Source organism: Loxodonta africana, chromosome 22 (genome assembly GCF_030014295.1).
Source record: "Loxodonta africana isolate mLoxAfr1 chromosome 22, mLoxAfr1.hap2, whole genome shotgun sequence".
Lineage (NCBI taxonomy): Eukaryota > Metazoa > Chordata > Mammalia > Proboscidea > Elephantidae > Loxodonta > Loxodonta africana.
Window position 1 is genome coordinate 3,283,086 of NC_087363.1, and position 72,089 is coordinate 3,355,174.

Consider the following 72,089-nt stretch of genomic DNA (forward strand, 5'->3'; position numbering starts at 1 on the left):
CCACATCTGTGCATCAACATGGGGCCAAGACCCAGGGTTGAGGGGCCTCCACCCAAATCTGGAGCACATGTCCAATGCCCAGTGTCTGGAGATCAGGGCCATTTTCAGACGTACTTGGAAAACAGAGGGCTATTTTCAAGTCTTGAAAGTAAATGAAATTTGTCCTCCTGGGTTATTGGATTTGCTTGATACCTATGATTTCTTTCTGTCAAATTTTTCCCTTTGGGAGTAAGAATTTCTATCTTGGACCTTTCCCATCACTGTACTTTGGAAGCAAATAACTTATATCCCAGGTTTCACTGGTTCACAGATGGTGAAGAATTTTTTTTTTAATTGTACTTTTGATGAAGGTTTGCAGAGCAAATTAGTTTTTCATTAAACAATTAATACACATATTGTTTTGTGGCATTTTTTGTCAACCCCACAGCATGTCAATACTCCCCTTCTCGACCTTGGGTTCCCCATTGCCAGCTTTCCTGTCCCCTCCCGCCTTCTCGTGCTTGCCCCTGGGCTGGTGTGCGCATTTAGTCTCATCTTGTTTTACGGGCGTGTCTAGTGTTTGGATGAACGGTAAACCTCAGAAGTGACTTTATTACTCATACATAAGGGAGGGTATCTGGGGTTCATACTTTTGGGGTTTTTCCAGTCTCTGTTAGTCTAGTAAGTCTGTTTTTTTGTGTGTGTGTGATTTAGAATGTTGTTCTACATTTTTCTCCAGCTCTGTCTGGTCACCCTCTACTATGATCCCTTGTCAGAGCAGTTGGGTTGTGGTAGCCAGGCAGCATCTAGTTGTGCTGGACTCATTTGGTGGAGGCTGTGGTACTTGTCACCCACTAGTCTTTTGGACTAATCTTTCCCTTGTGTCTTTGGTTTTCTTCATTCTCCCTTGCTTCAGATGGGGTGAGACCAATGGAGTTTCTTAGATGGCTGCTCACAAGCTTTTAAGACGCCAGGCACTACTCAGATGGGGAAGAATTTTGCCCCATGAAGGAACATACCCCACAGTCTCATCCATACTTGATTTAGATGATTCAGAGGACGAGATTTTGAATTGATAGATGATGCTGGAGTGGGTTAGGACTTTTGGGGATGATGTGATAGAGTGTGATTTGTGTGTGTGAAGAACATGAAATTTTTGCACAACAAAGAGTGGAATGCTACAGAATGAAGTGTATCACCCTAAAGCCTGTTTTGAAGTACCCCTGTACCTGTGAATCTGACCCTGTTTGGAAGGAAAGTTTTGCTTGTTATGTTAATTGCATCGAACCTGAGTGTGGGGTGGGTCCTAAACTAATCACTCTGAGTTATAAAAAGAGCAGAACAGGCACACAGACACACATATACAGGGGGCAGATAGACCCCAAGGAAGAACCGACGAATACCAGTGCATACCAAGGATCATTTGCAGACACAAGAAACTAGGAGAGGCTCACAGAAGGAATCCTAATTTGAATCTTCCCTTCAGAACTGTGAGAAAATGAAGGTCTGTTTTTTAAAGCTACTCACTTATGGTATTTCTGTTATGGCTGCATTAGGTAACTAAGACAGTGGGAAGAGGTGAAATGGGTGGTTATAAAAGGGAAAGTTTTTATAAAATAAAAGAGGATTTTGCATGGACCTGTGAGGATTGTATGCTCTGAGTAAAGAACTATATTTAACTAAACTCTGCTCCGTTTAGGTTGTACTGACACTCACTCTCCTACCCTCTGACAAGGAGAATAAAAGACAAAGCAAAGCAAAAAGAAAGGAATATATTATTGATTATGATTATGCATTTCGGCATTTCTTAATTAATTAGTACCCTAACAAAATGATACCTAATAACCCAAAACAGTGTAAGTGGCTTCTAAGTTTCAAATGTATGTAATTAAATATTTAGAAACTATTTCCAAATTGTCAACTTGAAGGCAATAATTCTACATTGCTGAGGAAAATATTGATGCTCTTAAAGCTGTTCTGAAAATCTTAACGCTCTTCTGATACCCTGTTAGCACACTGATTCAAATGGATGTTGTTTTTGTTGTTATTGTTAGGTGCCTTCAAGTTGATTCCAACTCATAGGCACCCTCTGTACAACAGAACAAAATCACCGCCCAGTCCGGTCCCATCCTCATAATCATTGCTTGAGCTCATTGTTAAATCTAACTCATAGAGAGTCCTCTTCTTTTTTCCTGACCCTCTACCTTACCAAGCTTGATGTGCTTCTCAGGAACTGGTCTTTCCTTATAGCATGTTCAAAGTACGTGAGACAAAGTTTCACCATCTTGCTTTCAAGAAGAATTCTGGCTATACTTCTTCCAAGACAGATTTCTTCATTACTCCGGTAGTCCAGGGTATATTCAATATTCTTGGCCAACACCATAATTCAAAGGCATTGGTTCTTCTTTGGTCTTCCTTATTCAAGGTCTTCTATCGCGTGCATACGAGGCAATTGAAAATATCATGGCTTGGGTCAGGCTCACTATATTCCTCAAAGTGACACCTATGTTTTTTAAAACTTTAAACAGGTCTTTTGCTGAAGATTTGACCAGTCCAATAAATTGTTTGATTTCATGACTCTTGCTTCCATGGGCATTGATTGTGCACCCAAATAAAACGAAATCCCTGACAATTTCAATCTTTTGTCCCTTTATCATGATATTGGTTATTGGTCCAGTTATGAGGATTTGGTTTTCTTTATGTTCAGGTGTATTCTATACTAAAGGCTATAGCCTTTGATCTTCATTGTAAGTGTTTCAACTCCTCCTCACTTTCAGCACCAAGGTTGTATCATTTGCATATAGAATACTACTTCAAACCATTTTATTATTTTAAGCCATGCAGTATTTCCTTGTTCTGTTTGAATGACTGTCTCTTGGTCTATGTACAGATTCCTCATGAGCACAATTAAGTGCTCTCGAATTCCTATTCTTCATAATGTTATCCATAACTTGTTATGACCCATAGTCAAATGTCTTTACATAGTCAATAAAACACAGGTAAACATCTTAATGGTATTGTCTGCTTTTAGTCAAGATCCATCTGACATCAGCAATGACATCTTTTCCACGTCCTCTTCTGAATCAGTTTCAATTTCCTGGCAGTTCCCTGTCACTGTACTGTTATAACAGCTTTTGAATTATCTTTAGTGAAATTTTGCTGCCTGTGATATTAATAATAATTTCTGCTTTCTGTTGGATCACCTTTCTTTGGAATGGGCACAAATATGGATGTCTTCCAGTCAGTTGGCCAGGAAGCCAACTCCCAAATACTTGGCATAGATGGGTGAGCACCTCCAGGACTGCATCCGTTTGTTGAAACATCTCAATTGATAATCCATCAATTCCTGGAGCATTGCTTTTTGCCAATGCCTTCAGTGCAGCTTGTAATTTTTCCTTCAATATCATTGCTTCTTGATCGTATGGTACTTTCTGAAATGTTTGAACTTGGACCAATTTTTTTGGTATAGTGACTATGTATTCTTTCCATCTTCTTTTGATGTTTCCTAAGTCGTTCAGTATTTTGCAGCCAGAATCCTTCAAAATTGCAATATGAGGCTTGAAATTTTTTTTTTCCCAGTTCTTTCAGATTGAGAAATGCTGAACGTGTTCATCCTTTTTGTTTTTCTTACTGCAGGTCTTTTCACATTTCATTACACTACTTTACTTGGTCTTCTCCAGCTGCACTTTGAAATATTTTGTTTGTCTCTTTTGATTCATCATTTCTTCCATTCCCTTTATCTACTAAACACTTAAGAGCAAGTTTCAGAGTCTCTTCTGACATCCATTTTGGTTTTTCTTTCTTTCCTGTCTTTTTAATGACCTTTCGCTTTCTTCGTGTATGATGTTCTTGATATCATCCCACAAGTGTGTGGTGTTTAGTGATTAGCATTCAATTTGTCAAATCTATTCTTGAGATGGTCTCCAAATTCATCTGGAGTATGCTCAATGTCATATTTTAGTTTCCCTTGACTTATTTTAAACTTCTTCAGCTTCAACTTGAACTTGCATATGAGAAATTGATGGTCTATTTCATAGTCAGCCCCTGGCCTTGTTCTGACTGATGGTACTGAGCTTTTCCATCACCCTTTTTTTTTTTTTTTCCCACAGCGATAGTCGGTTTGATTCCTGTGTTTTCCATCTAGTGAGGTCCACGTGTATAGCCATTGTTTATGTAGTGGTGCTCCATTCGCCAGTAATTATCAATGCATTTTGAGTGTATGTTTAATAATTTCAGACTGCAGAAGTTGATAAAAATTTTCAGTTTCTTCCTCTTTGGCCTCAGTGGATGTGCATTGATTATTCATGTGATGGTTGTCAATTCTCTAAGTTGTATTCTCAGGAGAGAATTGCTGAATCATACATCATTTCTATTTCTAGCTTTTTAAGCAGGCACATTATTGGTCTCTGTAGTGGTTATAGCATTTTACATTCCCACCAGCTCTCAACCTCTCCAATGTTTGTTATTTATTTTTCTGATTAGTGCCAGTAATGTTGGTGTGACATGGTATCTCATTGTAGTTTTGATTTGCATTTCTCTAATGGCTAATTGCTGAGAGCATTTCCTCATGTGTCTGTTAGCTGCCTGAATGTCTTCTTTGGTGAAGTGTCTACTCATCATTTGCCCTTTTTTAAAATTGAATTATTTGATTTTTGGTGTTGAGGTGTTGAAGTATTTTATAGGCTTTAGAGATTAGACCTTTGTTGCAAATGCCATAGCCAAATACTTTTTCCAAGTTGTGATTCTCTTTTTTCAAGGTGGATTTTAACATTAAAAGTGAAGAAAAATCTGTACACTCTAAATCTATCTCCAGAAGGATTCAAAAGGAATGAATAATTGTGTCAGTCTCTAAAAGAGAACTGGGATGTATGTATCGGATACTCAGTAAAGACAATTGTAATACCTGCTCTTAAATAATCTGATTAACTTCTTCACAATATCACATCAAAGTATAAAAATATGAACCAATGAATGGTATGACTTGAGATATAACACTTCACCTCTAAAGAAACCAAATCTCAACTTTCCAGCAATACAATGTCATCAGTCATTATTCATATATTCAATAAGTATTTGCTGATTTTTTAAAAAATTCTGTGCATTATTTCATTCACATGATATTAAATGTTTTCTTATGCTCTTTCTTATTTTGACTGCCTATGGGTCTATGATTCTTGAATTTACCTTGTGTTTGTATGTTTTAACTTCCCTATTAGACTATAAGCTTGAGTAAGTTGCTGATGAAATTTTTGAAAATATTCCATAAGAATTGAGGGCTTAATACATGTTTATATATATATACCACTTTGCACTGAAACATTTTATAGTTAATACATGTAATCATTATTATTTTATGTTATCACTATATTATATTATTTTATATCAGTATCACTATCATTTATTCATTACATGAAGAGACTTTTGAAACAAAGGAAGTATCATTAAGTAATTCATTCACTGAATTACTAAAATTAAAGTTTATTCTCAACCATACAGTTCAAGGTGCCCAGAATGGCCTTGAAGTCTGTCTCAGAAATGGCCCAACTCTCCCATCTTCAATTATATTAGATTCTTCTGTTCATTTAATAAACATTTACAGTGTGCTATGTTTACCTATACTTTAAACAATATATATGTATGTATGTTGTGTTTATCCATCTATCTATCTATACACACACCTGTTTATCAAATAATCTGTGAATATGAATTTTATATAATATTTTTTTCTAGGCCCTGGTTATATACATTAATGACCAACAGATAGTCTAAGATGAAGAAAAATATTTATAATTTATCTTTTTTTCTTTATTTTTAGTAGGTCAAACAAAGTAAAAGGTATGAGAACAGATATTTATTGAGCACCAAATACAATTTGGCATATTATCTAGTTTACTGCTATACCTTTAAAAATTGTCATTATTTGAAGTTAATATGCCAACAGTGTAAAGCTTAGTGATAAGTGTTTTTCCTTGTTCAAATAACTAGGGTATAACAATGGAAAGATTTGAACTCAGATTTGTGTAAAACCGAATTCCATGATTTTTATACCTCTTGGTTTTACATGTAATGACATATATATAAAATCTTCTTACACAAATAATGAATTCTTAAAGTTTTAGAATTTCTCAAAATATTTTCAAGTGACTTTCTTGTTATTTTCATAAATTTAGCCATTGAATACTATGTGATAAACCTTGTGCTCCTTATGCCAGAATGAAATCCAGTTATTTAACAATCACTGGTCTTTTGTAGACATAGTTAACACCCTTGGCTGGTAGCCAAAAAGATAGAAGTTGAGGTTCACCCACATTTGCCTCAGAAGAAAGACCTGGTGCTCTATTTTTAAAAAATCAGCCATCTAAAAACATATGGAGCACAATTCCACTCTGATACACATAGGCTCACCATGAGTTGGAATTGACTGACGACAACTTTTTTTTTGGTTTGGCCATGTGTAATTTACAGTCCAGTGCTGGATATGTTCCCACTGGATATGATTTCATTTCAAGTGCTGAGTGCAATAAAAACTTACAAACTTAAAATGAAATAACTCTCAGAGAAAATAATATCAGGATTGAATCTTGAAGGATTAGCCACACTTTAGGACATGACAAAAAAAATGGAAAAGACACTTCCTACAAAGAGAACAGTACAAATGCCCAAACTATCTCAGCATCATTAACAGTACTCTCTGTATTCTTAGTTCATTTTCAGTAATTTCATACGGTTTATTAAGGCTCTAAATCTTGAACCCACATTAGCTGTCTTTCTTGCTCTCTTTGGTAGAACTTTCTTTTTAAATCAGTTTTTTAATATTCCTTTTAATTTTATTATCTGGTTTATTTCTACATAGGAGCTTGACTGCTAACCAAGAGGTTGGCAGTTCAAATTCACTGGCAGCTCCTTTGGAAACCCTGTAGGGCAGTTCTACTCTGTAACTATAGGGTCACTATGAGTTGAAATAGACTTGATGAGAACTGTGTTTTGTTTTTTCGTTTTTTCCTCCACCTGAGATCTAGACAATAAGTCACCTTGGTTACACAGGCCATAATGGCCAGAGGCAAGTCCTGCCCTTATCTGGGAACTTGACTCCTTTTCTAATTGTTTCACAAGTGTGGAAACCCGCTTTACATGCTCCTCTAGCAACCTCTGACTCCCAAGCTTCAGTCTCGGAGAAATAGCAGGGTATATCTTGGTTATTCAGTATAAAATATCAGAGTTTTCAAGTCCAAGAATGGTGAGGAATGACAAGAACCATTTTTAATATTTCTCTGTGGAATACTTTTCACTGATATAGTAGGATGTTGAAAAATTTATTTTTCCTGCAACTTATTAGGAAATATGAAAAATTTATAACATATAATAAAATTACAAATGAATGCAATGGTGAACTCAAATGCTTATCAAGGTACAGAAATTTTCATTAACCTAGACATTTTGCTTATGCTGCTTTCTGGATAATCCTGGACCCCTTGAATTTCACAGTCAACTACTGTTCTGATTCTTTTCCCACCATAGATTAGTTTTGCTTGTTCTAGAACTTAATGTAAATGAGAGCATGTAGTATTTACTCTTTTATGTATGGCTTCTTTCATTCAACAAAATATTTTGTGAATATTTTGTGAATCATCGATGCTTTTGTAAGTATCTATAGTTCATTTTTTTTTTATTGCTGAGTATTTTAATTTGTATTAACATACCACAGTTTATCCATTTTTCTATGATAGACACTTAGGTATTATACACAAAGCTGCAGCGAACATTATAGTACAAGTGTTTCTGTGAACATATTATTTTTCTTGGGTAAGTAGTTAGGAATGGAATTGTTGGGACATATGATAAGCATAAGGAGCCCTGGTTAAGGTAGTGGTGCAGTGGTTAAGCTCTTGGCAACTAAGCAAAAGGTTGGTGATTCGAGCCAACCATCCACTCCATGGAATAAAGATGTGGCCGTCTGTTTCTATAAAGTTTATGGTTTTGAAAGCCCTACAGGGTTGTTCAACACTATTCTACAGTGTTCCTGTGAGTGGAAATTGACTTGATGGCAATGGGTATGATAAGGGTAAGGAGCCCTGGTGGTGCAGATGATTAAACAGCTTGGTTGTTAAAAACTTTGGTGGTTCAAACATGAACAGTAGATCCATGGTAGAAAGACCTGATGATCTGCTTCTGTAAAGATTACAGCCAAGAAAACCCTATGTAGCAGTTCTACTCTGTCCTATAAGGTTGTTATGAGTTGAAAACAACTCAACGGTACCCAACATCAACATGATAAGTGTCTTAGTTGTCTAGTGCTTCTATAACAGAAATTCCAAAAGTGAATGGCTCTGACAAAAGAAATTCAGAGTTTAGAAGGCTAGAAGTCTGAATTCAGGGCACCAACTGCAGGGGAATGCTTTCTCTCTCTGCTGGCTCAGGGGAAAGGTCCTGGTCATCAGTCTTCCCCAGTCTAGGAGCTTCTCAGTGCAGGAACTCCAGGTTCAAAGAATACACTCTGGCCCCAGTGCTTCTTTCTTGGTGGCAAAATTTCCCTCTCCTGTCTTCTAGGTTCTCTCTTTTACATCTCAAAAGAGGTTGACTCTCGATATAACCTAATCTTGTAGATGGAATCCTACCTCATTAATATAAATGATTCTAATTCTGCCTCATTAATATCATAGAGGTTAAAATGTTCAACACATGGATCATTACATCAGATAACAAAATGGTAGACCACCACACAATACTGTGAATCATGTCGATACACATTTTGGAGGAACCCAATTCAATCCATAACAATATGCCTATGCTAAGTTTTATAATAAGCAGCCAGACCATGAGATCAAAAAATAGGGTTTTTATTTTATAGAGGAGAGAATGAACAAGGCTAGAAAAAACTAGGGTGCAGAAATGGGATGAAAGGGTGCCATAATCAGACAGTAAGTCAAAGAACTTTACACTAAGGATAGCCTGTTTTTAGGATGGGCTCTTAACAATGCTCTGTATTCTACCTCAGGTTGAGCATAGGTCAAATTTCAGGGACCTGGGGAAAGGATAGATGCTTAATCAATGTTTGGTTAGCAAGCATTTTGCACTAAATGATCAGTGGGACAAGCTGTTCAGCTAATCATTTATGAAGCAAAAAATAGGAATATGGAGGGTCTGTGTCTAGCCTTGTCATAGGTAAACAAGGGGCATCCATGAGTTATATTTAAGTCATGTAGTGAAGGATGTTTGCTTGACAGTTTTCCACAACACCAAAGAATGTTGAGGGAGGGAGTTAACCATGGCTAGGATCACAGGAATCACACAAAATACAGTACTTTCAATGACATTTCCATTGTCTGTTAAATTTATGGCCCTCCTTATACATTAAATGTCAACTTTGGTACACTAGTGTAGACACTAGACTTCTTAATGTCTGGGAAAACAAAACAAAATGAGAACACAGGAAACTGATGATATTTTACTAAGTTTATTTTTAAAATAATCTCTGACAGGAGGACATTGCTGGTATTGGTCAAGTTTTGTGTGACTAAAGGATTAAAAGCAACATTAAAATGAAATGGACTCCAGTAATGGTAGAGATGTGTTACATTTTAGTACACTGAAATGGATAAATATCAAAGTTCATGACATAACTCATGGCGTACATGGCCAAGGTGGTGCTGTTAATCTACTTTGCCCACTGTGGCCACCAAAATTCTGCTGGCAATTCTAACTTGGAAATCTATACAGCCCTTCTATTACAACACCTCAAATAGCAGCTTCCTGCTATAATCATGGATTTTTCTTGCCCTCACTAACTGGAGACAAATTTCCTGGGCATTTTCTGAATTCCAATGGCAATTTTACTGATACAGTCAATCTTTAAATAAAATAATATACCATTCCTTAATGGGCTTTAAATAACTTTCTACTTTTCTGCCTTTCAGTCTCAGAAAATATGTACTATCTCTGGTTTGTTTTCATTTAGTTCTAACAATAGGCATTATTTACTTTCTTAACTTTCAGAGTTTCAGTGTTCTGTAGCTGAGCTTCTGCACACCAGCTGACTATCTCAAGGCCCATTGTAATACTAACTTAAAAATATCCCCTAAAAAATCCTGTGGCCGCCAAGAAAACAATGAGAAAAAAAATAATTTAGAATGTTAGTACGTAAAAAAAAAGGAAGGCTTTGATTAAAAGGATGGAAATTTTCAAAGACAAACTAGTGATGAAATGGAATGGACTTTCTCAACATCTTATTACTGAGTTCCCTTCACTGGGAGGTATTCAATGGAAGCTAGACACCTAACTGGAAATATAGAATGAACAAAAGATCATACAGAAATAGTTGCACTTTATTTATGGATACTCACATGTTTGAATGACTGTGATTGTATAAATATCTATGTATCAAAATAAAAAGTACTGGATGCAGAATTGTGATGTATAGTTCATGGTCAGCAATGTGAGGGTTGAGGTCTCAGGAATGGCTGAGTCAGGCTGATGCCACCTTGGTTCAAAATTATGTGACTTATTCTGACACTGTATCCAGCTACAACACAAAAGATAATGCTAGTCATTCATCTTGTGTGTAAACTACTAAAAAAAAAAAAAAAAGAATATTACAACCATATATATGATTGTGTATTATTTCCACAATAATCACAAACTAAGGAGTCCTTGTTGCCCAGTGGTTAAAGCTATCAGCTGCTAACTGAAAGGTTGGAGGTTAGAAACCACCAGTGGCTCCACAGGAGAAAGATGTGGGTGTCAGCTTCTGTAGAAATTTACAACCTTGGAAACTCTATGGGGTCGCTACTTGTCAGAATGCTCAGCTGCAGTGCGTTTGGCTTTTTTGGGTTTGGATCATACTTGATATCTGCACAAAATCGGTCAAATCATTACTGAAAATATAATCTAAACCCCAATTCATCATTTGCTTTCCGAGGTAGTTTTTATATCCCTTAACATTTTCATGGCATTTTTCACTTCTGTGTTCCTAAGGGTGTAGATGAACGGGTTGAGAAATGGTGTCCCAACGGTAAAAAATACTGTCAGCATCTTGTCCATGGGGAAAGTGGTTGGTGGACGTATATATATGAATATACACAAAACAAAAGATAAGAGAACTGCTATGATATGGGAGGTACATGTAGAAAGGGCTTTTTTTTTTTCCTTCTTCACTGTGATTTCTCAGGGAATACAAGATGACAAGGTATGAAATCATCAGAATGAAGAAACCGATTGAGCAAATGGCTCCGCTATTGAAGACTATCAGTAGGTTGTTGACATAAGTGTTGATGCAAGCAAGTTTTAACAAGGGCTGCAAACCACAGCAATAATGACCAATCAAATTGTTTCCACAGAAGGGCAATTGTAAGGCCAGGATAACCTGAGCTATAGAATGTATAAAAGACCCTATCCAGGCAAGAGTAATCAAGATGATGCAAACCTGTCTTCTCATGATGGTCAGGTAATGCAAGGGCTTACAGATGGCCACATAGCGATCAAGAGCCATGAGGATAAGGACAAAGACCTCCACGCAGCCAAATAAATGCAGTGCAAAGACTTGCATCATACACTCATTGTAGGATATGACTTTCTTTGCAGAGAGAGAATCCACAATTAGTCTTGGGGCTGTGGAAGTTGAAAAGCAGGTATCAGCAAAGGACAGATAAAATAGGAAGAAGTACATGGGACTCCCAAGAGACTGGCTGAACTTGATGGTCAAGATAGTGAGCAAATTCCCCACCACAGTTCCCGTGTAGAAAATGAAGAAGATTATGAATACCATTTTCTGCCTCAGAGGATCTTGTGTCAGTCCTAACAGTATGAACACAGTTACACTCTTATTTGCCTCCATTTTTTCAGTAGGTGTAGAGAAAGTAGAGATTAGAAGTAGTTAATCTGCAAGAAAAAGCAATAATTTTATGAAATGAATACTGCATTTGGAGTTTGAATGCCTAAGCTTGATCAGGAAATCCCCACTTATGAATAGATAATCACTTATTATGTCATTCTCTATATTGATTTTTCCATAAATATAAATAAAATTCACAGCAGTTAATCTATTTCTCTGATTGCACATGATGGTGCAATAGAAAATATTAAAAAAAGGAAATGACTCTTCAGACATAATAAATATTAATGTTGGGGATTTGGTACAAGTGAATAATTTCCTGAGTTGAGCATTTTTCTTCAGTTTTCAGCAGGGGCCTGTTGATATGAGAAATGGTGTGCTACAGAAATACAGAATATTTTTACACAATAGATTTCACAGATCAACCTTAAAATAAAGAAAATACAAATATACAATACCCTCCAAAATTAAAATAAGTTAAAAAATAAAAGAGACCCTGTTCTTAACAACAACAAAAAAAGAACTAAAAAAATGAAAAGAGACTCATTCTGAGTTAAACACATTACCATTAAATTTGCAATTAATTGTCCTTTTCACGTATCAGATAGTAATGTGACCTTTTTGTTAAATGTTTGTTAACGTATAGTGCTTTTGAAGGTGTGGAAAACCATCACTCTCATACATTTTTGGTAGGAGTTAAAGTGGGTGCAATCTCTTATGTGGTGATTTTCAATATCTATGATATTACCACTGTACATCCACATTGGCCAGTAATGCTATTACTTTGCAGGTACACTTACTCCCATGCACAAAGAGTCATTGCATCCCTTTCCATGGTAGCAAAAGATGAGAAACAATTTAAATGTTCATCAGAACTTAATAAATCAGGGTTGGCATTTTTATGCAATCATTATTTTAAAAAAAAACAAAAAAAGTACCAGCTATATACGCGATGCCCTTTAGAATGTATTGGAGAGTGAAAAATCAGAAAAGACAAATGTATGCTTAGAATTTAATATTCCCATTAAAATAAATAGAGTTTATATCACACATACATATGCTTATAGAGATAAATTGTGTTTAGAAGAGTACAAAGGACAGTCACGGTATTTGTAGTCTCTGGGGAGGGGACCTGCATTCTAGGCATCAGAGATGGATGAAGACCTACTTTTAGGAAAGTGACCCTTGGTAATAATGAAAATATGCTGAAGTCATATGCTGCATTAAAAAATAAAGATTTTTTAAAATCTTACTTCAGGAGATGATCTGATTAACTTATTTACATTTTCATGTCACGGAGCCTTCAAACTGCCTTCTGACGTAGGCAGGAGGCATCACGATATTCTAGGGCAACACTGGATTCCAGGAACTGGAGTAAACAATGAGTCAGCTGTAGAGGCAGTTCTGAAACTCAGTGCTCTTTAACCAGATTGTACATCCCCACACTGCCACATAACTCCAGGCTCACTTTCATTCTTCAAAGTTTTCCAGAGGTACTGTTTGTCAAACTCTTAATCACAGAAATGAAAAATTGTTTGCAATTTCTATTGACTAGGTATTATATCTTGATCGGTCTGTCTATCTGTACGCCTGTCTATCTATCTTCAGGCAGGCTTATACACATAAGTCACATAACTGCTATACATTACAATGACATACAATGGAATGGCACATTAGAACTAAGCAACATGAGGGGGATTTTTGTCTTCTCACTGCTGAATTTCAGCATAGAAAAAAGTAGGTGTTTGATAAGTATAGGTACAATGAATAAAAGAATTAAGGAGGGTTTTCTATAGCTAGAATTCAATAATATCCCACACTGGTCTACACTTGGTCACTATTGAAGAGGTATGAAGCCTGCAGGCTACTCTAACCTCAGCATACTAGACACCTCCATGAAGCATGTCTGGAACACTCAAGATATACCATTTTTATTTGCTTATCTCCCTCATTTCCATCTACCAGAAGCATTTACCTTGTAGTGCTCAACTGCCATACATATATTTTATTTCTGCCTTCTCGTTTTAACTGGTAAATCACTTGGAGAAAAGTCCCTAAATTTTCTATCCTTCCACAAGTGACTTCTGTGTATTGGATACTTACTGTGGTCACATTGAACAGATTGATTTCCTCCAAATACTAAAGACAACTGTTATTCTCCAATAAAAATGTTACCAGCTTTTATGCAGAGGTTAGAATTCTCAGCTGCTCTCTTTTCTTCTCAGGGTAATTTGGAAGTCATTTACTTTTTAGAAAAAAAAAGAAGTGCTTCTAAAGCTCTCTTTAATCTCACAAAGATGCTTAGGTTCTCATCTGTCTGTTAGGAGCAATCTAAGTTGCTGACAGTTTCATCCCACCCAAGAACCACTTGGAAAGCCACCCTCACACAAGATTTTGACTGGGAAATGCTTGTTTTTTTGCCTTTCCTGGAGGAGTATTTAACACAAATAATGGAGTCTGGGGAAGATCATTCCCTAAAGTGACCACTTCCTGCCAATTAAGAAACTTGAGTCAGATGTGATAAAGAACTTATCTTCAATTTTTCTTCTTAGATTAAAGGGAAAAATGTGGCCTAATCTTGACATTCAAAGTACAAGTTTTGGTCATAAATGATATTTTTTGACTTGAGTAAAAAAAAAAAGTCATCTAGTACCCAGATTTTGGCTTTACTAACATTCTCTAATAAAAAGAAGTAGAATTTCTTGGAAAATGGCTGCTGATTGTAGGGTTGGGGCAAGGAGTATACAAGAAGAACTGGAACATCTTGTAGTGCCAGAGAGTAAGGAAGTTCTCAAGCATACATGTGCACATGTACACACACACACACAAACACACACAAAAACACACAGGAACAGTGGTGAGGATATGCCATAGAGACACAGCAATCAACTGAAAAAGCTCCCATTAGTAAAACTAGAAAAATATGAGCAACAAAATACCACAGTATTGGACTAAACCTCAAAATAGAAAATAAATATCCATTAGTACATACTGATATAAAACCCAACCACTGCCGTCGAGTCTATTGTGACTCATAGTGACCCTATAGGGCAGAGTAGAACTGCCCCATAGAGTTTCCAAAGAGCGTCTAGTGGATTTGAACTGCCCGCCTCTTGGTTGGCAGAAGGTAACCCATTCTCACGGAAAAACTTTCTACCTTTTAGTGTGAACTGAAAAATGACTTCCTTCCAGTGAGTACAATAGGATAAGGAGAAAAAAGAGTAAGTTTACAGTAGAGAAATCTGACAAACACTGCCTCAGCCAGATGATCAAAGCTAACATCACCACTAATAAGTCATAATGATAGTATGCAACCTTGATGTGATGAAAAAAGACATTTTGCCTCTCTGGTCTTCTTCTGAGGAATTCAAAATCCTAGTCTAATCATGAGAAAAATATTAGACAAACCTTAATTGAGGCATATTATACAAAATGCTGACAAGTCCTCCACAAATATTTCAAGGTCATCAAAACTGGAAATTATGAGCAACTGTCATTTTTTTTTTTTTTGTCACTGTCTAGAGGTGCCTAAGGAAATATGATGATTAAATGTAATATTGTATTCTGGATGTGATTAGGGATAAAAACTAAGGTAATCTGATTAAAGTATGGATTTTCATTAATAATACTAAACTGTCAACATCAGATCATTAATTGCAAGAAATTTACCATACTAGTTGTCCTGGATTGAACTATGTTCTCAAAAAACATGTGTTGTAAATCCTAACCTCTATTTTTATGTTTATGTTTTTGTATTTTTTATTCCTGTAGTTATAATCCCATTGGGAATGGGTTGTCTTTGTTATGTTAATGAGGTAGAATTAGTGTTGGTTGTATCTTGAGTCAATCTCTTATGAGATATCAAAGAGATTAAACAAGCAAGCAGAGCAGAGATAGGGTAAAATAAAAGACACGCAGAGATCTCCAAGGGACCAGGATGCAGAATCTGAAGAGACAAGGACATTCCTCCAGCGTTTAGAGAGAAAGCTTTCCCTAAGAGCTGGCACCCTGAATTCAGACTTCAAGCTGCCTAAACTGTTAGCAAATAAATTTTTGTTCATTAAGGCCATCCATGTGTGGTATTTCAGTTATAGCAGCACTACATAATTAAGACACTAGTATAACATGATAATAATAGGGGAAACTGTACTATTTTTGTAAATTTTCCATAAATCTAAAACCGTTTTAAAATAAATGTTAATTTAAAAATGGTGAAACTGAAAAAAACCAAACCTGTTGTTATCAATTCGATTCCTACTCATACTGATCCTACAGTGAAGGGCCAATGATATGAACAGACACTTCTCCAAAGAAGATATACAGATGGCAAATAAGCACTGAGAGGATGAGGCCACAATGTCTGTGGGCCAAGGCAGGACCAACACCCAGATTTGAGGAATTGCCATCAAAAATCTGAAGCACATGGCCAATGTCCATGGTCTGGAGATTAGGTCCATTGCCAGATATACCTGGAAAACAGAGGGCTATTTTCAAGGCTTGAGAGGTAATGAAATTTGCCCTGTTGGGTTTCTAGACTTACTTGGTACCCATGACTTCTTTCCCTCAAAATTTTTCCCTTTGGGAATGAGAATGTCTGTCTTGGGCCTTTCCCACCATTGTACGTTGGAAGCAGATAACTTACATCCCAGGTTTCACAGGTACACAGAAAAGAATTTTGCCCCAGAAAGAAACACACCCAGAGTCACACCCACACTTGAGTTAGATGATTCAAAGGATATTTTGGATTGAGAGACGATGCCAGAATGGGTTAAGGCTTTTGGGGATAATGTGATAGATAGGGTGAATATGTTTTGCATGTGGGAAGCACATGAAATTTGGAGGCAACAAGGGATGGAGTTTTACAGAATGAATTGTGACCCCCCCAAAATTTGTATTGAAGTCCTGGCCCCTTTACTTTTGAATATGATCCTGTTTGGAAGCAGAGTTTTGCTTGTTATGTTAATTGCATCAAACCTGAATGTAGGGTGGGTCCTAAACCTAATCACTCTGAGTTATAAAAAGAGCAGAATAGACAGAAGGACACAAACATACGGGGGGGAGAAAGACCTCAAGGAACAACCAAAGAACAAGAAGGAATGTCAAGGATCATCTGCAGACACCAGAAACTAGTACAGTATTTAAGAAAGAATTCTTAATTTGAATATTCCCTGCAGAACTATGAGAAAATGAAGTTGTGTTTTTTAAATCTACTCACTTGTGGTATATCTGCTACGGCAGCATTAAGTAAATAAGACAGTGGGAAGAGAAGAAATGGGTAATTAAAAAGAAGGAAAGTGTTTATAAAAGAAAAGAGGGATTTTGCATAGACCTGTGAGGAGTGTATGCTCTGAACAAAGAACTATGTTTAACTCAACTCTATTCCATTTTTAAAAATTTTTTTTTTTATAAATATTCTACTGAAACTCATTCTCCTACCCTCCTGTAGTGAAAATAAAAGACAAAGCAAATTAAAAACAAGGGAAAATAAGAAAAAAAGTGATTAGGCATTGTGGCATTTCTAATTAATCAGTACCCTAATACAAAATGATACCTAATAACCCAAAATAGTGTACCCGAGTTTCAAATGGGTGTAATTAAATATTTATTAACTATTTCCAAATTGCCAACTTAAAGACAATAAATCCATGTTGATGAGGCAATCTTAATGCTCTTGTGATATTCTCTCAGTATATTTTAGTTGTTGTTAGGTGCTATGGAGTAGGTTTCGACTCATAGCCACCCAGTGTACAACAGAACAAAAACACTACCCGGTCCTGCTCCATCCTTACAATCAAACTCATTTTTATAGCTTCTGTGTGAATTCATCTCATTGAAGGTCTTCTTCTTTTTTGATAACCCTCTATCTTACCAAGGATGATGTCCTTCTCCAGGGACTGGTCTTCCTTGGAGAAGACCATCATGCTTGGTAAGATAGAGGGTCAGAAAACATGTCCAAAGTACATGAGACCGTCTTGCCATCTTGCTTCCAAGAAGCAGTCTGGCTGTACTTCTTCCAAGACAGACTTGTTTCATTACTCTGACAGTCTAGGGTATATTCAATATTCTTGGCCAACACCATAATTTAAAGGCATCAATTCTTCTTTAGTCATTTTTATTCAATGTCCTACTTTCACATGAATATGAGGCAATTGAAAATATCATGGCTTGGCTCAGGCACACCTTAGTCCTTGAAGTGACATCTTGGTTTTTAATACTTTAAAGAGACCTTTTGCAGCAGATTTGCCCAGTGCAAAGAATTGTTTGATTTTGTGGTTGTTGCCTCCATGGACTTTAATTGTGGATCCAAGAAAAACGAAATCCTTGGCAATTTCGATGTTTTCTCCCTTTATCATGATATTGCTTATTGGTTCAGTTGTGAGGATTTTTGTTTTCTTTATGTTCATGTGTAATCCATACTGAAGGCTGTAGTCTTTGTTCTTCATCGGTAAGTTATGATCCACACTGTCGAATGCCTTTGCACTGTCAATACAACAACAACACAACAACAAACAGAACACAGTAAACATCTTTCTAGTATTCTCTTCTTTCAACCAAGATCTGTCTGACATCATCAAAGAAATCCCTCATTCCATGTTCTCTCTGAACTCGCTTGAAATACTGACAGTCCCCTGTAATTGTGCTGCTCCAAAAGCTTTTGAATTATCTTCAGCAAAATTTTACTTGCCTGTGATGTAAATGATAATTTCTGCATTCTGTTGAATCACCTTTCTTTGAAATCAGCACAAATATAACTCTCTTTCTATCAGTTGCCCAGGAAGCTGTCTCGCAAATTTCTTGGCAGAGATGAGTGAGGACCTCCAGTGTCGTGTCCATTTCATTAATGCCTTCAGTGCAGCTTGTAATTCTTCCTTCAGCACCATTGCTTCTTGATCGTATGGTACATTCTGAAATGTTTGAACTTTGACCAATTCTTCTTGGTACAGTGACTCTGTGTATTCTTTCCATCTTCTTTTGGTGCTACCTGAGTCATTCAATGTATTGCCCCTAGAATCTTGCAAAATTGCAACATGAGGCTTGAATTTTTTTTCAGCTCTTTCAGATTCAGAAATGCTGAATGGGTTCATGCTTTTTTTTTTTTTTTAACTGCAAGTCTTTACACATTTCATTATGATACTTTACTTTGGCTTCTCGAGCTTCACTTTGAAATATTCTGTTCATCTCTCTACTTCATCATTTATTCTATTCCCTTTAGCTACTCGATGTTTAAGAACAAGTTTCATAGTTCCTCCTGACATCCATTGGCCTTTTTTCATTCCTGTCTTTTTAATGACTTTTTGCTTTCTTCACGTATAATGTCCTTGATGTCATCCCAGAACTCACGTAGTCTTTGGCCATTATTGTTCAATGCCTAAATCTATTCTTGAGATGGTCTCCAAATTCAGTTGGTATATACTTAAGGTTGTATTTTGCCTCTTGTGGACTTGTTTCAAATTTCTTCAGCTTCAACTTGAACTTACAAATTGGTGGTCTGTTTCACAGTCAGCACCTGGCTTTCTTCTGACTGATGAAATCGAACTTTTCCATCATCTCTTTCGCAGATGTAGTCAATTTGATTCCTGTGTTTTCCGTCTGGTGAACTCGTATGTACTGTCACCGTTTCTGTTTTTGCATTCCAAGCACCAGTAATTACCAATGCATCTTGATTGTGTGTTTAATCAATCTCAGACTGCAGGAGTTGGTAAAAATTTTCGATTTCTTCATCTTTGGCCTCAGTGGATGTATGTTGACTATTCATGTGATGGCTGTTATTTCTCTAAGATACATTCTTAGTAGTGAGATTGCTGAATCATATGGTATTTGTATTTCTAGCTTTTTTAGGAGATGCCATATTGGTCTCCATAGTGGTTGTACTGTTTCACATTCCCACCAGCTTTCAGCCTCTCCAATGTTATTTGTTATTGTCTGTTTTTTTTTTTTTTTTTTTTGATTAGTGCCAGTAGTGTCAGGGTGAGATGGTATCTCATTGTAGTTTTTATTTGCTTTTCTCTAATGGCTAATGATTGTGAGCATTTCCTCATGTGTCTATTAGCCACCTGAAAGTTTTCTTTGGTGAAGTGTCTGTTCATAACCTTTGCCCATTTTAAACTGGATTATTTTTTGTTTGTGTTTGAGATGTTGAAATACATTTAATAGTTTTAGAGATTAGACACTTGTCGGTTATGTCATAGCCAAATATATTTTCCAAGTCAGTAGATTTTCTTTTTCAGGGTGTATTTTAAAGTAAAAAGTGCAGAAAAATATGCACACATTGAATCCATCTCTAGAAAGATTCAAAAGAAAAAATAATTGGTTCTGTCTCTAAAAGAGAACTGGGGCATGAGTATCAAATATTCAAAAAAGAATATCTTCTCTTAAATAATCTGGTTAACTTCTTCACATTGTAATGTCAAAGTACAAAAGTATGAACCAATTAATGGTGTGACTTTAGATATAACATTTTACCTCTAAAGAAACCAAGTCTCAATTTTCCATCAATACAATGTCTTTAGTCATTATTTATGTATTCAATAAATATTTGCTGATTTTTAAAATTCTGTGCATCATGCTGTTCACGTGATATTAAATATTCACTTTGGCTTTTTCTTGTTTTGACTGTCCATGGTTCCATGACTCTTAAATTTACCTTGTGTTTGTATGTGTTTTTACTTCCCTATTAGACTAGGAGCTAGAGTAAGTTGAGAACAACTTTTGGAAAATATCCCATAGGAAATTTGAGGGACTTGAGGACTTAACGCATGTTAAAAAATATATACTGCTTTGCACTGAAACATTATATAGTTAATACATGCAATCATTATTATTTTATGTTATCATTTTATTATCATTTTATGCATCACTATCATTTCTTCATTATATGAAGAGGCTTCTGAAACAAAGGAAGTATCATTAAGTAATTCATTTATTGAATTACTAAAATTATAGTTTATTCCCAACCATATGGTTCAAGGTGCTTAAAATGGCCGTGAAGACTCTTCCAGAAATAGTCTAACTCTCTCTTCTGCCATTATAATAGATTCTCTTAGTCACTTGTTAAACATTTACAGTGCGCTGTGTTCACCTATACTTTAAACAATATATATGTGTGCATGTTTGTGTGTATATACGTATATATATTTGCGTAGGTGTATAAATTTGCGTATGTGTATATGTTTGTATATATATATATGCACTTTTTGGCCTGGAATCTAGGCAAAAAGTCCTTTTGGTTGTACAAGTCCATCATAGCCAGGGGCCAGTCCTGTCTTTATCTGGAAACATGACTCCTTTTCAAATTGTTTCACATGCTTGGAGGCCACCTTTGCATACTCCCCTAACCATCCCTGGCTCCCAAGTTTCATTCTCACAGAAAAAGCAAGGTGTATCTTGGTCATCCAGTATAAAATATCAGAATTTTCAGGTCCAAGAGTGGAGAGGTATGACAAAACCATTTTTAATATGGCTTTATTGAATATATTTGATTGAAGAGGATGTTGCCATACAAAGGGACTGATGTTATCAGATGTTCAAAAATTTATTTTTCCTGCATTTTATTATGGAAATGTTTATTATGAAATTTACAAAAAATTTCTAACATAAAATTACAAAGGAATACAACTGTGAAATTCAAATACCTATCAAGATATACAAATTTCCATTAACCTAGACATTTTCCTTATGTTGCTTTCTAGATAATCCTGCCCCTCTTATCTCACACGTAGCTACTGTACTTATTTTTTTTTTCTACCATAGATTAGTTTCACCTGTTCTAGAACTTAGTATAAATGAAACCATGTTGTATTTACTATTTTACATATGGCTTCTTTCACTCAGTGAAATATTTTTGTGAATAATCAATGTTTTTGTGAGTTTTACTAGTTCATTTGTTTTTACTCCTGAGGAATACTTTAATTTGTATTTGCATATCACAGTTTACCCATTTTTCTGATGATGGACACTTGGGTATCATACACAAAGCTGCTGTGACCATTATATAATACAAGTCTTTTGTGAACATATTACACTTCTTGGATAAGTAGTTAGGAATGGAATTGTTGAGACATATGATAAGCATAAGAAGCCCCGGTGGTGCAGTGGTTAAGTACTTGGGTGGTAACTAAAAGGTTGGTAATTCAAACCCACCAGCCTCTCTGTGGAATTAAGATGTGGCTTTCTGCTTCTGTAAAGATTACAGCCTAGAAAACTGTATAAGGCAGCTTTATTCTGTTCTATAGGGCCCCTATGAGTTGGAATCAACTTCACAGCAATGGGTATGATAAGTGTAAGGATCTCGCATGGTGCAGACTCTTAAACAGCTTGACTGCTAACAAAAAGATTGATGTTTCAAACCTGCACAGCAACTCCATGAGAGAAAGACCTGGTTAATCTGCTTCTGTAAAGATTACATCCAAGAAAACCCTATGTAGGAGTTCTACTCTGTCACATGGGGTGGCTAACAGTCAAAACTAACTCATTGGTACCCAACAACAACTCGTGTCTTAGTCATCTTGCACTTCTATAACAGAAATACTTTAAGTGGGTGGCTTTGACAAACAGAAATTTATTCTTTCACAGGTTAGAAGGCTAAAACTCCAAATTCAGTGCTCCAGCTCCAAAGGAATGCTTTCTTTCTCTGTTGGCTCAGGGGAAAGTTCCTGGTCATCAATCTTCCCCTGGTCTAGGAGCTGCTCACTGCAGGGACTCCAGGTTCAAAGAATGCACTCTGCTCCCAGTCTTCTTTCTTGGTGACAAAGTTTCCCTCTCCTGTCTGTAGGCTTCTCTCTTTTGCATCTCAAAAGAGATTGACTCTAGATATAGTCTAATCCTATAGATTGAATCCTGCCTCCTTAATATAACTGCTTCTAATCCTGCCTTATTAACATTATAGAGGTTAGGATGTAGAACACATGGATAATCACATCAGATTACAAAATGTTAGACAATAACACAATACTGGGAATCATGGCCTTGTCAAGTTTTTACACATTTTGGGGGGACCAAATTCAATTCCTAACAGTAAGCCTATGTTAAGTTTATAATAAACAGTCAGAATCTACTGCAATAGGGAGAACGTTGTGAACATAAAATCAACAAATAGGGTTTTTGTTTTAAAGAGGTGAGAATAAAGAAGGCTAGAAAAACTGGTGTGGAGAAATGGGATGAAATGGTACCATAATAGGATAGTGAGTCAAACAGCTTTATGCTCCAAGTGCAGAAATTATCAAACAATATCATTAATATCACAAGCAAGTAAAATTTTGCTGAATATCATTCAAAAATAGCTGCAATAGTATATTGACAGGGAACCGCCAGAAATTCAGGCCAGATTCGGAAGAGGACATGGAACCAGGGATATCATTGCTGATGTCAGATGGATCCTGGCTGGAAGCAAAGAATACCAGAAAGATGTTTACCTGTGTTTCATTGACTAGCTAAGGCATTCAACTGTGTGGCTCATAACATATTATAGATAACATTGAGAAGAATGGGAATTCCAGAACCCTTAATTGTGCTCATCAGGAAACTGTAAACAGATCAAGAGGCAGTCGTTTGAACAGAACAATGGGATACTTCGTGGTTTAAAGTCAGGAAAGTTGTGCGTCATCTGTATGCTGAGCAAATAATCAGAGAAGCTGGACGTATGAAGAAGAACAGGGCTTCAGGATTGGAAGAAGTCTCATTGATAACCTGCATTATGCAGATGACACAACCTTACTTGCTGAAAATGACGAGGAATTGAAGCACTTACTGATAAAGATCAAAGACCACAGTCTTCAGTATGGATTACATCTCAACATAAAGAAACATCATGATGAATGAAGAAAAGACTGAAGTTGTCAAGATTTCATTTTACTTGGATCTACAATCAACATCCATGGAAACAGCAGTCAAGAAATTAAAAGACACACTGCATTGGGCAAATCTGCTGCAAAAGAACTCTTTAAAGTATTGAAAAGCAAAGATGTCACCGTAAAAACTAAGGTGCACCTGACCTAAGCCATGGTATTTTGAATAGCATCATATGCATGCAAAACATGGACAATGAATAAGGAAGACAGAAGAAGAATTGATACCTTTGAATTGTGGTGTTGATGCAGAATATTGACTATATCATGGACTGCCAAAAGAATGAACAAATCTATCTTGGAAGAAGTGCAACCAGAATGCTCCTTAGCATCAAGAATGCCGAGACTATGTTTCCCATACTTTGGACATGTTATTAGGAGGTATCCATCCCTGGAGAAGAACATCATGCTTGGTAAAGTAGAGGGTCATCAAAAAAGAGAAGACCCTCAATGACATGGATAGACACAGGGGCTGCAACAATGGGCTCAAGCATAACAACGATTGTGAGCATGGCGAAGGAATGGGCAGTGTTTTGTTCAGTTGTACATAAGGATGTTATGAGCTGGAACCGACTCGATGGCACTTTACAACAACTTATAGAGGGGTTGTATGCTGACTCTGGTTGAGTGTGGGCCAAAGTTCAGGGAACTTGGTGAAGGAGAGACGCTTATCCAAAGTTTGGTTAGCAAGCATGTTGCTCTACTTGATCAGTGGGACAGACTGTTCAGCTAATCATTTTTGAAGCAAAGAATGAGAATATGAAGAGTCTGCATCTAGCCTTGTCAAAAGTAAACAAGGTGCACCCTCGAGTCGTATTTAAGTCGTATGGTAAGGGATGTTTGTATGGCAGTTTTCCAGAACACAAAACTGTGTTTGGGGGGCGGTTAACCATGGCTGTTTTCCAGGATCACAGGGATCACATAAAATTCAATACTGTTAATGACATTTCCATTGTCTGTTAAATATTTGGGCTTTCTCATGCATTAAATGTCAACTTTGGGACACTAGCGTAGACACTAAATTTCTCAAAGTTGCTGAAAGCAAAAAGAAATGAGAACACAGGAAACTAGTGGTATTTTACTAAATTTGTTTTTAAAATAATCTCTGACAAGAGGACATTGTTCGTATTGGTAAGTTTTGTGTGACTAAAGAATTAAAAGCAGCATTAAAATGAAACGGACTCTGGTAGTGGTAGAGATGTGTTGTTATATGTTAGTACACTGACAAGGATGAATATCTAAGTTCATGACATAACCTACGACATACAAGGCCAAGGTGGTGTTGATAATATGCTCTTGCCCCTGTGCCCACCAAAATTCTGCTGGCAATTCTAACTTGAGAATCTACACACCCTTTCCATTATGACAGCTCAAATAGCAAATTCCTGCTGCAATTGTGGATTCTTAACCTCACTAACTGGAGACAACTCTCCTGGGCATTTTCTGAATCCTGATGGTAAATTTACTGACATAATCCATTTTTAAATAAAATAATATCAGACCATTAAAAAAAAAATTTTTTTGCCATTAATTGGCTTTAAATAAATTTCTACTTTTCTGCTTTTTAGTCTCAGAAAACGTGTACTATCTCTAGTTTATTTTTATTTAAACCCGACAATATGCATTATATCACTTTCCTATCTTTTAGAGTTTCAGGGTTCTGAGGCTGAGCTTCTGCACACCAGGCAGTCCACATAAATAACTGAAGACCCCAAGGCCCATTGTAATACTAAATTAAAAACGTCCTGTTAAAACCCCTGAAGTCATCTTAATAACACAAGAAAACAATGAGAAAAAAAATTAATTTAGAGTAACAGTACATAAAAAAAAGAAGGCTTTGGTTAAAAAAGATGGAACTTTTCAAAGATGAACTAGTGATAAAATCGAATGGACTTTCTCAACATCTCAGTACTGAGTTCAAAGGTGTTCAAAGGAAGCTGGACACCTAACTGGAAATGTATTATAGATAGAATGAAAGATCATGGAGAATTAGTTGCACTTTATGTATGCTCACTAGTTTTAATGGTTGTGATTGTATAAATGTCTATCAAAAGAAAAAGTACAGAATTCAGAGTTGAGCTCTCGGGAAAAGATTAAGTCAGGTTGATGACATCTTGGTCCATAAATATATGACTTATTCTGACACTGTATCTAGCTACAACACAAAAGATGATGCTAGGCATCCATCTTGTTTGTGAACTACAAAAAATAGAAACCCACAACCTGTATACGATTGTGTATTAGTCCCACAATCACACACTAACAATCCCTGATGACACAGTGGTTAAATTGATTGACTGCTAACTAAAAGGTCAGTGGTTCAAAACCACCAGAGTTTCCATGGGAGAAAAATTTGGCAGTCTGCTTTTGTAGAGATTTACAGTCTTGGAAACCATGTTAGGTCACTACGAGTGGGAATCGACTTGAGGGCAGTGGGTTTGGTTTTTGGGGGTTTGGATCATATTTTATGTCTGTACAAAATCAGTCAAACCATTACCGAAAAAATAATCAAGTCCCCAATTCATTATTTGCTTTCTGAGGTAATTTTGAAACTCCTTAACTTTCTCATAGCATTTTTCACTTCTGTATTCCTTAGTGTGTAGATGAGTGGGTTGAGAAAGGGTGTCCCTATGGTATAAAATACTGCCACCATCTTGTCCATGGGGAAAGTGGTTGGTGGACATGCACTGTGGTTTCTCAGGGAATACAAGATGACCACATATGAGATCATCAGAATGAAGAAACTGGTTGAGCAAATGGCCCCACTGTTGAACACTACTAACAGGTTGATCACGTAAGTGTCCATGCAAGCAAGTTTTAATAAGGGCTGCAAATCACAGCAATAATGATCAATCAAATTATTTCCACAGAAGGGCAGTTGTAAGGCCAGGATAATCTGAGCTATAAATGCATAAAAGACCCTATCCAGGCAAGAATAATCAAGATGATGCAGATCTGTCGTCTCATAATGGTCAGGTAATGCAAGGGCTTACAGATGGCCACATAGCGATCAACAGCCATGAGGATGAGGACAAAGATCTCCATGCAGCCAAATAAACGTAGAACAAAGACTTGTGTTATGCACTCACTGTATGATATGCCTTTCTTTGCAGAGATAACATTGAAAAGTAGTCTCGGGACTGTGGAAGTTGAAAAGCAGGTATCAGCAATGGGCAAATAAAATAGGAAGAAGTACATGGGACTCCCAAGAGACCGGCTGAACTTGATGGTCACAATAATGGGCAAATTCCCCACCACAGTTCCAGTGTAGAAGATTAAGAAAATGATGAACAGCATTTTCTGTCCCAGAGGATCCTGTGTCAATCCTAACAGTATGAACTCAGTTACACTCTTATTTTGTTGCATTGTTTCAGTAGATGTGGGGAGAGTAGAGGTTCAAAATAGTTAAATCTGCAAGGAGAAAAGCAATAATTTTATAAAATTACTATTGCATTTGAAGCTTGAATACCTATACCTGATCATGAAAGTTCCACTTACAAATGGGTAATCACTTATCTATTTGTGTGTTGATTTTTCATAAATATAAATAAAACAGAATTCAAAATACTTAATCTATTTCTCTGATTGTATATGAGGATTAAAAGAAAAATCAGAGAAGAGTAAATGATTCTTCCAACATAATAAACATTAATGTTGAGGATTTGGTATGAGTGAATAATTTCTTGAGTTGAACATCTTTTTCAGTTTTAAGTAGGAACCTGTCAATATTAGCGGTGTACTGCAAAAATGGAGAAAATTTTTGCATAATAGATTCCACAAACCAATCTGAAAATAAAGAAAATGTAAATAAAAAATAGGCAAAAGAAGTTAAAATAAATTAAAAAATAAAAGAGACCCTGTTCTTAACAAATGAACTAAAGAAGTGAAACATGCTCAATTACAGTTAAATACATTACCATTAAAATTGCAATTGGAATTCTTTTTACCTGTTGGATAATAATGCAAACTTTTTGATATGCATTTGTTAACAGATAGTGCTTTCAAAGGTGTGGAAAACCACCATCGATTTCACACAACTCTGGTAAGATATAAGTGGGTTCAATCTCTTAGTGGGTGATTCTCAACATCAATATTGCAACTGCACATACACCTCAGCCGGTAATACCATTACTTTGCTTATACACTTACTCCCACGCACAAAGAAAATCATTGCTTTCCTTTCCAAGGTAGCAAAAGATGAGAAAAAACATAAATGCCCATCAGAACTTAATAAACTAGGGTTGAAACTTTCTAGTAATCATTATTTAAAAAAAAATAAAAGGTAGTAGCTATATATGTAACAGTCTTTAGAATGTATTGTAGAGTGAAAAATCACAGAACGTAAAAGTATGCTTAGAATGTAATATTTCAATTAAAATCAGGATAATTTATACCACACATACATGTGCTTATATAAATAAATCAATAAATTCTGTTTGGAAAAGAACCAAGGGTAAACATAATATCTGTAGTCTCTGGGGAGGGAGACTGCATTCTAGGCATCAGACATGGAGCGAGACCTACTTTTAGAGCTGTGCCCTTTGGTAATAATGAAAATATGTTATAATCACGTGTTGCTCTAAAAAAAAAGATATTTTAAAATCTTACCTCATAAGATGATCTGATTAACTTATTTATTTTGTCGTGTCATTGAGCCATCAAACTCCCTTCTGACAAAGGCAGGAAGAACCACAATATTCAAGAGAAACACTGGATTCTAGGAACTTCAATAAACGATGAATCAGCTATGGAGGCAGTTCTGAAACTCAGTGCTCTTTAACCACATTGTACCTTACCACACTGCCATGTAACTCCAGGCTCACCTTCATTCTTTGAAGTTTTCCAGATGTACTCTTTGTCAAACTCTTAACCACAGAAATGAGAAATTGTTTGCAATTTCTATCTGAGTATTTTATCTAGATCCATCTATCTATCTGTCTATTTATCTATCGTCTGTCTATAGACAGGGTGACACACATAAGTAACATAATTGCCATATGTTGGAATGATGTACAATACAAATGGCACATTAGAACTAAGCAGAGTAAGAAGGGTTTTTGTCTTTTCACTGCTGAATTTCAGCATGGGAAAGAAATGTCTTATATATATATATATACATATAAAATGAGTGAAAGAATTTAGGGGCATTTTCTATAGATATAATTCTATAATGTCCCACACCAGCCTAAACTTGGTTGCCATTGAGGAAATATGAAGCCTACAGGCTACTGTAACCACAGAAAAATAAACACCTCCATGAAACATTTATGGAACACTCAAAAGATACTATTTCTATTTGCTTATCTCCCTTATTTCCATCTATCAAAATAATTTACCTTGTAGTGCCCAGCTACAGTACACATATTTTGATTCTGCTTTTTCAATTTAGATTGTAAATTACTCCTAGAAAAGTCCCTTAACTTTCTATCCTTCCACAAATGCCTTCTATGTGTTAGAAACTTACTGTGATGGCATTGAACGGATTGATTTCCTCCAAATACTGAAGACAGCTATGTTATTTTCCAATAAAAATGTTACTGACTTTTATATGGAGGTTAGAATGGTCAATTGCTCTCTTTTCTTCTGAGGGTAATTTGGAAATCGCTAACTTATTAGGAAAAAAATGTTCTTTAAAATTTTCTTTGATCTCACAAAGACACTTAGGTTCTCTCTTGCCTGTTAGGACACATTCCAAGTTGGTCACAATTACATCCCACAAGCGTGGAACTTCACCCTCACACTAGGTTTTGACTAGGAAATACTTCTCTTTTGCCTTCCCTGGAGGAGCATTTAACATGAATGATGCAAAATATAACAGCCTAGGGAAGATTATTCCCTAAAGTGTCCATTTCCTCCCAATTAAGAAACTTGAGCCAGATGTGATAAAGAACTTACCTTCAATTTGTCTTCTTAGATTATAGGAGAAAACGTGGCCTATTTGAAACTAAAGATACAAATATGGGTCATAAACAGTATTTTTTGACTAGAGTAAAAAACAATGGCCATCTAGCACCCTGACCCTTTTCTTTAAATAACATTCTCCAATAAAAAGCAAAAAGACTTCTTAGAAAATGGCTACTGATTATACACTTGGAACAAGAAATGTACAGGAGGAGCTGAAACATCTTGTAGTGCTAGAAAATAAGGAAGTGCTCAAGCATACAGGTGCATAGGTGCACACACACACACCCATACACAAACACACACAAGAACAGTGGTAAGGACATAGCAAAGGAACACACAAGTCAACTGAAAGAGCTCCCATTGGTCAAAACTAGAAAAATATGAGCAAGAAAATAGCACAGTACTGGATGATGCCTCAAAGTATGAAATAAATACCCATTAGTACATATTGATATTTATGTGTGTGTGTGTGTGTATATATATGACAATAAATAACTTGAATGAGAAGCAACTAATTTCCAAAGTATAAGCATTCCCAATGACTTACGCAAATATGCCATCTTTAGTAGAACATAACCCTCTACCTTTTAAGTGTGGACAGAAAAGTGATGTCCTTCCAAAAAGTACAGTATTGGAAGGGGAAAAAACAGTAAGCTTACAAGAGATAAATCTGACAAACACTACCTTAGCCAGGCGATTAAAGTTAATATTACCGTTGATAAATCATGTTTATAGTAATTACCCTTGATGTGACGAAAATAATGTTTTACTCCTGTGGTCTTCCTCCAGGAATTCATAACCCTAGTCTAATCATGAGAAAAACATTAGACAAAACTCAATTGAGGGATAGTATACAAAATGCCCCACAAGTCCTCCTTAAATCTGTCAGGGTCACCAAAACTTGGAACTCTCAGAAAAGGTCACTTTCCAGTGGTGTCTATGGAAACATGATAATTAAATGTAATATTGTCTTCTGGATGTGATTCTGGAAAGAAATAGTACATTAGGTAAAAATTAAGGTAATTTGATTAAAGTATGGGATTTTCGTTAATACTAATATCAACATCAGTACATTAGTTGTGAAAAATTTACCACTGTTTTACATACCTAATGCTGCCATAACAGAAATACTACAAGTGGTTGGCATTAAAAAAAGAGAACTTTATTTTCTCCCAGTTCTGAAGGTTAAATTCAAATTAGGGATTCCTTCTGTAAGTCTCTCCTAGTTTCTGGTGTCTGCAGATGATCGTTGACATTCCTTGGTTTTTCCTTCGTGTCTATTTCCCCTGGATGTGTGTGTCTCTGTGCCTATTCTGCTCTTTTCATAACTCAGAGTGATTAGGTTTAGGACCCATCCCTTGTTATGGATTGAATTACATCCACCCAAAATATGGGTTGTAAATCCTAATCCCTCTGCCTGGGGTAGTAATCAAATTTGGTTTGAGTTGTCTTTGTAAGGTTAATGAGGTAGGATTAATGTAGGATGTATCTTGAGTCAATCTTTTATGAGATAAAAAAGAGATTAAACAGGTAAACAAAGCAGAGTTGAGGTAAAACAGAAGAGAAAAAGAGAAGACTTCATGGTGATCTCTAAGGAACCAGGAAGCAGAATCTGAAGAGACAAGAAACTTCCTCCTGTCAGAAGAGAGGAAGCATTTTCTTAGTGCAGGCACTCTGAATTTGGACTTCTTGTTTCCTAATATGTGTAAAAGTTAATTTCTGCTCATTAATGCCATCTACTTGTGATATTTCTGTTACAGCGTCATTAAATAACTAAGACACTTGTGTAAGATAATAATAATGGGGAACCTACTATTTTTGCAAATTTTCTGTAAATCTAAAATGATTTTAAAGTATATGTTAATTTAGAAATGGTGTTGGGACCAATGGTATGAACATACTCTTCTCCAAAGAAGATAAACAGAGATTAAATAAACATTGAAGGGTTGGGGCTGCCCATCTATGGGCCAACACCCAGAGCTGAGGGACCTGACCTGAAAACCTTGAGCACATGACCAGTGTCCAGAGTTCTGAGATCAGGGCCATTTTCAGATGTACCTGAATAACTGAGGGCTATTTTCAAGCCTTGAAAACTAGTGAAATTTGCCCTGCAAGGTTTTGGACTTGCTTGGTACCTGTGACTCCTTTCCCTCAAATTCTTCTTTTGGGAATGAGAATGTGTATCCCATCATTGTACTTTGGAAGCAGATAACTTATATAACAGGTTTCACACGTGCACTGATGGGGAAGAATTTTGGCCTAGGAAGGAATACACCCAGAGTCATATCCATACTTGATTTAGGTGATTCATAGAATGATATCTTGGATTGACAGATGATGCTGGAATGAGTTAAGGCTTTTGGGGATTATGTGATACAGTGAATGTGTTTTGCATGTGAGAAGAACATGAAATTTTGGGGCAACAAAGGGTGGAATGTTGCAGAATGAATTGTGTACCCCCAAAATCTGTATTGATGTCCTGGTTCCTATACCTGTGAATATGATCCTGTTCGGATGGAAGATTTGCTTGTTATGTTAATTCAATCACAAATGAGAAAGGGGTGGGTCCTAAACCTAATCACTCTGAGTTATGAAAAAAGCAGAATAGGCACAGAGACACACACATCCAGGGGAAACAGACATCAAGGAAAAACCAAGGAACACCAAGGAATGCCAAAGGTCATCTGCAGATACCAGAAACTAGGAGAGACTTACAGAAGGAATCCCTAATTTGAATTTACCCTTCAGAACTGCAAGAAAATAAAGTTCTCCTTTTTAATGCCAACCACTTGTGGTATTCTGTTATGGCAGCATTAGGTAAAGAAAACAGTGAGGAGGGTGGAAATGGGTATGAATCTAGGAAACTTGGAAATCATCATTAATGAAATGGAATGCACAAACACTGATATCCTAGGCATTAATGAGCTGAAATGAACTGGTATTGGCCATTTTGAATGGACAATCATATGGTCTACCAGGACAAATAGAAAAGGAATGGCATCCCACTCAGGGTCAAAAAGAACATTTCAAGATGCATCCTGAAATACAATGTTGTGTGATAGGATAACATCTTAAGCATACAGGGAAGACCAGTTAACATGAGTATTCAAGTTTATGCACCAACCACTAATGCCAAATATGAAAAAATTTTTACCAACTTCTGCAGTCTGAAATCGATCAAACATGTAATCAAGGTGCATTGATAATTACTGGTGATTGAAATTCAAAAGTTGGAAGCAAAGAGGAAGGATCAGGAGTTGGAAAATAGGGCCTTGATAATAGAAATGGCTCCAGAGTTCTCATGATAGAATTTTGCAAGACCAGTGACTTATTCATTGCAAATACCTTTTTTCAACAACAAAATGGTGACTCTACGTTTGGACCTTGCCTAAGGGAGTTTACAAGAATCAAGACTGTTACATCTGTGGAGAAAGTCAGAACAAGACCAGGGGCTGACTGTGGAACAATCAATTGTTCATATACAAGTTCAAGTTGAAGAGGAAGAAAATTATAACAAGTCCTCCAGACCCTAAATATGATCTTGAGTATATCCCACCTGAATTTAAAACCATTTCAAGAATAGATTTGGCACATTGAACACTAATGATGGAAGAGGAGAAGAGTTGTGAGAGGACATCAATGACATGATTTATGAAGAAAACAAAAGGTCTTTAAAAAGATGGGAAAGAAAGAAAAGACCAAAATAGGTGTCAGAAAAGACTCTGTAACTTGTTCTTGAACACAGAACAGCTAAAGCAAATGGAGGAAATGGTGAAGTAAAATAGCTGAACAGAAGATTTCAAAGGCAGCTCCAGAAGACAAAGTATTACAATAAATGTGCAAAGACCTGGAGTTAGAAAACCAAAAGGAAAGAACAGACTTGGCGTTTCTCAGTCCAAATGAACTGAAGAAAAAAGTCAAGCCTGAGTTACAATATTGAGAGATTCTATGGGCAAAAAATGGAACTATGCAGGAAGCACAAAAAAGAAGACAGAAAAGAAAATTGGTCGACATTCAAACATTTCAGGAGGTAGCGTATGATAAATAACAAATGATACTGAAGGAAGAAGTCAATGCTCTGAAGGCATTGGCGAAACATAAGCCTCCAGAAACTGATAAAATACCAACTGAGATGTTTCAACAAAGGGCTTCAGCACTGGAGGTGCTCACTTATCTATGCCATGAAATTTGGAAGAGAGTTACCTGGCCAGCAGAGTGGAAGAAATATACATCTGTGCCCATTCCAAAGAAAGATGATCCAACAGAATGTGGAAATTATAAAACAATATTTGTAATATCACACTCAAGTAAAAAAAAAAAAATGTACTTTAGGTGAAAGTTTAGAGCTAAAGTTAATTTCTCATATGAAAATATGAACCAAAAAAAACCCAGTGCTTATCCAAATATTATTTTGTGACATTGGTTGCAATTCCCGCAATGTGACAGCACACTCTCCTTTTCCACCCCAGGTACCCTGTGTCCATTTGATCAGCTCCTCTCCCTTCCCGCCTTCTCATCCTGCTTTAGGACAGGAGCTACCCATTTGGTCTCGTGTATCTGATTGAACTAAGAAGCACATTCCTCAGACGTATTATTTTTTGTTTTATGGTCCTGTCTAAACTTTGTGTGAAGAGTCAGTTTCAGGAATGGTTTCAGTTCTGGGTTAACAATGCATCTGGGAATTATAGTTTCCAGGATTCCAAGTAAAATTTTATGCTAGATAATTAAAAAAGCAGTTGTAGCAGTACATTTACAGGGAACTGTCAGAAACTCAAGCAGGATTCAAAAGAAGACAAGGAATGTGGAATATCATTGCTGCTGTTAGATGGATCTTGGCTGAAAGCAGAGAATACCAGAAAGATGTTTACCTATGTTTTATTGACTATAAAGGCATTCAACTGTGTGGATTATAACAAATTATGGATAACATTATGAAGAATGAGAATTCTAGGACACTTAATTGTGCTCATGAGGACACAGATTAAGAGAAAGTCATTCAAACAGAACAGTGGGATACTTCCTGGTTTAAAATCAGGAAATATGTGCATCAGGGTTGTATCTTTTCACCATACATATTCAATGTAAATGCTGAGCAAATAATCCAAGAAGTTTGTCTGTATGAGGAAGAACGCACCATCAGGATTGGAGGAAAACTCATAAACAACCTGCGATATGCAGGTGACACAACCTTGAATGATGAAAGGAGAGAAGACTTGAAGCACTTACTGATGAAGATCAAAGACTACAGTTGCAGTATGAATTACACCTCAATATAAAAAAAAAAACAACCTCAGAACTGGAATAATAAACGATAAAAGGAGAATGTTGAAGCTGTCAATGAGTTTATTTTACTTGAATTCACAATTAATGATCATGAATGCATCAGTCAAGAAATCAAACTGCATATTGCATTGGGAAAATAGGTTACAAAAGACCTCTTTAAAGTGGTCTTTTCAGGGCTAAGGTGCACTTGACCCAAGCCATGGTATTTTCAATTGCCCATATGCAAGGGAAAGCTGGGCAATAAATAAGGAATCCAGATGCCTTTTAGTTAAGACATTGGTGAAAAATACTGAATATGTCATGGACTTCCAGAAGAATGGACAAATCTGTCTTGGGAGAAGTACAGCCAGAGTGCTTCCTGGAAGTGAGAATGATGAAACTTCATCCCACACACTTTGCACATGCTATCAGGAGGGACCAGGCTGGGAGAAGGACATCATGCTTGATAGGGAAGACAGCAAAAAAAAGGAAGACCCTAAACGAGATGATTGACAGAGTGGATGCAACAACGGGCTCAAACATAGTAACCATTGTGAGGATGTTTCAGGACTGGGCAGTGTTTTGCTCTGTTGTACATAAGGTCAATTTGAGTAGGAACTGACTCTTTGGCACCTAACAGAAACAGGTTATTCTCATATTTTCAAGACCTAGGAATCACCTACGATATGGTCACTACGTATCCTAGATATTTTAAAACAAAGTTTAATTCAAATATTCCCTCCATCCTTTATTCTCTACCAAAAACATCGTTTTTCCCAGAACATATTGATTTTACCAAAATTTTTTTTTATTGTTTAGATACCTGTTTATCTGAAAGTGCACATTTTGTCTTATTTTATTTTGTGTTCTGAAAAGTTTATTGTAAAATTAGTCACAATCTCCATTTTGTCCACTCCAAGGAACATTGGACTAGCCGCTGTTTTCTCCAAATATCTTTATTCTAAGGTCTAGAAATAATGACAAAAGGTCCTTGACTTTAGGCTTCCGTATTATATCCAAGCACATAATAGCAACAGAAACACATGTGATTTGTTCCTTCACTAACTGGAGCTACCTATTGGTGAGACAGGGAGATGGAGATGATGATGTTTTTTTTTTTTCTGAAGGTAAACGGGTTCAGTTTGAAGTTCTTTCCTGATGTGTAAGAGTGTGCCTGACTTCAGTTTTTCCTGAAGGGGAAGGAAGAAGTTGGAAGGCCCTGGTCGTTCCTGCCCAGTGACCTGGCTGCAAGCTCTGACTATCCTCAATGTTGGCAAGTTGTACCACTCACTCTTTCTGGTACATATGTTCTTTGTGATTGGATTCCCAAGCCTTTTAGCATTGTATTTACTAAACAATCCTTGTCGTTGCTGTCAAGGTGGTTCCAATTCACAGTGACCATATGTGCAACAGAAGGAAACTCCACCCGATCTTGTGCCATCCTTACAATTGTTGTTATGTTTGAGCCCATTCTTGCAGCCTCTGTGTCAATTCATTTCACTGAGGGTCTTCCTCTTTTTTTCTTACACTCTGTCTACTTTTTCAAGCATGATGTCCTTTTCCAGGGACTGGTCCTTCCTGATGACATATCCAAAGTTAGCAAGACAAAGTACAACTATTCTTCCTTCTAAGGAGAATTCTAAAGTATAGACAGAAACATTCCTTACCTTACTTTAAAAGTTTTGCTTTCACTAGTCTTATTTACCTTCCCTTACCAATGTCGTGAACTCTCACAAATTTATGAGGTGATGAATATAAACTCTAAAAATTGATCTCCTGAGATTTTAAATATATTTAAAAAACTTGGAAAATATGGGTTTGTATACGCTGCAGAGAGGCAGAGCTTGAAATTCAGTGCATGCAGATGGGGATGAAGAAAAACTTTGCTATAATTTGATTTTAGATTTCCTCTGATTTTTCCCTTTTTTTTTTTTTTTTACTTAACAATGTATCCTTGTCGTCTTGCCAGGTGTACTGGGCAAAGAATATCACTTCTTTTTTCTTTTCTTTTATCTCTCATTCATCAACCATCTGTTCCAACAAAATTAGTTCCAGACAACAAATAGCCTTGTCCTAGTCAGGATCCTGCAAGTCATTTATTTTATTGGTCTATTTACTCCTACTTCTATGGAAACTCTGGTGACTTAGTGGTTGAGTACTATGGCTGCTAACCAAAAGGCCGGCAGCTCGCATTCACCAGGCTTTCCTTGGAAACTCTTTGGAGTGGTTCTACTCTGTCCTACAGGGTCACTATGAGTCTGAACTGACTAAATGGCAACAGCTTTGTTTTTTTTTCTTGGCTCATCTACTTCTACGCACCTAGGTTGCTCTTGATAGTGATGCCTATGTAGACTGTCAATGCCTGTCTTTGTTTCTCTTTGTCCTTCATCTCAGATTTCCTGATAGTTGATCTAATATTATTCCAGGCTAATATTATTTTTCCAACTATTCTTCAGAAAGCTAGCATAGATTCAGAAGGAGTTTTGTGAATTGCTCTGTGGGTTGGGGGGGGAAGTGTAACATTTTGGGGCCTCCAGAGAAACAGTGCCTAAACCAGGCTAATGCAGGCCAGAAAATGCCCAGAGCACCAGGACCATTAAGATAGACAGCAAGTTAGTGCTATTTGGCTAAGATTTATTTAGAAATACACCAAGGAGCACAATTTTTTCGATCTTCAAAGACACATCAAATCTTTTTTTTTTTTTGTAATTTTCTTTTACTTTTTTTTTTTTTTGCTGTTGGAAATGTACACAGCATTACATGCACCAATCCAACAATGTCTACACTTACTATTCAATGACATTGATTACTTTCTTTGAGTTGTGCAACCATTCTTACCCTCCTTTTCCTAATTGTTCCTCCATTAACATAAACCCACTGCCCCCTAATTTTCATATCTAATCTTTCCAGTTTCTGTTATCAAGTTGATCCCATTTAGATAGTTCAAAGTCCTAATAATTCTTCCGTTGTCACATCAGTTTATACTCTGCACTTCCCCATGACATTTCCTTCAGACTCATGCATAAAACAGATGGCAACTAGAAATATGTACATGTGTTCTCTTTTGCAGGAACTTCTAAATAAGTTTTGTTAATTTTTTAGCATAGCTAGTTTTTGATGGTAAATCTACATTCAAAAGTCTCTTCTTCTATCTTAATATCCAAAGGAACAAATGAGAAATAATTTAGCTTAGAATATCAGTATGTCAAAAAAGACTCTGATTCAGAAAAATGGAACTCTTCAAAGACAAACTATTGATGAAATAAATTGGATGATCTTGATACACTGAGTTCCACTGACCTAGAGGCATTAAAGAGGAATCTGGATACCTAATTCAAAGTATATTATAGGCAGAATTAAAGACCACAGAGAATCAGTTATACTTCATTTATGGATACTCACAATTACACATGGCTGTAGATTGTATAAATATCTTCCATATCAAACTAACGAGTACAGATTAATAATTATGGTATATAGTACACCGTCAGTAATGCCAGAATTGAACTCTCAGGAAAAGATTGAGTCAGGCTGATGTCAGCTAAGATCACAATTGTCCGAATTATTCTAATACCATATCTAGCTCAAACACAAAAGATGATGCTAGGCATTCATCTTATTTGTAAACTAAAAAAAAAATTAAAAAAATAAACCCACCACCTTATATATGATCAGATATTATTTCCATAATTATCACACACTATCATATTCGGTGTCTGCACAGATTTAGTAACATTCCTGAATAAATAATCATACTCCTATTTCATCATTTACTTTCTGAGGTAATTTTGATACTCCATAACTTTCTCATGGCATTTTTCACTTCTGCATTCCTTAGTGTATAGATGAGTGGGTTGAGAAAGGGTGTCCCGATAGTATAGAACACTGCCACCATCTTGTCCATGGGGAAAGTGGTAGGAGGACTTGTATATATGAATATACACGGACCAAAGAATAAGATAACCACAATGATGTGAGAGGTATGAGTGGAAAAGACTTTTTCCCTCCCTCCTGCACTGTGATTTCTCAGGGAATGCAAGATTATCAAAAGCAAGAAACTGCTCGAACAAATGGCCCCACTATTGGACACCAACAGCAGGTTGATCATATAAGTGTCCATACAGGCAAGGTTTAACAAGGGTTGCAAGTCACAGCAATAATGATCAATTAAATTAGGTCCACAGAAAGGCAATTTCAAGGCCAGAACAATCTGAGCTATAGAATGTATAAAAGAGCCTATCCAGGCAAGTATAATCAAGATGATGCAAACCTGTCTTCTCATGATGGTTGGGTAACGCAAGGGCTTACATATGGCAACATAGCGATCAACAGCCATGAGGATGAGGACAAAGATCTCCATGCAGCTAAATAAATGCAGTGCAAAGACTTGCATCATGCACTCGTTATAGGATATGATTTTCTTTGCAGAGAGAGTGTCCACAATTAGCCTAGGTGCTATGGAAGTTGAAAAGCAAGTATCAGCAATGGACAAGTAAAACAGGAAGAAGTACGTGGGACTCCCAAGAGACCGGCTGAACTTAATGGTCACAATAATGAGCAAATTCCCCACCACAGTTCCAGTGTAGAAGATTAAGAAAATTATGAACACCACTTTCTGCCTCAGAGGATCCTGTGTCAATCCTAACAGTATGAACTCAGTTACACTCTTGTTTTGCTGCATTGTTTCAGTAGATGTGGGGAAAGTAGAGGTTAGAAATAGTTAATCTGCAAGGAGAAAAGCAATAATTTTATCAAATTGCATTTGGAGCTCAAATACTTATGCCTGATCATGTATCTCCCACTTACAAATAGGTAATCATTCATCTTTCTATAATTAAATTTTTCATAAATATAATAAAACAGAATTCATAAAAGTTTGTTTATTTCTCTGATTGCATATGAAGATGTAATGGGAAAATAATAAAAATGTAAATGATTATTCAATCATAATTAACATTAATGTTTGGGGTTTTGTATGAAGGTTTTCTTAAGTTCAATGCCTTCCTTTAGTTATCTGTAAGGACCTGTCAATATTAGAGATGATGTGCTGCAAAAATAGAAAAATATGTGCATAATTGACTTCAAAGTGCTTTTACATTCCTTGAAGCTGGCAATCCAGTTATAAAATTATCTTCCAGTAAAGGTTCTGAACATTCAAGTAACAATTACATAAACATTTGAGAGTGTCTTCCTTAATAACACTTTCAGGCACACACACACACACACACATAAAAATGCACTAAAAAAAGCACTTAAAAACAGTGATGGAGACAGTCTAAGGTTAATTATATTTGCTTTTACTTTACATCTCAATTCCATTTCCAGTTCTAAAGTAAGCCTGTTTCATTAACCTTCATACTTTTTTTTATCATAACATGCTGTCCAAAGTTACATTCTTCCCCTTATTCATTCTTTTATTCTTCTTATTCTTATTCATGTTTTCTTAAGAAACAGGAAAATACTGAGACTGTAGTCAATTACAAAGAGAGAGAGAACATTTTCCGTAAAATCAGAACATTCTTCTCATATGTAAAATTTCCTGCTAATGCCAGGGATCCATAAAGTGAGCTCAGAAGGCTCCAAGTCATAGTTGAAGCTTTTCAATATAATTGTTGTCACCTAAGCTCTTGAGTGCCTTATACCCTGGGTTCAAGTAAGAAAAGCTGGAATAAAAAGGGAACTAATATTTATTTATATCTAACTATATGCTAATATGCCAGACACTGAACAAATAATTTTATTAACATTATCATGTTTATGTTCGAATTAGTAACATAGTCAAAATAAAAAGGTAAATATATTTACAGCAATATGACAGGCAAAAACATGCTTCCTTCAAATATTAATAGATTTCACTAATCAATCTTGAAACAAAGAAAATGCAAATAAATAATAGGCAAAAGAAATTAAATTAAAAAATAAAAGAGACCCTGTCCTTAACAAAACAATTAAATGAAAAAGAAAGTCTTTCACAGTTAAATACATTATTACCATTAAAATGCAATTAGATATCCTTTTCACTTATTAGGTAGCAAAGCGACGTTTTTGATAAACGTTCCTTAACATGTTGTGCTTGCAAAGGTGTGGAAAACCATCAATCTCACACGTTTTTGGTAGGAGTTAAAGTGGGTGCCATCTCTTAAGGGGTGATTTCCTACTATGATGATATTACAACTGCACGTTCTCATCGGCCAGTGATTCCATTCCTTGCAGATACGCTTACTCACACGTACAGAGAAAATCATTGCATCCCTTTCCCTGATAGCAGAAGATGAGAAACAACATAATGTCCATCAGAACTTAATAAACCAGGGTTGCTACTTTTGTGTAATCATTGACAAAAGAAAAAAAAAAAGTAGCAGCTATATACGTAATGGTCCTTAGAATGCATTGTAAATGAAAAATCAGAGAATATAAATGTATGATTGGAATGTAATATTTCCATTAAAATCAGGATACTTTATATCACACATCCATGTACTTAAATAAACTGTATTTGGAAGAGAAGCAAGGGTAATCATGGTATTTATAGTCAATGAGGTGGGAAACTGCATTCTAGGCATCAGAGATGAAGAAGGCCTACTTTTAGAGATGTTTCCTTTGGTAAAAATGAAAATATGTTGTAATCATGTGTTGCATTAAAAAAAAAATTTATAATCCTCAGGAGATGATCTGATTAACTTATTTATTTTGTCATATCACTGAGCCCTCAAACTGCCTTCCAACTTAAGCAGGAGGCACCACAACATTCTAGGGCAACACTAGACTCCAGAGAACTTAAGTAAACCATAAATCAGCTATAGTGATAGTTCTGAAATTCAGTGCTCTTTAACCACATTGTATATCACCACACTGTAACTCCAGGCTTATTCCATTCTTGGAAGTTTTTCAGATGTAGTGTTTGTCAAGCTCTTAAACATAGAAATAAAAAACTGTTTGAAGTCTTTATCACTAAATGTTATCTCTAGATTGATTTATCTATCAATCTATCCATCTATTTATAATCTATCATTTTTCTATCCATCCTTCTACACTTCTATATATCTCTGTCATCTACCTATCAACTTACTAATCTATGTAATCTATTATCTATCTAGTCATCCATCTATCCTACTACATATATCTATCATCTATGTACTTATGTACTTATCTACCTAGTTATCTACTTACCTAACCTACCTACCTGGCTTCCTATCTATCTATGTATCATCTATCTATGTATCATCTATCTATCTATCTATCTATCTATCTATCTATCTATCTATCTATCTATCTATCATCTATCTATCTCTCTCTCTCTCTCTCTCTCTCTCTATCTATCATCTATCTATCATCTATCTAATCTGTCTATCATCTATCATTTATCTATCCATCTACAGAAAGACTTACACATATAAGTTATATGATTGCTATATATTAGATGACATAGAATACAAATGACATTAGAACTAAACAACATTAAAAAAAAAAAAAACTTGCTGCCATCGAGTCAGTTTTGACTCATACCAACACTATACTGCAGAGTAGAACTGTTCCATAGGGTTTCCAAGGAGTGGGTGGTGGATTTAAGCTGCGGAACTTTTGGTTAGCAGGCTGACATCTTAACCACTGTACCACCAGCGCTCCATAAGGAGAGGGATTTTTGTCTTCTCACTGCTGGATTTCAACGTGAAAAAGAAGTAGGTGTTTAACAAATACATATACAATGAGTAAAAGAATTAAGGAGGATTTGTTATACATAAGATTCTATAAAATTCCACAATAGTCTACACTAGGTTGCCATTCAGGAGGTATCAAGCCTGCAGCCTACTGTAACCACAGCAAAATAAACACCTTACGAAACATTTCTGGAATGCTCTAAGATATTATTTATAACACTGAGATATTATTTCTATTCGCTTATCTCCCGCATCCCCATCTATCAAAAGCATTTACGTCATAGTGCTCAGCTACCATAAACATATTTTATTTCCGCCTTCTCACTTTAGATTGTAAGTCACTCTGAGAAAAGTCCCTGAACTTTCTATCCATCCACAAGTGACTTCTGTGTATTGGATACTTACTGCCGTCACATTGAACAGATTGATTTCTTCCAAATACTGAAGACAGCTATGTTACTCTTCAATAAAAATCTTAGCAGGTTTTACGCAGAGGTTAGAATGCTCAGTTGTTCTGCTTTCTTCCCAGGATAATTTAGAAGCCACTTACATTTAAAAAAAAAAAAAGTGCTTCTAAAATCCTCTTTGATCTCTCAAAGACACTTGGCTTTTCACCTGTCTACTAGAGGCAATCTAAGTTGGTCAGAGTTTCATTCCACAAGTTCAGAAATCCTTCCTCACTCAACATTTTGACAGGGAAATACTTCTCTTTTGCCTTTGCTGGAGGAGTATTTAACAGGAATGATGCAAAATATAATAGCCTGGGGAAGATCATTCCCTACCCAGTTAAGAAGCTTGAGCCAGATGTGGTAAAGAGCTTATCTTCAATTTGTCTTCCTAGATTATGGGAAAAAATGTAGCCTACTTTTGAAATTAAAGGTACATATTTGGGTCATAAATAGTATTTTTGACTAGAGTAAAAAAAGTTGGTCATCTAGTACCCAGATTTTGGTTTTTAATTATATTCTCCAATAAAAAGAACCACGACGTCTATAAAATGGCTGCTGATTATAGAGTTGGGGCAAAGAATGTACAAGAGGAACTGGAGCATCTTGTGGTGCCACAAAGTACGGAAGTGCTCAAACCCACGTGTGTGCACAGGCAAACACACACACAAACACACACAGGAACAGGTGAGGATATGCCAAGGGAACACAGGAGTCAATTGGAAAAGCTCCCATTGGTCAAAGCTAGAAAAATGTGAGCAAGAAAATAATACAGTACTGTATGATACCTCAAAGTATAAAATAAATACCCATTAGTGGAAAAAAAAATTTTTTTTTAGTACATACTGATAAATATATATATATACACGCTCACACACAACTGAATAAATTTAATGAGAAGAAGAAACTAATTTTCTGTGCATAAGAATTCCAAATAATTTATGCAGATATGCCATCCTTAAGGAAATACAACTTAACTCACCACCTTGTAAGTGTGGACTACAATGTGATTTCCTTCCAAAGATCACAATATGAGATGAGGGAAAACAGGAAGTTTGCAGTACAGAAATCTGACAAACACTGCCTCAGCCAGGTGATCAAAGTTAACATCATCAGTGATAAGTCATGTTGATAGTATGCAGTGTTGATAAGATGAAAATGATATTTTACTTCTGTGGTTTTCCTCCAAGGAATTCATAGTCCCAGTCTAATCACATGAAAAATACTAGACAAATTTCAATTCAGGGATGTAATAAAAAATGTCTCACAAGTTCTCCTCAAATCTGTCAAAACCACCAAAACTAGGAAAAACTGAGAAACTATCCACCATTTAGTGGTGCCTAAGGAAACACGAAAATGATTAAATGCAGTATGGTATTCTGGATGTGATTTTAGAAGAGAAATACATTAAGTAGTAATTTAGGTAATCTGATCAGAGAATGGATTTTAGTTAATAATACTAACATTTTTTTAATCAACATCCATTCATTGGAGCCCTGGTGGTGCAATGGTCAAGAGTTTGGCTGCTAACCAAAAGGTGGGCAGTTTAGTACAACGGCTAGGGCTACCAAACCAAACCCAGTGCCACCGAGTCGGTTCCGACTCGTAGTGACCCTATAGGACAGAGTAGAACTGCCCCATAGAGTTTCCAAGCAGCGCCTGGTGGATTCGAACTGCTGACCCTTGGGTTAGCAGCCATAGCAGTTAACCACTATGCCACCAGGGTTTCCACATGTTAGGGATAAAAAAAAAAAAAAGATACTAACCAAAAAGTCAGCATTTCAAATCCACCAGGCACTCCGTGGAAACCCTATGGAACAATCCTGCTCAGCCCTCTAGAGTCTCTTTGAGTTGGAATGGACTTGATGGCAGCGGGTTTGTTCTGGCTTTAGTTGTTAATTGATTGAATTATGTTCCCATCAAATATGGTTGTAAATCCTCTGAACCAGGGGTTAAAATCCCATTTGGGAATGGGTTGTCTTTGTTATGTTAATGAGGCATGATTAGTTTAAAATATATCTTGACTCAACTGCTTTTGAGATGTAAAAGAGATCAAGGAAGCAGAGCAGAGACAGGGTAAAATAGATACCAGGACACATGGAGATCTCCAAGGAACCAGGAAGCAGAAGCTAAAGAGGCAAGAAACTTCCTCCAGTGTCCACAGACAGAAATAGAAAACATTCCCCCAGAGCTCTGAATTCAGACTTTTAACCTACTAAACTGTGAGGAGCTGCTGGAGGATTCCAACTGCCAGCCTTTTGGTTAGCAGCTGAAAACTTAATCACTGAGCCATCAGGGCTCCCTTAGGTATACAAATATGCCTATATTGCAGCCGTAAATATAAGCATATACCTTCCTATACACATATATACATACATGTCTACCTATGTAAATACACTCCTATGTTTTGATTGTTATGGTAGTTGTTGCTAAAATGTGTATGTTACAGTATTTACCAATACTGTCCCTTATTGTTGTGTTCTTATTATTGTCATCATTTATCTTGGTTTAGTTGTGCACATTTCAACTACTTTCAATAACATCTTTTCCAACACCAAAAATAACAAGTGTCTACTATGTAGAGCCACGACTCATCTGTCAGTTTGTTGTACTTTTTTTTTTTTTTAATTATGCTTTAGGTGAAAGCTTACGGCTCAAATTAGCTTCTCATACAAAAATTTATACAGGCATTGTTATGTGACCCTAGTTCCTATCCCTATAATGTGACCGCACATTCTTCCTTTCCACTCCAGATTTCCAGTGTCAGTTCAACCACTTCCTATCCCTTTCTGCCTTCCCATCTTGCCTCCAGATGGGAGCTGCCCATTTAGTCTCCTGTATCTACTTGAACTAAGAAACACATTCTTCACGGAATCATTTGATGTCTTATATATATATATTTTTTATTCTTTGAAGAGTTGACTTTGGGAATGATTTTAGTTCTGGGTTAACAGAGAGTCCGGGAGCTATGTCTTCTGGGGTTCCTCCAGCCTTAGTCAGGCCATTAATTCTGGTCTTTTTACTAGAATCTGAGTTCTGAAACTCACTTTTCTCCTGCTCCATCAGGAACTCTCTGGTGTGTTCACTGTCAGGGCAGTTGTTGGTAGTTGCAGGACACCATTTAGTTCTTCTAGTCTCAGAGTGATGGAGTCTCTGGTTTATGGGCCCCTTTTGTCTCTTGGGCTAATATTTTCTTTGTGTCTTTGGTGTTCTTTATTCTCATTTGTTAAAGGTAGGTTGGGCCCAACTGATGCATCTTAGATGGCCTCTCACTAGCTTTTAAGATCCCAGACATCACTCACCAAAGTGGGATGCAGAATATTTTCATAATGAACTTTGTTACGCCAATTAACCTAGATGTTCCCTGAAACCATGGTCCTCAAACCTACACTGTCCCTCGAAGTGTTTGGCTGTGTTCAGGAAACATCTTAGCTTTTGGTTTACTCCAGTGGTGCTGACATCCCTTGTATTGTGTGTTATCTTTCCCTTCACCTAAGATGATTCTTGTTTGCTATCTAACGAATTCTCCTCTCACTCCCTCCCCAATCTCATAACCATCAAACAATATGTTCTTCTGTGTTTAAATCTCTTCTTGAGTTCTCGTAATAGTGGTTTCATACAATATTTGTCCTTTTGTGATTGACTAATTTCGTTCAGCATAATGCCTTCCAGATTCATCCATATTATGAGATGTTTCATGGATTCATCATTGTTCTTTACTGTTGTGCAGTATAATATTCCACTGTGTGCATATACCATAATTTATCCATTCATCCATTGATGGGCACCTAGATAGTTTCCATCTTTTAGCTATTAAGAACAGTCCTGCAATGAACATGGGCAGGCATATATCTATTCCTGTGATGGCTCTTATTTCTCTATGATATATTCCAAGGAGTGGGATTGCTGGGTCACATGGTAGATTGAACGCATTGAACACATCAAGGACATCAGACATGATGAAAGCAAGAGGTTATTGAAAAGACATGAAAGAAAGAAAAGACCTAAATGGATGTCAGAGGAGACTCTGAAATGTGCTTTCGAACATTTAGCAACTAAAGCAAAAGAAGGAATTGATGAAATAAAAGAACTGAACAGAAGATTTCAAAGGGTGGCTCGAGAAGACCAAGTAAAGAATTATAAAGACATGTGCAAAGAGCTGAAAATGGAAAACCGAAAGGGAAGAACACACTTGGCATTTCTCAAACTGAAAAAACTGAAGAAAAAATTCAAGCCTCAAGTTGCAATAGTGAAGGATTCTATGGGGAAAATATTAAATGACACAGGAAGCATCAAAAGAAGATGAAAGAATACACAGAGTCATTATACCAAAAAGAATTAGTCAATGTTCAACCGTTTCAAGAGGTAACATATGGTCAGGAACCAATGGTACTGAAGGAGGAAGTCCAAGTTGCTCTGAAGGCACTGGCAAAAAACAAGGCTCCAAGAATTGACAGAATATCAACTGAGATGTTTCAACAAATGGATGCAGCACTGAAGGTGCTCACTTGTCTAGGCCAAGAAATATGGAAGACAGCTTCCTGGCCAACTGACTGAAAGAGATCCATATTTATGCCTGTTCTCAAGAAAGGTGATCCAATTGAATGTGGAAATTATTGAACAATATCTTTAATATCACACACAAGCAAAATTTTGCTGAAGATCATTCAAAAACAGCTGCAGCAGTATATCAGCAGGGAACTGCCAGAAAGTCAGGCCAATTTCAGAAGAGAATCTAGAACCAGGGATATCATTGCTGATGTCAGATGGTTCCTGGCTGAAAGCAGAGAATACCTGAAGGATGTTTACCTGTGTTGACTATGCAAAGGCATTCGACTGTGTGGGTCATAAAAAATTATGGATAACATTGCAGAATGGGAATTCCAGAACACTTAATTGTGCTCATGAGGAATCTTTACATAGATCAAGAGGCAGTTGTTTGGACAGAACAAGGGGATACTGATTGGTTTAAAGTCAGGAAAGGTGTGCACCAGGGTTGTATTCCTTCACCATACCTATTCAATCTGTATGCTGAACAAATAATCCGAGAAGCTGGACTGTATGAAGAAGAATGGGTCACCAGGATCGGAGGAAGACTCACTAACAACCTGCATTATGCAGATGACACAACCTTGCTTGCTGAAAGTGAAAAGGACTTGAAGCACTTACTAATGAAGATCAAAGACCACAGCCTACATTATGGTTTGCACCTCAACATAAAGAAAACAAAGATCCTCACAATTGGACCAATGAGCAACATCATGATAAACAGAGAAAAGATTGAAGTTGTCAGGGATTTCATTTTACTTGGATCCACAATCCACACCCATGGAAGCAGCAGTCAAGAAATCAAAAGATGCATTGCATTGGGCAAATCTGCTGCAAAGGACCTCTTTAAGGTGTTGAAGAGCAAAGATGTTCCATTGAAGACTAAGGTGCGCCTGACCCAAGCCAAGGTATTTTCAATCACATCATATGCATGTGAAAGCTGGACAATGAATAAGGAAGACCAAAGAAGAATTGATGCCTTTGAATTGTGGTGTTGGCAAAGAATATTGAATATACCACGGACTGCCAAAAGAATGAACGAATCTGCCTTGGAAGAAGTATGACCAGAATGCTCCTTAGAAGCAAGGATGGCAAGTTTGAGTCTTACCTACTTTGGACGTGTTGCCAGAAGGGATCAGTCCTTGGAGAAGGACATCATTCTTGCTAATGTAGAGGGTCAGTGAAAAAGAGGAAGGCCCTCAAAGAGATGGATTGTCACAGAGGCTGCAACAATGGGCTCAAGCATAATAACAATTGTGAGGATGGCTCAGGACCGGAGAGTGTTTCGTTCTGTAGTGCATAGGGTCGCTATGAGCTGGAACCAACTTGAAGGCACCTAACAACAACAACATTGATCAACCATGTATTCCATCAAAGTTAGCCTCAGACAACAAATAACTTGGTCCCAGTCATGATCCTGCAGGTCATTTATTTTATTGGTCTATCTACTTCTAAACACCTAGGTTACTCAATAGTGATCCATATTTGAACTGTTAATGCCTGTCTTTGGCTCACTTTGTCTTTCATCTCTGGTTTCCTGATGGTTGTTCTAATGTTATTCCAGGCTAACATTATTTTTCATTACTTTTTCTACCATTCTTTAGAAAGCTAGCACAGAGCTGAAAGGATTTTCTGAATTTACCTCTGCTTAATTATAGCTCTTTGGGGCCTCCAGAGAAAAAGTGCCTAAACCAGGCTAATACAAACATGGAAAGTAAAGTTAAGGCCAGAAAATTTCCAGAGGCACCAGGACCATTACTATGGACATCCAGTTAGCGCCACATGGTGAAGATCTGTTTGGAAATACGTTACAGCCTATGATTCTTTTGAGTTTCAAAGACATATTAAACCTTTTTTTTAATAATTTATTTTTTGTTGTTGTAGGAAATGTACACAACAGAACACACATCAATTAATTCAACAGTTTCTACATGTAAAATTCACTGACAGTGATTACATTCTTTAAGTTGTGCAACGATTCTCACCCACATTTTCCTTATTGTTACTCCCCCATTAATATAAACTCACTGACCCCTAATTTCCTGTATAATCTTGAGAGTTGGTGTGTCAATTTGATCCCATATAGTTAGTTCAAGGTCCCAATAATTCTTCTGCTGTCACATCAGGTTTATATTCTGCACTTCCCAATGATGTTTCCTTCAGATTTATACCTAAAATAGATGATCACTAGGATTAAGTACTTGTGTTCTATATTGCAGGAATTTCTAAATACTTCTTATTTATTTTTAGTCTTAGCAATTTTTTTATGGTAAATCTACATTCAAAAGTCCCTTCTATTATCTTAATATGCAAAGGAAACAATGAGAAATTATTTATTTAGAATATCTGTGCATCAAAAAAGGCTGCTTAAATGAATGATCTTGATACACTGAGTTCAGTTGACCTGGAGGTGTTAAAGATGAAGCTGGATACCTAATTCAAAATGTAATACAGACAGAATTAAAGATCATAGAGAATTGGTTTCATTTTGTTCATAGATGCTCAGAAGTTTGAATGGCTATGATGGCATAAATATTGTTCTTATGGATGAAAGCATACAGATTCAGAATTGTGATGTATGGTTCATGGTCAGCAATGCCAGAACTGAGCTCTCATGAAAAGATTGGGTCCATAATTATTGGAATTATTCCAACACTATCTCAGACACAAAAGATGATGCTGGATATTCATCTTGTTTGTAAACGAAAAAAATTATTAACCAACCACCTTATATATGATTGTGTTATTCCCACAACAATCACACACTATCATTTTTTTAATAATTTTTATTGTGCTTTAAGTGAAAGTTTACAAATCAAGTCAGTCTCTCACACAAAAACCCATATACACCTTGCTACACACTCCCAATTACTCTCCACCTAATGAGTCAGCCCGCTCTCTCCCTCCACTCTCTCTTTGCGTGTCCATTTCACCAGCTTCTAACCCCCTCCACCCTCTCATCTCCCCTGCAGGCAGGAGGTCCCAACATAGTCTCAAGTGCCCACCTGATCCAAGAAGCTCACTCCTCACCAGCTTCCCAATCCAACCCATTGTCCAGTCCAATCCATGTCTGAAGAGTTGGCTTTGGGAATGGCTCCTGTCCTAGGCCAATAGAAGGTCTGGGGGCCGTGATCACCAGGGTCCTTCCAGTCTCAGTCAGACCATTAAGCCTGGTCTTAAGAGAATTTGTGGTCTGCATCCCACTGCTTTCCTGCTTCCTCAGGGGTTCTCTGTTGTGTTCCCTGTCAGGCAGTCATCAGTTGTAGCCAGGCACCATCTAGTTCTTCTGGTCTCAGGCTGATGTAGTCGCAGGTTCATGTGTCCCTTTCTGTCTCTTGGGCTCATAATCACCTTGTGTCCTTGATGTTCTTCATTCTCCTTTGATCCAGGTGGGTTGAGACCAATTGATGCATCTTAGATGACTGCTTGCTAGCGTTTAAGACCCGAGACGCCACTCTTGAAAGTGGGATGCAGAATGTTTTCCTAACAGATTTTATTATGCCAATTGACTTAGATGTCCCCTGAAACCATGCTCCCCATACCCCTGCCCCTGCTACGCTGGCCTTTGAAACATTCCGTTTATTCAGGAAACTTCTTTGCTTTTGGTTTAGTCCAGTTGTGCTGGCCTCCCCTGTATTTGCATACTATCATTTTTAATGTCTGTATAGATGCAGTCCCATTACTAAATATAGCATCATACCCTCCTTTTGTCATTTGATTTTTGAGGTAATTTTGATACTCCATAACTTTCTCATTGCATTTTTCACTTCTGCATTCCTTAGCGTGTAGATGAGTGGGTTGAGAAAGGTGTCCCGATGGTATAAAATACTGCCACCATCTTGTCCATGTGGAAAGTGGTAGGTGGACATGTATATATGAATATACATGGACCAAAGAATAAGACAACTATAATGATGTGGGAGGTGCAAGTGGAAAGGGCTTTTTTTCTTCCTTCTTCACTGTGGTTTCTAAGTGAATACAAGATGACCATGTATGAGATCATCAGAAGCAAGAATCCACTTGAGCAAATGGCCCCACTATTAGACACCAACAGCAGGTTGATCACATAAGTATCCATGCAGGCAAGGTTTAACAAGGGCTGCAAATCACAGCAATAATGATCAATCAGATTGGGTCCACAGAAGGGCAGTTTCGAGACCAGGGCATTCTGAGTTGTAGAATGTATGAAAGACCCTATCCAGGCAAGAATAATCAAGATGAAGCAGACCTCTGGTCTCATGATGGTTGGGTAATGCAAGGGCTTACAGATAGCCACATAGCGATCAACAGCCATGAGGACAAGGACAAAGATTTCCATGGATCCAAATTAATGCATTGCAAAAACTTGTGTCATACACTCACTATAGGATATAACTTTCTTTGCAGAGAGAGCATCCACAATTAGTCTTGGGGCTGTGGAAGTTGAAAAGCAGGTATCAGCAATGGACAAATAAAATAGGAAGAAGTACATGGGACTCCCAAGAGACCGGCTGAACTTGAGGGTCACAATAATGAGCAAATTCCACACCACAGTACCAGTGTAGAAGAGTAAGAAGATTATGAACACCATTTTCTGCCTCATAGGATCCTGTGTTAGTCCTAGCAGAATGAATTCAGTTACATTCTTATTCTGTTGCATTTTTTCAGTAGTATGGAGAAAGCAGAGGTAAGAAATAGTTAATCTGCAAGGAGAAAAGCAATAATTTTATGAAATGAATATTGCATTTGGAGCTCATATACCTATGACTGATCTTGGAACTTCTACATACAAATGGGTAATTATCTTTCTGTATGAAGATAAATAAAATAGAATTCATAATACTTAGTTTATCCATTTTTCTGATTGCATATGAGGGTATAACGAAAATGGAAATGATTCTTCAGTCGTAATAAATATTAATCCTGTGGATTTGATATGAGTGAATAATTTCTTAAATTGAATGTCTTCAGATTTCTGCAAGGAACTGTCAATATTATAGGCAGTATGCTACAAACAGAGAAATGTGCTCATAATTGACTTCAAACTGTTTTTATATTTCTTTAATCTGGTAGTCCTGTTATAAAATTATCTTCTAATAAATGTTCTGAACATTCAAGGAATGATTTTCTAAACATTTCGGAGTATCTTCCTTAATGAAACATTCACATATACACACACACATCCATACATACGCACATAAAAATAGAGAAAGAGATGCGAGGGGGAACAAAAATAAACATAAAATTTTAGTTTGCCAAATAATTATTGGATAATAATGAGAATGAGAAATAATTAAGTCAATGAATAACCTTACACTCAGTGTAGTCCAGCATAGTATTCATTCTGATGTGTTGCCTTGACTACGTTTAATTATATTTCTTTTTACTTTACATCTCAATCCTACCTAGTTGTTTCCAGTTCTAAATTGAGCCTGTTTCATTAATTTTCATATTTTTTCTCATGACATGTTGTCTAAAGTTACATTCTTCCCATTATTCATTCTTATTCTAGCTATATGGTTTCTTATGAAACAGGAGAATACTGAAACGGTAGTTTAGGAAAAAGAGAGAGAGAACATTTATCATAAATCAGAGCCTCCTTTTCAAATTTAACCTTTACTGCCTAGTGCCAGGGAATAAGAAAATAAGCTCAGGGAGCTCCAAGTCCTAGTCAAGGCTTTTCAATATAATTCTTTTCACCTAAGCTTTTCAGTGTCTCATACCCTGATTTCAAGTAAAAAAAGCAGCAATAAAAAAGGAATTAGTGTTTATTTATATCTAACTATGCTAGACACTGGAAAAATTATTTTATAAACCTTTCACATTTATTTCCCAAATAGTAACATATTAAAACAAAAAGGTAAATATATTCACAATGAAAATGATAGGCAAAAACATACTTTTATCAACTATTAATAGATTTCACCAATCTATAAACAAAGAAAATGCAAATAAATAATAGGCAAAAGATATTCAATTAAAGAATAAAAAAAATACTCTGTCCTTAACAAAAGAATTAAATGAAAAGATGCTTATTCTCAGTTAAATACATTACCATTAGAATTGCAATTAGATAACCTTTCCACCTATCAGAAAATAATGTGACCTTTCTGATAAACACTTGTTGACATATAGTGCTTGCAAAGGATGGAAAACCATCAATCTCATCCTTTTTTGGTAGGAGTTAAAGTGGGTGCAATCTTTTAATTGTTGATTTTCAACATCTATGATATTACAACTTCACATCTATATCAGCCAGTAATTCTATTGCTTTGTTGATATATTTTGTCACTTGTGCAAAGGAAATCATTGCATCACTTTACCTGGTAGCAAAGATGAGAAACAAATGTCCATCAGAACTTAATAAACCAGGGTTGCTACTTTTGTGTGATCATTGGTAAAAGAAAAAAAAGTAGTATGGATTGATTTATGTCCCCCCAAATGTGTGTCTCAACTTGGTTAGGCCATGATTCCCAGTATTCTGTGGTTTTCCTCCATGTTGTGATTATAATTTTATGTTAAAGAAGATTAGGGTGGGGTTATAACACCACCCTTACCCAGGTCTCATCCCTGATCCAGTGTAAACGGAGTTTCCCCGGGGTGTGGCCTGCACCAACTTTTATCTCTCAAGAGATAAAAAGAAAGGGAAGCAAGCAGAGAGTGGGGAACATCATACCACCAAGAAAGCAGCACCAGGAGAAAAGCATGTCCTTTCGACCCGGGGTCCCTGCGCCTGAGAAGCTCCCTGACCATGGGAAGACTGAGGACAAGTATTTTCTTCCAGAGCTGACAGAGAAAGCCTTCCCTTGGAGCTGACATCTTGAATTTGGACTTCTAGCCTACTTTACTGTGAGGAAATAAATTTCCTTTTGTTAAAGCCATCCAGTTGTGATATTTCTATAATGGCAGCACTAGATGTAATGGTCTGTAGAATGTATTGTAAATGAAAAATCAGAGAACATACATGTATGCTTAAAATGTAGTATTTTCATTAAAATCGGCATAATATATGTAACACATACATACGCTTATATAAATAGTGTTTGGAATTAAAGCAAGGAAAATCATAATATTTATAGCCTCTGAGGAAGAAAATTGCATTCTAGGCATCAGAGATGGAGGAAGACCTACTTTTAGAGATATACCCTTTAGTAATGAAATTATGTTGTAATCACATGTTGCATTAAAAAAAGACTTTTAAAATCTTACCTCAGGAGACGATCTGATTAACTTATTTACATCGTCGTATCACTGAGCCTTTGAACTGCATTCTGACTTAGGCAGGAGGCACCACGATATTCTAGGACAACACTAGATTCCAAGAATTTGAATAAACAATGAATCAGCTATAGAGGCAGTTCTGAAACTCAGTACTCTTTAACCACATTGTACATCACCACACTGCCATGTAACTCCAGGCTTTCATTCTTGGAAGCTTTTCAGATGTAGTGTTTGCCAAGCTCTTAATTACAGAAGTGAAAAATTATTTGAAATTTCTGTCAAGTTATTATAACTAGATCTATCTATCTGTCTGTCTGTCTATCATCTATCATCTATCTATCTATCTATCTATCTATCTATCTATCTATCTATCTATCTATCTATCTATCTATCTATCTATCATCTACTATCTATCTATCTATCTAATCTATCTATTTATCTATCTATCAATCATATATTTTCTGTCTATCCATCCATCAACCCATCCATCATCTATACTTCTATCTGTATCATCTATTTCCCTATCTATCTACAGACAAGGTTACATACAAAAGTCACACAATTGCTGTATATTAAAATGACATAAAATATGAATACACATTAGAACTAAGCAACATAGAGAGATTTTTGTCTTCTCACTGCTGAATATCAGCATAGAAAAGAAGTAGATGTTTAACAAATATATATATAAAAAGTGAAAGAATTAAGGAGGATTTTCTACAGATACAATTCCATAATATCCCACACTAGTCTGCACTTGACTTCCATTGAGGAGATGTGAAGCCTGGAGCCTACTCTAACCACAGCAACTTAAACATCTCCATGAAGCATTTCTGGAACACTTAAAAGATGTTATTTTTATTTGCTTATCTCCCTCATCCCCATCTTTCAAAAGCACTTACCTTGTAGTGCTCAACTACCATATACAGATTTTATGTCTGCCTTCCCACTTCAGATTCTAAATCCCTCATAGAAAAGTGTCTAAACTTTCTATCCTTCCACAAGTGACTTCTACGTATTAGATATTTTCAGTGTCTGCACCTAGCAGATTGATTTCCTCCAAATTCTGAAGACAATTATGTTATTCGCTAATAAAAATCTTAGCCGCTTTTAGGCAGGGGTTAGAATGCTCAGATGCTCTATTTTTTTTCTGGGGTAATTTGGAAGCCGCTTAATGCATATCTATATCCATGTATATATTAAGTGCTTCTAAATTTCTCTTTGATCTCACAAAGACACTTAGGTTCTCACCTGTCTATTCAGAAGCAATCTAAGTTGGCCACAATTTCATCCCACACACTTGGAAATCCACCCTCACACAAGATTTTTACTGGGAAATGCTTGTCTTATCCCTTCCTTGGAGGAGTATTTAACATGAATGATGCAAAATATAGCAGCCTGGGGAAATCATTCCCTAAAGTCTCTAATTCCTCCCAATTAAGAAACTTAAGTCAGATAGGATAAAGAGCTTATCTTCAATTTGCTTTATAATAGTATGGGGAAAAAAATGTGGTCTATTTTTGAAATTACAAGTACAAATTGTGGTCATACATTATATTTTTTACCAGCATCCAGATATTGGATTTCAACAACATTCTTCAATAAAAAGAACCATGACATCTTGGAAAATGGCTGTTGATTATAAAATGGTAAAGAGTGAACAAGAAGAACTGGAGCACCTTGCAGTGCCAGAAAGTAAGGAAGTGTTCAAGCATACATGTGAGCACATGAAAACAACATAAACACCCACACAAACAGTGATGAGGATATACCAAGGAACATGGGAGTCAACTGAAAGAGCTCTCATTGGTCAAAACTTGAATAATATGAGCAAAAAAATAAAACGATATTGAACTGTACTTCAAAGAATAAAATGAATATCCCTTAGTCCACACTGACATAAATTACTGGTAGAGTGTCAGCAAAAAAGATGAAGACCCTCAAGAGATGGATTGACACAATGACGGCAACAATGAGTTCAACCATAACAACAATCATAAGGATGGTGTAGAATGGGGCAGTATTTCTTTCTGTTCTATGTCCAGTTAAAATGAGTCAGAACCAACTGGATGGAACCTAACAACAGCTATCTATCTATCTATCTATCTATCTATCTATCTATCTATCTATCTATCTATCTATCTATCTATCTATCATCTATCAATCATCTATCTATGTATCATCTACCTATCTATCTATCATCTATCTATCTAATCTATCTATCATCTATCTATCATCTATCAATCATCTATCTATCATCTATCTATCATCTATCCATCATCTATCAATCATCTATCTATCATCTACCTATCTATCATCTATCATCTATCTATCTATCATCTATCAATCATCTATCTATCATCTATCAATCATCTATCTATCTATCATCTACCTATCTATCATCTATCTATCTAATCTATCTATCTATCATCTATCTATCCATCTATCTATCATCTATCAATCATCTATCTGTCATCTATCTATCTATCATCTACCTATCTATCATCTATCTATCAAATCTATCATCTATCTATCATCTATCTATCTATCTATCATCTATCTATCTATCATCTATCTATAAAAGACTAAATCAATAACTGAATGAGGAGAAGAAACTAATTTCCTGTGCATAAAAATTCAGAATAATTTATGCAGATGTGCCATCCTTAAGGAAATAGAGCATATCTTTCTACCTCTTAAGCATGGACTGGAAAGTGAATTCCTTCCAAGAAGTACAATATGGGAAGGGAAAAAAAGTGTAAGTTCACCACATAGAAAACCGAAAAAGACTGCCTCAGACAGGTGATCAACCTTAACATGATAAGTCAAGTGATAGTATGTACCCTTGATATGATGAAAATAACATCTTACCTCTGTGGCCTTCCTCCAAGGAATTACTAACACCAGTCTAATCATGAGAAAAATATTAGACCTCAGTTGAGGGATATTTTACAAAATGCATGACAAATCCTTCTCAAATCCATCAAGGTCATCAAAACTAGAAACTCTAAGCAAATATAACTATCTAGAGGTGCCTTAAGAAACATGATTATTAAGTCTAATATGATTATTAAATGTAATATATTTTGGGTGTGATTCTAGAAAAAAATAGAACCTTAGGTGAATACTAAAGTAATCTGATTAGAGTATGAATTTTAGTTAATAATAATACTAAAGTATCAGTATCAGTTCATTAGATGTGAGAAATTTAACATACTAGTTGTTATGTGTTGAATTACATCCCTCCATAGTATATGCTGTAAATCCTAATCTCTATGCCTGTGGTTAGAACCCCATTTGGGAATGAATTGTCTTTGTTATGTTAATGAGGCAGGATTAGGGTAGGGTGTACCTTGAGTCAAACTCTTCTGAGATACAAAAGACATTAAATAAGCAAGCAGAAGAGATGGGGTAAGATAGATGACAAGGCACATGAAGATCTCCAAGGAACCAGGAACCAGAAGCTGAAGAGACAAGAACATCCCTCCAGTATCCACAGAGAGAGAAAAACTTCTCCTAGAGCTGGCACCTGAATTTGGACTTCTAGCCACCTAAACTGTAAGAAAAAAAAAAAATATATATATATATATATATATATATATATATATCTGTGCATTAAAGCCATCTACTTGTGATATTTCTGTCATAGCAGCACTAGATAACCAAGACATTAGTGTAAGATGATAATAATAGAGGAAACTACCCTATTTTTGCAACTTTTCTGTAAATCTAAAATTATTTTTAAATAAATATTAATTTAAAATGGACATCATGCTAGAGGTCCTAGCCAGAACAATTAGGATTGAAAGAGAAATAACTGCAACATTCAGTTTGGTAAAGAAGAAGTAAAAGTATCCCTATTTGCAGATGATATGATCTTACACAGAAAATCCTAAAGAATCCACAAGAAAACTATTTGAACTAATAGAAGATTTCAACAAAGTATCAGGATACAAGATAAACACAAAAATAAGCTGAATTCCTCTACACCAACAGAGAGGATGTTGAAGAGGAAATCACCAAATCAATATCATTTATGATAGCCCCGAAGAAGATGAAATACTGAGGAGTAAATCTAACCAGAAACGTAAAAGACTTATACAAAGAAAACTACAAGATAGTACTGCAAGAAACCAAAAGAGACCTACAAAAGTGGAAGAACATACCCTGTTCATGGATAGGAAGACTCAACATTGTGAAAATGTCTATTCTACCCAAAGCAATCTATAGATACAATGCAATCTTGATCCCAATTCCAGTGGCATTTTTTAATGAGATGGAGAAACAAATCACCAACTTCATATAGAAAGGGAAGAGGCCCCGGATAAGTAAAGCATTACTGAAAATGAAGAACAAAGTTGGAGGCCTCACACTACCCAATTTTTGAAATTATTATGCCATCATGGTAGTCAAAACAGCCTGGTACTCATACAACAACAGGTATGCGGACCAATGGTACAGAATTGAGAATCCAGACATAAATTCATCCATCTCTGAGCAGCTGATATTTGACAAAGGCCCAAAATATGTTAAATGGGGAAAAGATAGTCTCTTTAACAAATGGTGCTGACATAACTGTATATCCATCTTCAAAAAAATGAAACAAGACCTATACCTCACACCATGCACAAAAACTAACTCAAAATGGATCAAAGACCTAAATATAAAATCTAAAATGATAAAGGTCATGAAAGAAAAAATAGGAAAAATGCTAGGAGCCCTAATACATGGCATAAACAGAAAACAAAATATAAGAAACAATACACAAACAACGGAAACTAGAATAACTGGGAGCTCTTAAAAATCAAACACTTATGCTCATCAAAGGACTTCAGCAAAAGATTAAAAAGAGAACCTACAGACCGGGCAAAAAATTTGGCTATGGCATATCCGATCAGGGTCTAAACTCTAAAATCTACAAGGTACTGCAAAACTTCAACCACAAAAACAGCAATAAACCAATTAAAAAATAGGCAAAGGATATGAGCAGGCACTTCACCAAAGAAGACATTCAGGCAGCTAATAGATACATGAGGAAATGCTCACTACCATTAGCCATTAGAGAAATGCAAATCAAAACTACAACGAGACACCATCTCACCCCAATAAGGCTACCATTAATTCAAAAATCAGAAAATAATAAATGTTGGAGAAGTTGTGGAGAGACTGGAACACTTACTTATACACTGCTGATGGGAATGTAAAATGCTACAACCACTTTGGAAATCGATTTTGTGCTTTCTTTAAGAAGTCAGAAATAGAAATACCATACAATCCAGCACACCCATGTTCATTGCAGGACTATTCACAATACCAAAAAGACAGGAACAACCTAGGTACACATAAATGGGCAAACTGATAAACAAATTATGGTATATTCACACAATGAATATAATAAAGAACAATGATGAATCTGTGAAACATCTTATAACTTGGATGAATCTGGGAGGCATTATGCAAATTAGTTGGTCATAAAAGGAAAAATATGGTATGAGATCACTATTATAAGAATTCACGAAAAGGTTTAAACACGGAAGAAAATATTCTTTGATGGTTATGAGGGTAGGGAGGGGTGAGGGAGAGGGGAATTCACTAACCAGACAGTAGACAAGAATTATCTTAGGTGAAGGGAAGGACAACACACAATACAGGGTAAGTCAGTAGCACTGGACTAACCCCAAAGCAAAAAAGTTTCCTGAACACAATGAAACACTTGGAGGGACAGAGTAGTGGGGGCAGGGATCTGGGGACCCTGGTTTCAGGGAGCATCTAGGTCAATTGGCATAACAAAGTTTATTAAGAAAATGTTCTGCATCCCACTTTGGTGAGTGGTGTCTGGGATCTTACAAGCTAGTGAGTGGCCATCTAAGATGTTTCAATTGGTCCCAACCCACCTGTAGCAAAGGAGAATGAAGAACACCAAAGACACAAGGAAAATATTAAACCAAGAGACAAAAAAAAAAAAAAAAAACCCATTGCCATTGAGTTAATTCCTACTCATAGTGACCCTATAGGACAGAGTAGAACTGCCCCATAGAGTTTCCAAGGATCGCCTGGTGGATTCAATCTGCCAACCCTTTGAGTAGCAGTTGTAGCACTATGCCACCAGCATTTCCAAAAAACTCATTGTCATCGAGTTGATTCTGACTCTTAGCAACCTATAAGACAGAGTTGAACTGCCCCATAGAGTTTCCAAGAAGTGTTTGGTGGATTTGAACTGCCTACCTTTTGGTTAGTAACCATAGCACTAACTGCTACACCACCAGGGTTTGCTCAAGAGATAAAAGGGGCCACATAAACCAGAGACTCCACCAACGTGAGACCAGAAGAACTAGATGGTGCCCAGCTACCAGCAATGACCGCCCTAACAGTGAACACAACAGAGTGTCCCTGAAGGTGCAGGAGAAAAGTGAGGTGCAGAACTCAAATGCTAATAAAAGTACAAGACTTAATGATCTGACTGAGACTGCAGGAACCCCAGAAGACATGACCCCCTGACTCTGTTAACCCAGAACTAAAATCATTCCCAAAGCCAGCTGTTCAAACAAAGAATAGGCTGAACTATAAGACATACAATGATACTTGTGAAGAGTGTGCTTCTTAGTTCAAGTAGACACATGAGGCTAAATGGGCAGCTCCTGTCCCGAAGTGTGATGAGAAGGCAGAAAGGGGTTGGAGTTGGTTGAATGGACATGGGAAATCCGGAGTGGAAAAGAGGAATGTGCTGTCACATTATAGGGATTACAGCTAGGGTCACATAACAATGTGCATATAAATTTCTGTCTGAGAAGCTAACTTGAGCTGTAAACTTTCACCTAAAGCACAATAAAAAGAAAAAAAATGGTGGTGGGGTAAAAAATATGAACAGACTCTTCTTCAAAGAAGATACACAGAAGGCAAATAAGCATTGAGTGTGGGAGGCTGCCATGCCTGTGGGGCAAGGTGGGACCAATATCCAGGTCTGAGAGACTTCCTCCACTAATCCGGAGAACATAACTAGTGATGTCCAGACTCTGAAGATCAGGGCCGTTGCCATATGTACCTGGAAAGCAGAGGGCTATTTTCAAGCCTTGAGAGTTAATGAAATTTACTCTGCTGGGATTTGGACTTGCTTGGTATCCCTGACTCCTTTCCCTAAAATTTCTCCCTTTGGGAATGAGAATGTCTGCGGTGGACCTTTCCCACCATTGTACTTTGGAAGCAGATAACTTATATTCCAGGTTTCACAGGTCCAGAAATGGAGATGAATTTTGTCCTAGGAAAGAACACACCTGGAGTTAAGCCCATACTTGACAGAGAGGATAAGATTTAATTTTGGAGTGAGTTAAGGCTTTTGGGGATGATGTGATAGAATAAATGTGTTTTGCACGTGGAAAGAAGGTGAAATTTGGGGGCAACAAAGGGTGCAATGTTACGGAATGAATTGTGTCCCCTCAAAATCTGTATTGAAGTTCTGTGCCCTGTACTTGTGAATAAGATGCTGTTCAGAAGGGAGGGTTTGCTCATTAAGTTAATTGCATCATACCTGAGTAAGGGATGTGTACTAAACCTCATCACTCTGAGGTACTAAAAAAAGCAGAATAAACTCAGAGACACACACATACAGGCGGAACACAGACACCAAGGAATAACCAACGAATACCAAGAAATGCCAAGGATTGTCCACAGACACCTGAAACTAGGAGAGACTCACAGAAGAAATAACTGGTCTGAATTTTACCCTTCAAAACTGTGAGAAAATAAAGTTGTTTTTGTTTTAAAGCTATTCACGTGTAGTATTCTGTTATGGTAGTCCCAGGTAACTAAGCGAGTGGAAAGAATGGAAATGAGTTATTTAAAAAAAAAAAAAAAGTTTTTTAAAAAAAAAAGTACAATAAGGACCTTGCATGGCCTCGTGAGGACAGTATGCCCTGAACAAAGACCTAAGTTTAAATAAACTGTTTCATTTAGGTTCTACTGAAACTCCGTTTGCCATCTTCCATGGGGAAAACAAAAGACAAAGGCAAAGCAAAACAATAACAAAGTAAAATGAAAAAATACTTAGCCATTTTAGCATTTCAAATTTAATTAATACTCTCATACAAAAAGATAACTGAAAACAGTGTACATGGCTTCTCAATTTAAAATGTGCCTATGTCAAGAAATATGGAAGACAGCTTCCTGGTCATCTGACTGGAAGAGGTTCATATTTATGCCTATTCCCAAGAAAGGTGATCCAAGCGAACGCGGAAATTATAGACCAATATCATTAATATCACATGCAAGCCAAATTTTGCTGAAGATCATTCAAAAACGGCTGCAGCAGTATATCGACAGGGAACTGCCAAAAATTCAGGCTGGTTTCAGAAGAGGACGTGGAACCAGGGATATCATTGCTGATGTCAGATGGATCCTGGCTGAAAGCAGAGAATACAAGAAGAGTGTTTACCTGTGTTTTACCGATTATGCAAAAGCATTCGACTATGTGGATCATAATTAAGAACACTTAATTGTGCTCATGAGGAAACTCTACATAGACCAAGAGGCAGTTGATTGGACAGAACAAGGGGATGCTGATTGGTCTAAAGTCAGGAAAGGTGTGCATCAGGGTTGTATTCCTTCACCATACCTATTTAATCTGCATGCTGAACGAATAATCCGAGAAGCTGGACTATATGAAGAACGGAGCATCAGGATTGGAGGAAGACTTATTAACAACCTGCGTTATGCAGATGACACAACCTTGCTTGCTGAAAGTGAAGAGGACTTGAAGCACTTACTAATGAAGATCGAAGACCACAGCCTTCAGTATGGATTACACCTCAACATAAAGAAAACAAAAATTTTCACACCTGGACCAATGAGCAACATCATGATAAATGGAGAAAAGATTGAAGCTGTCAAGGATTTCATTTTACTTGGATCCACAATCAACAGCCATGGAAGCAGCAGTTAAGAAATAAAAAGATGCATTGCGTCGGGCAAATCTGCTGCAAAGGACCTCTTCAAAGGATTGAAGAGCACAGATGTCACCCTGAAGACTAAGGTGCGCCTGACTCAAGCCAAGGTATTTTCAATCACATCATATGCATGTGAAAGCTGGACAATGAATAAGGAAGACCGAAGAAGGGTTGACATCTTTGAATTGTGGTGTTGGCGAAGAATATTAACTATACCATGGACTGCCAAAAGAACGAACAAATCTGTCTTGGGAGAAGTACAACCAGAATGCTCCTTAGAGGCAAGGATGGCGAGACTGGGTCTTACATGCTTTAGACAAGACATGTTGTCAGGAGGGATCAGTCCCTGAAGAAGGACAGCATGCTTAGCAGAGTACAGGGTCAGCGGGAAAGAGGAAGACCCTCAACAAGGTGGATTGACACAGTGGCTGCAGCAATGGGCTCAAGCATAACAATGATTGTAAGGATGGCTCAGGACCAGGCAGTGTTTCGTTCTGTTGTGCATAGAGTCGCTATGAGTCAGAACCAACTGGATGGCACCTAACAACAACAATAATTAAATATTTAGAAACTCTATCTAAATTTCCATCTTAAAGGCAATAATTCTATGTTGCTGAGGAAAATCTTAATGTTCTTCTGAATCCCTCTTAACACATTGATTCAAATGGATTGTAAGAATTTAACACTCATTAAGTATATATTGTATATATAAGTAAAGACTTCAGTCTTTGAATAGCTCAGTTTATGAGAAAAGTTGGAAAAGGTGTGCATCAGGTTGGTATCCTTTCACCAAAACCAAAAAAAAAAAAAACCATTGCCATCAAGTTGATTCTGACTCATAGTGACCCCATAGGACAGAGTAGAACTGACTCAGAGTTTCCAAGGAGCACCTAGCAGATTCAAACTGCTGACCTTTTGGTTAGCAGCCATAGCACTTAACCCAGTGCCACCAGGGTTTCTGTCTTTTTTTTTTTTTTAATTGTGCTTTAAGTTTACAATTCAAGTCAGTTTCATACATTAAAAAAAAAAAAAATACACACGTTGTTATGTGACCCTAGTCAATCTCCCTGTAATTTGACAGCACACTCCTTCTCTCCACCCTGTATTTCCCATGTCTGTTCAACCAGATCCTGACCCTGTCTAGCTTCTCATCTTGCCCTCAGATGGGAGCTGCCCACATAGTCTCATGTGTCTACTTGAGCTAAGAAGCACACTCCTTACCAGTATCATTTTATGTCTTATAGTCAAGTCTAATCTTTGTCTTAAGAGTTGGCTTTGGGGATGGTTTTAATTTTGGGCTACCATGGGGTCTGGGGGCCATGACCTCTGGGGTCCCTCCACTCTCAGACCATTAAGTCTGGCCTTTTTACTAGAAATTGAGGTCTGCATCCCATTTTTCTCCTGTTCCATCAGGGATTCTCTGTTGTGTTCCCTATCAGGGCAGTCATTGGTGATAGTCCGGCTCCAGCTAGTTCTTTTGGTCTCAGGCTGATGTAGTCTCTGGCTTATGTGGCTGTTTCTGTCTCTTGGGTTCATATTTTCCTTGTGTCTGTGGTGTTCCTCATTTTCCTTTGCTCCAGGTAGGTTGAGACAAACTGATGGATCTCAGATGGCCGCTTGTTAGCTTTTAAGACCCAAGAAGCCACTCACCAAGGTGGAAAGCAGAATGTTTTCTTAATAAAATTTATTAGGCCAATTGACCTAGATGTCTCCTGAAAACATGGTCCCTAGACCCCTACCCCTGCTACTCTGTCCCTCAAAATGTTTGGTTGTATACAGGAAATCTCTAAACTTTTGGTTTAGTCCAGTTGTGTTGGCTTCCCCTGTATTGCGTATTGTCCTTCCCTTCACCTATGATAATTCTTGTCTACTATCTCATTAATGAATACCCTCTCTCTCACTCCCCATACTCTTAATCATCAAGAATGTTTTGTTCTGTGTTTAAGTCTTTTCTTGAGTTCTTATAATAGTGGTATCATATAATATTTGTCCTTCTGTAACTATTTTCACTTCCCATAAGGCCTTCTAGACTCCTCCATTTTATGAGATGTTCCACAGATTCATCATTGTTCTTTATCTTTGCGTAGTATTCCATTGTGTGAATATACCATATATTTTTTTTGTCCATTCATCTGTTGATGGGCACCTAGGTTGTTTCCATTTTTTGCTGTTGTAAACAGTGCTGCAGTGAACATGGGTATGCATGAATCTATTCATATAAGGGCTCTTATTTCTCTAGGGTGTGTTCCAAGGAGTAGGATTGCTGCATCCTTTGATAGTTCTATTTCTAGCTTTTTAGGAAGCTCAATATCAATTTTCAAAGTGGTTGTACCATTTTACATTCCCATCAGCAGTGTATAAGTGTTCCAGCTTCTCTATAACTTCAACATTTCTATTGTGTCTTTTGGTTTAATGACAGCCTTGCTGGGGTGAGATGGTATCTCGTTGTAGTTTTTATTTCCATTTCTCTAATGGTAGTGATCCTGAGCATTTCCTTATGTATCTGTCAGCTACTTAAATGACTTCTTTGGTGAAGTGTCTGCTCATATTCTTTGCCCATATTTTTTAAATTGGGTTATTTTTCTTTTTGTTGTCGAAGTTTTGCAGTATCTTGTAGACTTTAGAGAACAGACCCTTATTGGATTTGCCATAGCCAATTTTTTTTCCCAGTCTGTAGGTTGTCTTTTTACTCTTTCAGTGAAGTATTTGGATGAGCTAAGTGTTTGATTTCTAGGAGCTCCTAGTTATTCTAGTTTCTATTGCTCGTGTATTGTTAGTAATGTTTTGTATACCGTTTATGCCATGTATTAGGGCTCCATGACGGTTATCATTTTTTATTTTATATTCAGGTCTTTCATACATTTTGAGTTAACTTTTGTACATAGTGTGCGGTATGGGTCTTTTTTCATTTTTTTGCAGATAGATATCCAGTTATCCCAACACCATTTGTTAAAGAGACTGTCTTTTCCCCATTTAATATTTTGGGCCTTTGTCAAATATCAGCTGCTCAGAGGTGGATGAATTTATGTCTGGATTCTCAATTCTGTTCCACTGGTCTGTGTTTCTGTTGTTTTGACTATCATGGTGGTATAAGATATTCAAAACTCAGGTAGTGTGAGGACTACAACTTTGTTCTTTTTCAGCAATGTTTCACTTATTTGGAGCCTCTTCCCTTTCCATATGAAGTTGGTGGTTTGTTTCTCTATCTCATTAAAAGATGCCATTGGAACCTGGATCGGGATTGCACTGTATCTATAGATTGCTTTGGGTGGAATAGACATTTTCACAATGTTGAGTCTTCTTATCCATGAGCAAGGTATGTTTTTCTGCTTATGTAGGTCTCTTTTGGTTTCTTGCAGTAGTGTCTTGTACGTTTCTTTCTATGGGTCTTCTATGTCTCTGGTTAGATGTATTCCTAAGCATTTCATCTTCGTGGGGGCTATTGTAAATGGTATTGATTTGGTGATTTCCTCTTCGACGTTCTCTTTGCTGATGTAGAGGAATCCCATCATTTTTTGTATGCTTATCTTGTATCTTGATACTCTGCTGAACTTTTCTATTAGCTCCAGTACTTTTCCTGTGGGTTGTATAGGGTTTTCTGTGTATAAGATCATATCATCTGCAAATAGAGATACTTTTACTTCTTCCTTACCAATTTAGAGGCACTTTATTTCTTTTTCTAGCTTAATTGCTCCGGCTAGAACCTCTAGCGCATTGTTAAATAAGCGTAGTGATAAAGGGCATCATTGTCCGGTTCCCGTTCTCAAGGGGAATGCTTTCAGAGTCTCTCCATTTAGGATGATTTTGGCTGTTGGCTTTGTATAAATGCCCTTTATAATGTTGAGGAATTTTCCCTCTATTCCTATTTTGCTGAGAGTTTTTACTATGAATGGGTGTTGGGCTTTGTCAAATGTGTTTTTTGCATCACTTGATAAGGTCTTGTGATTCTTTTCTTTTATTCATGTGGTGAATTACACTGATTGTTTTTCTAATGTTGAACCATCCCTGCATATCTGGTATGAATCCCACTTGGTAATGGTGAATTATTTTTTTGATATATTTTTGAATTCTTTTCGCTAGAATTTTGTTGAGGATTTTTGCCTCTAAGTTCATGAGGGATATTGGTCTGTAATTTTCTTTTCTTGAGGTGTCTTTACCTGATTTTGGTATCAGGGATATGCTGGCTTCGAAAAATGAGTTTGGGAGTTTTCTATCCTTTTGTATGCTCTGAAATGCCTTTAGTAGTAGTGGTGTTAACTCTTTTCCAGAGGTTTTGTAGAATTCTCCTGTGAAGCCATCAGGGAAAGGGCTTTTGTTGTTGCTGTTGGGAGTTTTTTAATAACTTTTTCAATCTCTTCTTTTCTTACAGGTTTATTTAGTTGTTTTACCTCTGTTTGTGTTAGTTTAGATAAGCAGTGAGTTTCTAGAAATTTGTCCATTTCCTCTACGTTTTCAATTTTTTTAGAGTGTAATTTTTCGTATTATTCTCTTTTGATTCTTTTAATTTCACTTGGGTCTGTTGTGACATCACTGATCTCATTTCTTATTCATGTTATTTGCTTCCCTTCTTGTTTTTCTTTTGTTAGTTTGGCCAATGGTTTACTATTTTGTTGATCTTTTCAAAGAACCCTCTTTTGGTCTTTTAACTCTTTCAGTTGTTTTTCTGTTCTCTATTTCATTTAATTCTGCTCTAATTTTTATTATTTACTTTCGTCTGCTGCTGCTCTCTTTCTATTTCATCAAATTATAGGGAAAATTGTTTGATTTTGGCCCTTTCTTCTTTTTGGATGTGTGCATTTATTGCTATAAATTGACCTCTGAGCACTGCTTTTACTGTGTCCCAAAGGTTCTGATAGGAAGTGTTTTCATTCTCATTGGAGTCTATGAATTTCTTTATTCTGACCTTAGTTCCTTCTAGAACCCAGTAGTTTTTTGAGCAAGGTGTTCTTCAGTTTCCTTGTGTTTGATTTTTTTTTTCCTCTTGCTTTTTCTGTTATTGATTTCTACTTTTATGGCTTTATGGTCAGAAAAGATGCTTTGTAATATTTTGATGTTTCATATTCTTTAAGGCTTGCTTTATGACCCACTATGTGGCCTATTTTGGAGAATGTTCCACGTGTATTTGAAAAGAAATTATACTTGGCTGCTTTTGAGTGGAGTGTTCTGTACGTGTCTAAAAGGTCAAGATGGCTGATTGTGGCAATAAGGTCTTCTGTGCCTTTACTGAGCTTCTTTCTAGATGTTCTGTCCTTCACTGAAAGTGGTATGTTTAAGTCACCTACTATTATTGTGAAGCTGTCTATCTTTCTTTTCAAAGTTGTTAGAGTTCATTTTATGTATTTTGGAGCCCTGTTATTGGGTGCATTAATATTTATTATAGTTATATCCCCCCAATATATTGACCCATTGATCATTATATAGTGTTCTTTCTTTATCCTTTTCTGTGGATTTAACTTTAAAATCTATTTTGTCAGAAATTACTATTGCCACTTCTTTTTGGATCATTGTTTTCTTGATATATTCTTTTCCATCCTTTGAGTTTTAGTTTGTTTGTGTCTTTAAGTCTAAGGTGTGTCTTTTATAGGCAGCATATAGACAAATCTTGTTTTTTATCCATTCTGACACTCTGTCTCTTTATTGGTGTATTTAGTCCATTCACATCCAGCATAATAATTGATAGGTATGAGTTTAATGCTGCCATTTTGACGTCTTTTGTGTGTGTGTGTGCTGTTGACAGTCTCTTTTTTCCACTTAATATTCTGTGCTGAGTGTTTTTTCTTTATATATTGTCTTGTCCTCTTTTTCATTGTTGTTTCTTTTGTATTTGCTGAGTCTTTACATTTTTCTTGGCTTTTTTTTTTTTTTTTTTTTGGTTGTGTAGGATTGTTAGTTTCCTTTGTGGTTACCTTAATGTTTACCCCTATTTTTCTAATTTAAACCAAATTTTATCTCTTTGTATTGCCTTGTCTTCCTCTCCCTGTGAAAGATCCATGACTACATTTTTTAGTCCCTCTTTTTTTAATTTAATTTTGTCATCTTTTACATAATGACATCTCTGTTTCCCTGTTTTGAGCATTTTAGCTTTGACTTATTTTTGTGATTTCCTTATCTGGCTGCTCTGTCTTGTGTTCTAGTCTTGGGTTGTTTTCTGATGTTATTAATTTTCTAACTGGAGGACTCCCTTTAGCATTTCTGTGATTTTGATTTCTTTTTTGCAAATTCCCTAAACCTCTGTTTATCTGGAAGTGTCCTTATTTCACCTTCATATTTGAGAGACAGTTTTGCTGGATATATAATTCTCGGCTGGCAATTTTTTTCCTTCAAGGCTTTATATAAGTCATCCCATTCCCTTCTTGCCTTCATGGTTTCTGCTGATTAGTCCAAGCTTAGTCTTATTGACTCTCTTTTTTAGGTGACTTTTCATTTATCCCTAGGCGCCCTTAAAATTCTCTTCATCTTTGCTTTTGGCATGTTTGATCATAATATGTCTTGGTGACTTTCTTTTGGGATCTACCTTGTAAAGGGTTCAATGATCATCTTGAATGTCTTCTCATCTTTAATGATATCTGGGAAGTTTTCTGTCAACAAATCTTCAATAATTCTCTCTGTATTTCCTGTTATCCCCCAAATTCTGGTACTCCAATCACTCATAGGTTATTTCTTTTGATAGAGTCCCACATAATTCTTAGTGTTTCTTCATTTTTTATGCTCTTTTATCTGATTTTTCCTCAAATATGTTGTTGTCAAGTGCTTTATCTTCAGTCTCACTAATTCTGATTTCCATTGCCTAAGTTCTGCTCCTGTGACTTTCTACTGAGTTGTCTAATTCTGAAATTTCATTAATATGGATTTCTGTATGCTGTCTCTCTATGGATTCTTGTAGCCTATTAAATTTCTCATTATATTTTTCTCTAATTTCCTTAAGTTCCTCTAATGCTATTTCTTTGCATTCTTTGACTTGTTCTGCATATTGCCTGAACCTTCCTGAACAGTTCTGTAATTAATCTTGCGTATTCTACCTCCGCTAGTTCCAGGAAGTTTTCTTCATCTAGAAGATTTCTTGATTATTTGTTTTGGGAGTTTGCTGAAGCCATCATGATCAACAATACTGACTGTTGTCTCCTAGCTGTCAATAAATTATTGTATTTATTTATTTTGTTTGCTTACTCTGTCCTAGTTTCTTGTTTTCTTTTGTTTTGATATGCCCCAATAGGTTCCTTGAGTGAGCTAGTTCGATTATTGATGCCTTTGAAGTTCTAATATCCTGTCAACAGGTGGTTAGAACTGTTACTGGTACTGTGGTAGTTGGTCACCAAGTACGTGGTGCAGGTTCTCACCCACAGTCTTAGACAAGCAGGGGTGATTGGTGTAGTTACAGCTATCTGGCTGCAGTAGGGTCACACACTGAGAAAGTCACGGGACTGATATCCATCCCTGAGTGTCTGTGAGGAAAGTGTGTCCCTGTTCCCTAGAGTACCTAGGTGGGTGGGTTTTGCAGCTGAATTATGGGCACCCAATGCTGTTGGCTGTAGGGACTGGAAGGCACCACTAATCCATTGAGCCCTGTCAAGGTTGGCTAGGTGGCATGAGTGAAGCCACCAGTCCTCAGGCCTCTGATGTGGGTAGGTAAGGACAATGCTTTATAGGCAGAGTGGCATCAAACCTCACAAGCCTGCTTCTCCACCATATAGATGAAACAGTTGAAGTTAGACTTCAGGTATATACCTTGTTGTACTGTGCTAATGAGGGCCTAGGCTATTGAAATGGGCCCACACAGTTCTATGCAGGAGTGAAAAGTATTCAAATGTTGTGGACCGCTTATGCCTGTGCCTAGGCAAAGGAGCTGTTTCTGCCCTGAGTTCCAGCTTAGGGAAGCTGGCAGATTACTTTTTCCCCATTAATTAATTTGTTCCTTCTCCAAGGCTGGGAAGATGGCTCAGGATGTATGACAGGTCTTACTTCCAGCCCAAGGAAAGCTACTACCTCTGAAGCTGGCTCAGGAGGGAGGAGGGGTCTGCTAAATGGGTGTTTTTTGGTCAGTGTGGTAGATTAGAATTAAGTACTTACCTTAAGCCAACAGTGCCACTCTTCTCTGATTCCAGAGGTGTAAGTGAACTCTCTGCTGCTCAGTTTCTCCCAATGTGGAAAACATTCTGAATGGCACTGATTGCATCACTGCACTCAAGCTAGTGGATTTGGCCTGCGGGGTGCCAGTTCCCACCAGGTCAGTTCAGGCCAGGCAACTCCTCACTACTTTTGAACCATCCTCCTCCCCCTGCTGCTCAGTCTGGTTTCTCAAATTTGCCTTTGATGTTCAGGTTGTCATACATAATTAATTCACTGTTTTTTGGGGGGGTCTTTGTTGTAACAGGGACCTCTGCAAGCATCTGACAACTCTGCCATCTTGGCCCCACCTCTTTTTTCTTTTGCTTTATCTTCCATTCATCAACCATCCATTCTAACAAAGTTAATTTCAGACAATA

General features: G+C 36.7%; 1 protein-coding gene and 2 pseudogenes across 1 annotated transcript; all 3 read right to left on the minus strand.

Moving 5' to 3' along the window:
- Positions 1-10,878: 10,878 nt before the first annotated feature.
- Positions 10,879-11,809, minus strand: LOC100669077 (olfactory receptor 4C11-like; annotated as a pseudogene).
- Positions 11,810-38,581: 26,772 nt separating this feature from the next.
- On the minus strand, positions 38,582-39,496 carry LOC100659798 (olfactory receptor 4C11). Its single transcript, XM_003423680.2, has one exon. It carries the CDS (start codon positions 39,494-39,496, stop codon positions 38,582-38,584), a length of 915 nt encoding a protein of 304 aa, XP_003423728.2.
- Positions 39,497-51,177: 11,681 nt separating this feature from the next.
- Positions 51,178-52,106, minus strand: LOC100666134 (olfactory receptor 4C11-like; annotated as a pseudogene).
- Between the last annotated feature and the right edge of the window lie 19,983 nt (positions 52,107-72,089).

Excerpts from the sequence above, each read along its gene's own strand:
- LOC100659798 (XM_003423680.2), bottom strand. The coding sequence starts at position 39,496 with ATGCAGCAAAACAAGAGTGTAACTGAGTTCATACTGTTAGGATTGACA.